Source organism: Silene latifolia, chromosome Y, assembly GCF_048544455.1.
Source record: "Silene latifolia isolate original U9 population chromosome Y, ASM4854445v1, whole genome shotgun sequence".
NCBI classification, from domain to species: domain Eukaryota; kingdom Viridiplantae; phylum Streptophyta; class Magnoliopsida; order Caryophyllales; family Caryophyllaceae; genus Silene; species Silene latifolia.
The window spans coordinates 263,818,889-263,890,977 of NC_133538.1; the positions used below are offsets into that span (position 1 = coordinate 263,818,889).

A 72,089-nucleotide genomic window follows, 5' to 3' on the forward strand; every position below is an offset into this window, starting at 1 on the left:
ACGAATGGACCGTCTGACACAGCATTCACTTGGTACATCCCACATTTGGAAGCTCCTCCTAGCTCATACTTGTAAAATCTTGCGGTAAGAGCCTCAAGCATAGCGACAGAGGAGGATTCAGCAGCTCTCCTCTGGTTCCCTCTCGAATTCCCATACTCGGCCTTGTGGGTAGCTAGATCGTCAATGATCTTCCACCCCTTGGTTGCTCCCAAATTTTCAAAGAAATCTCCCGTTGGCTGCAAAGATCCAAAATGGCCCCTCGATCGTCGTACAACCCATTGTAGAAATGATTGCACAAACTCCATTTTTCGAACCCATGGTGCGGTATGGTTCGCACCAACTTCTTAAATCGGGCCCATGCTTCGTGGAAATTCTCATCTGGCCCTTGTTTAAAGCCCGTGATTTGAGCTCTAATAGCGATCGTCCTTGAAGCGGAGAAGTACTTCTTGTAGAACGCCAATGCCAATGTATTCCAATCAGTGATCCCTTGAACGGCTCGGTCCAGATCTCTATACCACTCCCTTGCGCAAAGATCGCGAAGGGAGAAGATGAACATAGTCTCCTTGATCGGTCTTGGGTCACGCCGGTGGTGGGGGTATGGAGAGTGAGTCAATAAAGGTCTCCATATGCTTAGCTGCATCTTCATTTGCAGCTCCCCCAAACTGGTTTCTCTCAACCATAGTGATGTAGGCGAGCATTGGTTCGAACTTCCGGCATCACCCGGTAGCTCGAACCCTTTATATAAGTTATCTACTTATCGGCTCAGAATAACTAGCTATACTTGCTTCCTCGGCCATGACTGGAATTTCCGGAGAAGTAATGTCTCGGTGAAGAAGTGGAAACAGCGAAGATGGTGGATTATCTTGAACAGTTCGTTTCGTGATAGCTTGATGAGTACTCAGCTCTTCCTCTCGTCGGTAGTATCCTTTGTGTTCGTCTCAACTCGCGCAAGGATCTTTCAAGCTCAGGGTTCAACAGTACTAATTCTCCACCCTGTGACCTGCGCATAAGAAGAAACTACAAAAAGAATATAAGAAAAGTTTAAGGAACGGATGTCCCTTAAACTAAGAAAGACTAAAAATAAAAACAACTTAAATTAGGACTATTGCCTCCCCGGCAACGGCGCCAAAATTTGATACCCGTCGTTGTGAGTACCAAAGATAAAATTTATAATTCCTATTAGGACTAACCTAAGCTAGTGGTAACAGGGTCGAACCACAAGGAGGCAGTTGTAAATTTTAGTTGATTTATGTTCAGTCTAAGGTAACTATTGTGGGGGTTGAATTGAATTGGTCTACAGCTAAAAGTGAACAAAGATAATAAACTAAATAAACGAATTAAACAAATAAAAGAAGGGTACTAGGATGGTCGGTTCATTATAGCTTCGGCGGCAGCAAACTAAGTCGGTCTGAATCAAACACAGGTAAGGCGGGAGATAAAGAGGTCCTCTCGGTCTACTCTTAACAAATAGCATCTTTCGATCTCGCTATAGGTCCCTAATATCACTAATACTAACTTTCGTCCTGAAAAGTGACTAACGGTCTAAACTATACCTATCTTTCGATCTTAGCACAGTTTAGTCGATTTAATTGATGGTCAAATAACTTTCCCTATCTTTCGATCTAATGGGTCGGTCACAAAATAGGTATCTAACTGGTCGCATGCATTCGATTCGTTAAATACAAGATTAAATTCAATTAAAACGAAGGAAAACCCTACGGGATCAGTCGATCGACATACAATGTCAGTCGATCGACCAACACGCGAGACAGCCGTGTAAAATCTATTGTCGCCTATGCCATAAATCGCCTACATCCTAGCACTAAAGAATTAGCTACTCATGATGAAAGTGATAACAACAATAAAACTAATAACGATTACTGAATTCATGCTTAGAATAGATAACAAATAGCGATAATACGATAATTGGCTTTTGGGATACTAACTAGCAAATCTATACTAATGATGAAAGTAAAACAACAAACTGAAATTAGGACAGAAGGAATACCGAGATTTCAGAGGAAAGATTAAGAACAAGAACAGAATTCCAATGCTAAAACGATGTTCCAAACCCTAATTACTCGAATAAACCAAAACTGAAAGTTACTGTGTGAAATTGTGATAAAAACTTCGATGATAAACTGAATGTTTTATGTTACGTTATATAGCAAATAACGTAACATCTTATTTCCTAAACCTAGCATCATGGGCTTGCGCTTTCTCGGTCTTCTAATTCTCGTCTGGAATAGCAATCGGTCGATCGACCGATAAGGCTGGTCGATCGATCGCTCAAAGCAAAAAAGTAACCACGAAACCGAACATTGGTCGATCGACTGAGGGAGATGGTCGATCGACTAATGGAGCTGCTACTTGACTTCTTAAAACTCGTGGACTTGTCTTTTGGGCCTTGGATTGCGCACCAATCTCGTTCCTTAAGTGATTCCTTTACGTCATTTGCAATGCAGTTTACTCGGGGACGGATTTGGCTTGATTTCCCGTTGAATTCTTCACATTTCTGCAATAATGTACAAAATACGGAAGTAGACGGAAATAGGGAGAAATGTAGCATAAACTACAAGAATGAGCTCTGAAATGCGTGTAAAATGGGATGTAAAACATCATATAAATAACACGCATCAAACTCAAAGAATATGCAAAATGGGAAACTAAAGATAGTAAATGACCCAATTATATGCTATAAAGCATAGGAACGAGGTTAATTCGGGGAGTAAATGTGCTCAAATATGAGTCACATTAGTCAGCTGGGGTAGGGCGGAGTCCTAGGGAGCTGCTCAGTTGGCACTAGAATTTGAAGAGAGGTGATGTTATCACTTCTCGTAGCCTCCTTGATCCGAGACCTCTCATCAGCAATCTGAGAAATACCTGCCTTTAAATCAGCCAGGCGAAACCCAGAAATTCTAGCAGATGACCTGGTCATTACAGGATGAATCTCTACATCAGCAATACTCAAAAGGGCCCAAAGCAAAACAAAGTGGACGCAAAAGTTAGAAAAGAGTTACTGCCAGAAGTTGAAGCCCCTAAATCCTTTGAGGATTAAGAAGCCTTGAAGGTAGTTAACTTAGCCTTCATAAACTTTGGAAGTTGATCCCGGCCAAAACATGCAGGCCAGCTTCGTTCCTCATCATACAGGGCCATAAATAGAGCAATCCTGTCAGATGAACCCTCGGCAGCAGGATCACTCCGCCAATCAGCAATTGCAGATCAATACAAGTAAGCATACATCATCAGTTTTTCATACCTCTTTTTTTATCATTTACAAAAATATGCGCGCTGAAAAAGACTCACCAGACTCTAAAGCCGGGTATTTGAGATAATCTAGATCAGGATCAATAGAGGTGGTCCTGACAAACATAAAAGACTTGGCCCATCCTTTATCATCACCAGAGTTGAAATTGTTAATCAAAGTTGCCATCTTTGACTTGACCCTGAAACTAAACCTGCCAACTGAATTGCTCTTGAGATGGTAGACATTCTTGAGATCATCAAGAGTGAAACCAATTTGTACTTAGCACACAAACTCTCAAAAGCCCACTCAAAAATACTGAACCAACCAGGACTAGTCCAGTTAGCCCTGACAGGCCCATTCTCAGGGATCCAGACCTCAGCATCTTTGGGAAGCAGCCCCTTGGTCTTCAGAAAGTGTTCAAAAGCATGTTTGAGAAGGTTGGCCTTGGGAAACAAAGAGTTCAAAGGTTTGACAGCTGTAAAGACAAAATCTTTATACATGATCGACAAAATCTCAGGAGGAGGCTCAACCTCAACAACCCCGTCCTCTGGAATCACATCAGGAGCATCAACTACATTGACTGCATCGTTAATTTCAGAAGGTCTGGGAGTAGCAGCTCTTCTCCTTGGCGCCATTTTCTTTTGTTTCAAGTTTGGTTGAAAGGAGACGGTAAAATTTCTTTTTTGAATTTTTTGAATTTCTGCAAAGAGGAGAGATAGGGTTGGTAGCAAATGGAGACGGTGAACAGTAATCTATAGACTTTTGAAATAAAGTTTTAGGGTTAATGCAAGTGGATGGAGCTAATGATGACTCTCCTAGGAGTCCACGCAACAACCAACATTTACTTCCCTATCCGTTAGGTATTTAAAAGTTGATAGGACACATGACTTATCCGAAATTATGATCAAATTCACCCTAGTCGGATCTTGAAGAGGTGGATTCATTCAGGTTATCTCATTAACCCTGGCTAGATCCAGAAAGAATAAGGAGAGAAGTGGCAATTGTTGAGCCTAGATAAATCCTGCTTGATCAAGAAACAATCAGCCTAGCGGTGCCTGACTGGGGCATCACCAGCAACGTATTATACACCAAGCAGGCATCATCCAGGAGGGGGATATCTAGTTAGGGTAGCTAAGGTGTCCTGACCTGAGTACAATCTAGTATTAGATACTACAAATACCGGGTGTACAATGAGATAACAACAAAGAAAGCAGTTCCTACTTTCGTGGAAGACCAAGTCCATAAAACCTACAGTTTAGGAGGCACGATCAACAACCCTAGAAGATATTTATTAAATGATCAGCATGCATGGAACAAGTAAACAACAACCTTGCACACGTTTCCTATAAACTAGCAACGTTCACCATCCTTGTAGAGAGGAGCGTGGGATCATCAAAAGACGACTATAAATAGAGAATCAAAGATCAGAAGCAGGGACACACAACATACATTCATATTACACTTACTCTCGCAAACTTTACTTTATATTTTGTATTTACTCTCAGTGATAAACGATATCATAGTAAAATACCCTCCTATCTTGGTTTAATACTACGGTTTTATGAGCCTCTGGGTACTTTATCGAGTGGGCCTTACTCTATCGAGTAAGGGTGTTTTGGTTTTTAGAAAAGTATTCTTCCTGTAGGGTACTCGATCGAGCATCCTGGGCACTCGATCGAGTAAGTGGCACTCGATCGAGTACGTCAGCTACTCGATCGCGTAGCTCGATTTACGGGTGATATTTTGTCAGGTTTTGTTAATAACACGGATTAGTATTTAAATCGTTCCGTCATCTTCATAATACACTTTTACAAACCTAACTACATTGAAAAGAGATTTAAGTTACGTTCTTCACATTCATCCGTGTTATTGACAAATCCCGGAGCTTGAGAGGTCCGATTTCATCGTTCTTTACATCTTTGTGATCCTTGCGTCGAGGGTAAGATCTACGTACCGATTTTATATTATTTAATAAAGTTTATTGAAACCCTAATTTTGGGGATTGGGGATTTGGGTTAGTTTTTGTATGGTTAGTGATTATGTGATGATATGTTAGAAGGAGGATTCGTAGAGGAGGCTTTTTGATACAGTTGTTGAGATTGTCTGCGTGTGTTACATTCCAGGTAGGGTTTCCCTACTCGGTATTAGTCACATAATGTGTTGGTTGTTGGTTGTGATTGTTTTATAATATCGTATTCGTATTGTGACGGTTGTTGGAATTGGTTACTGTTGATAGTTGTAATTGTTTGTATCTGTCTGTGATATTCGGGGTGCGTCCCTGGCTGAATGGGGTCACTTGCGGGAGTGGCTTCACGCCCATTATTCGCCTTTTGTGGAACCCGCCACAAAAGGGATGTGCACATTAATGGATTTGGGTTATGCGCTCTATGGTATGAGCGGGGCTTAGGTGGAAACGGATGCGGTCCCCCACTGGCGGAGTGGAGTAACCTGTTGCGACGGGTACTCTGGCAGGACTACACACTTTAGTGTGTAGTCAGAAGTGAGGAGTGATTATGGAGTTTGGGTTATGTGACGGTTGAGATGTGTTGGTTTCTGTCTTATAGTGATTATATATATGATTGTGTGATTAGTACTGACCCCGTCTTTGTTTTGAAAAACTGTGGTGATCCATGCGGGGATGGTGAGCGTTGAGCACGTATGAGTCGAGACATATGGGCTAGCTGGGATGAGTCACCACGAGATGATAGAGTCTTCCGCTGTAGCTTGATAGTTTGTCAGACATTTTATTTAGTTGATCATCAGTTGGTTTAAGAACATGTAACCGTATGTTTATCAGTTGGTTTTGGATTGTATTCACTAAACTTTATACTATTTAAATGTTGTTTCTTTATTGTCTTTTGATTATCATTGCCTGGGAAACCGAGATGGTGAAATCTTTATACCTGAGTGGTCCTGGTAAGGCACTCGGAGTATGGGGGTGCCACACTTGGTGCCCGTGGTTTTTTCCAAATTCAAAGGGTTTTTCCACGTATAAATCTTTGTGTCAGTTTTATTTCAATTACATCATTTTTCATATAACTTGTTCAGGCTACGTTTAGAGCTAGATCACCCTTATAAATGGGCAAATGGCTTACTTATTAAAATATGTTGGTTATCATAAAATACATAATTATTATTATTATAAAATGTTTATCTCAACCATTACTTTTTTTTCTTTTTTTAACTTAAACTTGTTGTAGATTTGTAAATCACATAATAAGGTAATGTTATTTTGGACTGAATGATGGTGAACTGAATTTAAGTAAATGAAGTTATGTGAAATGAATAAAGGTGAAATAAGCTCAATTGAAACTGAATTAAGGTGAATAAAAACTGAAATTAAGCTGAAATGAACCGAACCTAAGACGCTTGATGCGTGTCCTAAATATGATGTTTTACACCCCATTTTACACGCATTTCAGAGCTCAATTGTGTAGTTTTATGCTACTATTTGCCCCATTTCGTCTACTTTCATATTTTGATGTAATATTGCAGATTTATGCGGAAATGAGTAGATATTAAGCGGGTTGTACCATGTACAACTCCTCCTCCAAATAACCGTTTAAGAAGGCGGTTTTCACATCCATTTGCCAAATTTCATAGTCATGAAAAGCGGCAATCGCTAAGATTATCCGAATGAAACGCAACATAACTATGGGTGCAAAAATTTCATCATAATGCAATCCGTGCACTTGAGTGAAACCTTTTGCCACTAGTCGTGCTTTATAGGTATCTGGTTGCCCGTCTACAGAATGCTTTATTTTGTAAAGCCATTTGCACTGAAGAGTTCTTACCTTGTTAGGTAAATCAACAAGATCCCATACGTCATTCTCATACATGGAGTCCATCTCGGATTGCATGACTTCAAGCCATATCTTAGAGTCGGAACAGGTCATGGCACCTTTATAGGTAGCGGGTTCATTACTCTCTAGGAGCAAAATGTCATTTTCCTCGACCATACCAATGTATCTGTCTGGAGGATTAGATACTCTACCCGACCTCCTAGGTTCCTGAGGAATATTAACCGTATCATCAGTTGAAGGAACATCTTCCTCCATCTGTTCCTCGGTTGTTGGTTCTTGAATCTCCGACAGCTCGAAGGTTCTATTACTTGACTTGTTCTCGAGAAATTCTTTCTCTAAGAACTTTCCACAAGCCGTAACAAAAACTCGATGTTCGTTAGGTGAATAGAAGTAATGACCAAACATTCCTTTTGGATAACCAATAAAGTATGTCTTAACCGATCGCGGGCCGAGCTTATCCTCGTGTCTCCACTTGACATAAGCCTCGCAGCCCCAAACCCGAATAAAGGACAAGTTAGGGACCGTTCCCTTCCACATTTCATATGGAGTCTTGTCGACAGCTTTAGACGGACTTCGGTTAAGTATAAGAGCAGCTGACAAAAGAGCAAAGCCCCATAATGAATCAGGTACTATCGTGTGACTCATCATGGATCGAACCATATCAAGTAGTGTTCGATTTCTCCATTTGGACACACCATTTAATTGAGGTGTTCCAGGTGGAGTTAACTGTAAAACTATTCCACAGTCTTTAAGGTGTTGATCAAACTCATTTGAAAGATATGCGCCACCCCGATCTGAACGGAGTGCTTTAACCTTTCTTCCCAGTTGGTTCTCAACCTTATTCTGGTATTCCTTGAATTTTTCAAAGGACTCACTTTTATGCTTTATTAAGTAGACATATCCGTATCTACTCAAATCATCCGTGAAAGTGATAAAATATCTATAGCCGTCTCTTGCGGTGATTGACATAGGTGCACATACATCAGTATGTATGAGTCCTAATAGGTCACTAGCGCGCATTGCAACACCTTTGAAGGAAATTCGAGTCATTTTGCCGATAAGACATGATTCACACGTGCCAAATGAAGAGAAATCAAATGTGGAAATAGTTCCACTCTCAATGAGTTTCTTTACACGTTTTTCATTTATGTGTCCCATTCAACAATGCCATAGATAAGTTTGATCTTTGTCATCAACCTTTAATTTATTATTATTCACATGTAATATATCTGTGGTTTGATCTAAGATATAAATTCCATTCATGGAAACTGCTTTGCCATAAACCATTTCATTAAAAGAGAAAATACAGCTATTGTCCTTTATTGAAAATGAAAAACCGTCTTTATCAAGTACGGAAACAGAAATAATATTCTTAGATAAACTGGGTACATAGTAACAGTTATATAAATATAACTCAAAACCACTAGGGAGCTGGATTACGTATGTTCCCACTGAGACTGCAGCAACTCATGCTCCATTCCCGACTCGCAGGTCCACATCACCCTTTGCGAGGGGTTTGATGTTTTTTAGGCCCTGCAAATGATTACACAGATGAGAACCACAACTAGTATCAAGCACCCAAGTTCCGAAACTTGCATGGTTAATCTCAATCATATGAATATAAGATGACATACCAACAGGAGTGACGCGGCCTGCTTTTATGTCCTCACGGTACACGGGACAGTTCCTCTTCCAATGTCCAGTCTTATAACAATGGTGGCATTCAACGTTACCGTCCTTGCTCTTTGCCTTGCCTTGTGAGCCACTAGTCTCACCAGGCCCACTCTTACCGTTTCCTGACTTTTTAAACTTCGGCTTTCCTACAGTTAGGTCGTCGTGAGCTTTACCCTTACCCTTATTCTTGTTGGAAATCATGAGAACATCTTGCTTCATGCTCCCACTCAATTTAATATCCTTCTCGGTCTGTACGAGAAGTGAGTGTAGCTCATGAGGACTTTTCTTCATGTCATTCATGTAGTAATTTGCCCTGAAAAGGGGAAAACCATCATGAAGTGAATAAAGCATACAGTTAATAACTATGCTCTCACTGATTTTGCAATCAAGTGCCTCCAGTTTCTCGACATTCTCAATCATGTTAAGAATGTGTGGGCTAACCGGTTGGCCCGTCTGGAGTTTCGCATCAAAGAAGCGACAGGTATGCTCATAAGTAACGATTCTCGGTGCTTTTTAGAACTCATTAGTGAGCGTGGTGAAAATCTTGTTTGCACCTTGGGCAATGAAGCGTCTTTGCAAATTGGTTTCCATTTCAAAAATGAGTACGTTCTTTATCGCACCAAAGCTCCTTGAGACAAGAAATAAACTAAATAAAAGCAACTAAAACTAGCGCTGCCTCCCCGGCAACGGCGCCAAAATTTGATGCCTGTCGTTGTGTGCATCAAAAATAATATTTATAAAACCAAACTACTACTAGCAAGCGGTAGTAAGGGTCGATCCGCAGGGAGGTAGGGAGATAATAGTTGTCTTATTTCAGTCTATGAATTTCTGGGGGGGTTTTGGAGTGGATTATATCTAAGTCTAAATGCATAAATAAAAGGTAAGTAATAAAAATAGGAGTAAACAAATAATGAAAAGGAGCTAAGATGGTCGGTTCACTATAGCTGCAATGGCACATAATCCTAGGTAAGTCCGAAATACAGTCGTGTAGGATGGGTAAAACATGTCCTCTCGGTCCAAGTTAACTAGTAGCTCCTTTCGGCCTATGCTACTAGTCCCTAGGTCTCACTAATACTAGCTCTCGCCCTGAAAAGTGATTCCTAAAGCCTAAATTACATTATCTCTCGATCTCAGCAATTTAGTCGTCTCAACTCGTTAACTAATGCCCTTCCCTATCTTTCGATCTATGGGTCGGTCAAATCTAAGCATCTAACAAGTCTCCTCTCGGTCTCATTGTTAAATATTGCACTTAACGAATTATACGGTGCTAATCAGACACGAAGTCAGTCGATCGACCAGCTACCCCAGTCGATCGACCAACCGGTTCAGTCAGTCGACTAGTTAAGCCAGTCGATCGACCAAGCCCTAATGCGGGGTCATACCTATTCTAATGCCATCTACGCCATAGATCCCCTACATCTTAGCAAGGGGTGTTTAGCTACTCATACTGATGATAACAACAATAATATTAATAACTAAAGCAATTGAATTCATAATTAAACTAACTAAATAATTAATAAACATAAAACAAGAATTCGGCTTTGGGAAATCTAAACTAGCAATTCTAAACTACGGAAGAATCAAAGCAATGAAATTGAACAAAGGAACAGAGAATACCGTAAAGAAGAACTGAAAAGAAAAGATCAAACCCGATACAAAAAAAAACTTTATTGACGGATAAATACTCTAAACTACTGAATGAATCCCCTCATGACTTGATGCCTATTCTGAAACATAGGGTTACGTTATATAGAAGTTCTTACGTAACTTTATTCCTAAAACCTAATCACAATGGGCTTCGAAATTCTAATTCTAAATTTAAGCGTCAGATTAAAATAGCGGTCGATAGACCACATAGGCCAGTCGATAGACCAACCTCCGCTGTACATTCTCTTCCGATAATTGCGCTATGGTCGATCGACCAAGGTCATCAGTCGATCGACCAAGGGTGCTGTACAGTAATGCATTCTGACAAATTCTGCAGCGCGCACCGATCTTAAAACAGCTGCCATTTCTTCGTTACTTGGTCAAATCAGGCGTTCTACAAGGCGTTGGAAAGCTAAGAGGATAAGATTTCACCTGCAATTGGAATTCCTTGATTATCAGCTCTATAACTCTAGATATTGCCATCTGAAGCAGGCTACAATATCGTGAAGTGCTTCTTTGCTTGTTAAACTCATACGCACCCATGCTTTTTCTATCTTTAGGCCTTGAAACACGCACCAAGCTCATTCCTCGAGTCAATACCTCATGTCAAATCCCATGCTAAACACTCGGGAATGGATTCGGCTCATTTTCCGCTGGATTCTTCACATTTCTGCAATAATGTACAAAAAACACGAAAGTAGACGGAAATAGGGAGAATAGTAGCATAAACTACATAAATGAGCTCTGAAATGCGTGTAAAATAGGGTGTAAAACATCATATAAATGACACGCATCAAACTTCCCCAAACCAAACCCTTGCTTGTCCCCAATCAAGAACTAGACTCGATCCTAAAACCTAATGGAACGAGTTTAATCTCAAAGCGAAATGCAAACCGAATAGCCTAAACCAATTTAATGCAACAACTAACAATCAATTAGCAATATGAATCATGCAAACGAGTTATGTAGTCGTTAAAAACTGCTGAACCGTCAACCTTGCAAGACCTTTAAAATTGGACTCTCACGGGTCGCTCATATCACTCAATGAATACGGGTGAGTATATGTAAAAGATAGAAAGAAGTAATATTGTAATGACTCTCACCTAACTACGACCTAGAAGAACATGCCTGCAATCTAATATGAAAATGATCTCTACAACCGTACATATGCATTCCAACCAAACAAATGACCATGACATATGCCGAGGTAAATATGGATATGTGAGGTAATGGGTAAGAAGGGGCTAAGATAAATTTGGATATGAGGAGTTAAAGCCAAGCTAGTAACTACAGATCCAAATTACAACAACATCCAACTTCTTGCTCAAGAACAATCGATACAAAACGGTGGCAATGATTAGCACTAATCTCACAACCTCCAATAATAACTGTGATTCCCCAAATGATAATGATAAAACATGGGAATAAAATCACCATCTAATAAAGACTTCAACCATGTGATTTTTTCGAATTTTCTTTCGCTACTGCAGCAAGCAGTCGATCGACCAAGTGGGACGGTCGATCGACTGATCTTTTTTTTTTCAAATTCTGTTTTCTGTTTTTTTTTCTTCTCTTTCTTTTCAAACCTTTTTCTTTCCTTCCCTTTCACCATTTCACCAACATCTCAATAAAGAGTAAAATAACAAAACCGCAATAAACACATTCTCAAAAACTAAGACTACTAGCTTGACAAAGGCAGGCTAAATATAGGATGTAGTTAAGGGACAAAAGGTTAAATTTGGCTATGAGGGGTTTATGGGTAAAATGAATAAAGGGAAACCTCTACCACATGTGTCAACAAACCACGAATCCGAATGCACACAGGTATTAAGCAGATCAAGTTCATATTCATGCATATTGATATAACACGTCTCATAAGGAGTAACTACTCACATTCCTAAATAAACCGGTCATGAATGTCATCAGTTATAGGCTCTAAATCTCAGAAAATGATGTAGTTTGCAAAAAATCTAAGTCAAGTTTCAAGTTCAGCAAGATATTAACGAAAACTCGTAGATATGCATATGTGATTCTACTAATAACATGTCAATTTTCAAGGCTTAGGCATAAACAGTTGAAAATGCAATGTCATCATTGAAATACTACCGTTCCGACTCGACCTATATGCTAAAATAAACGTGAAATTTTTTGAATTTTTGAAATTTTTCAATTTTTTGAATTTTTTTGTATATATAAGGGAAATGAAATAACAAATGCAAACTAAAATACAATAAACGTGAAACAGAAATGCAATCAAACATGTGAATGCAATGCAAAATCCTTCCCCAAACCAAATCACACAATGTCCCCATTGTGCAAAATCATGTAGTGAAATAAAAGGGAAACGGGAATTTGCGTCAAAAAACTAAATAAGACATGAAATTAAACTCAGAAACTCACAAGAGTTTAAGCGCAGCAAAAGGAAACCTCCCCAAACCAGCGTGAGCTAGGAGGTTTCAGTAGCCAGCAGTGCTACCATAAAGTACCTGAAAAGACAGAAAATACCACGCATTATCCGAGAAAACAAAAAATGAAGCGGTAAATTACGTGCAAAGAATTAAATTGAAGAAAGAAGTACAGCAGCTACAGTGGTCGATCGACCGATGGTCCTGGTCGATCGACCAGTTCACGATGATCGGAGGGTGATGCATCTTTGAAAGGCGATCGATCGACCAGCTAGGTCAGTCGATCGACTGACCTACCTGACGAAACAGCTTCATTCTTCGGATTAACTCAATGAATTGAGTTAACTTGGTCTAATAACCTCTAAATGCACATAAAAACGTGCCCAAAATTGCGCTAAACCCAATTGTAACAGTCTAAAGACGGGAATTAAACTAAGCACACACTAAGAGTTTTTATTTATTTTTTAAACAACTACAAATTTTATTTGCAAAACTAAACAAATCACATCCGGGTTGACTCCCGGCTAGCGTTGGTTTCAGACCGGTCCCGCTCGACCTCTTTTTCTTCAGCAACTTACTCCAATGGAGCCCAATCAAAACAACTCAAGGCTCTCCAGCAACCTATCATACATCTGCGCATGTGCTACACAAAACTGTAAGTAGCACCATAAGATAGAAATAACATAGCAAATCAAAATGTAAAAACATTTAAGCCTATCAAAATTTCCTATGGCAGCTCCTAAAATCATCCACAAAATACCCCGCCCTCCCCTAAGGGCGGAATATAAAAGCTCAAATTATCCGTAGGTGGAAAATTAGAGAGCTCAGGAGCAATTGACTCAAAAATAACGCGAGTAGAATTAAGATGCTCAGACGGGTATGAACTGTGAGGTGGAGAAGTCTGGTCATCTAAAGGAGAAGGTGGATAATCATCCCAAATGCAAGGGGCGGTAAAGTCAAATGGGTCAATCGGGTCCTCTATAATAGGTTCATCTATAATATCGTCATACAAATCCCAATTAACCTCAAGACTGTCAAAATTTTCCTCCTCACTCTCCTTATCGCTAGACTCGTCAAGTTGGAGGTTCTCAAAGAGATCCTCCAAATCGACCTCACTATCAGTGCAAGAATCATAAAGGGGTTCTAAACTATCCTCATAAAAAGGATTGTCAACCACGCTAATGGTCTCCTCCATGTCTCCGTCAGCATTTCTTAGATCGGTTTCTAAGGTCTCACCCACCCCCTCATCTGAGTCAACATGAAGAGAAAAAGTAGGTTTAAGAGATTCAGTAGCAAACCAATTAAAGAATTCTAATACCTCAATTACGGGGATTCCTTCGAAATCCCAATTACCTATAGACTCGAGGTATGCTCGCGTAAGGTCATTCATATGCCGGAAAATAGTGCAGCATATTTGGAGATCAGAAAAGGCATCTCGTCTGGGCTCAATAAACTCCCAAAGTCTAGCTAAATAAGCACCAAAGATTTCGTTCTCTTCCTGCGGAAAACTCAGAAGGAATGACATGAGAACGGTCTAAAGGAACCAAAGCTCCTTGAGACAAGAAATAAACTAAATAAAAGCAACTAAAACTAGCGCTGCCTCCCCGGCAACGGCGCCAAAATTTGATGCCTGTCGTTGTGTGCATCAAAAATAATATTTATAAAACCAAACTACTACTAGCAAGCGGTAGTAAGGGTCGATCCGCAGGGAGGTAGGGAGATAATAGTTGTCTTATTTCAGTCTATGAATTTCTGGGGGGTTTTGGAGTGGATTATATCTAAGTCTAAATGCATAAATAAAAGGCAAGTAATAAAAATAGGAGTAAACAAATAATGAAAAGGAGCTAAGATGATCGGTTCACTATAGCTGCGATGGCACAAAATCCTAGGTAAGTCCGAAATACAGTCGTGTAGGATGGGTAAAACATGTCCTCTCGGTCCAAGTTAACTAGTAGCTCCTTTCGGCCTATGCTACTAGTCCCTAGGTCTCACTAATACTAGCTCTCGCCCTGAAAAGTGATTCCTAAAGCCTAAATTACATTATCTCTCGATCTCAGCAATTTAGTCGTCTCAACTCGTTAATTAATGCCCTTCCCTATCTTTCGATCTATGGGTCGGTCAAATCTAAGCATCTAACAAGTCTCCTCTCGGTCTCATTGTTAAATATTGCACTTAACGAATTATACGGTGCTAATCAGACACGAAGTCAGTCGATCGACCAGCTACCCCAGTCGATCGACCAATCCCTTCGCTCGGTCTGGCCGACTAGTTTAGCCAGTCGATCGACCAAGCCCTAATGCGGGGTCATACCTATTCTAATGCCATCTACGCCATAGATCCCCTACATCTTAGCAAGGGGTGTTTAGCTACTCATACTGATGATAACAACAATAATATTAACAACTAAATCAATTGAATTCATAATTAAACTAACTAAATACGACCAAAACATAGATTCATACAACGCCGTCCAAATTCAACAACCAAGAAAGGTCGTTCGTCATAGTTTCTTACAACGACCTTACCAAAACATAGTTTATACAAATGCCGTCCAAATTCAACAACCTAATAAGGTCCAAAACATAGTTTGCAAAATCTAGCTAACACATTACTATGACTAGACATTAAGAAAATAGTTCGCCCATAAGTCCTGAACCTCATTGATTTCTTCTTCTGAATAAGCCATTTTGTCTTGAAAAAGTTGTAAATCAAGCACATAAAGGTTACACAAGACTACTAGAGTAAGTAAAATAAACTAATTACACAACCATAAACAGACGCTTATAAAAGGAACACCAACTACCACACTTGAAATTTTACTTAGGTATGTATGAAAGACTCGCAACATGTTCATTGTTTAAGGCTTCGTATGAACTCATGTGCAGATGATGGTAATGATGATCAACTACAAATTAGGAAGAGAATCCACTGATACATGAACCAAAAAAAATTACTAAGGCTAAACAAGTTCATGCCATACCAACTACGGTTAGTCATTATGCAAAAATGTAATAGACTAACATCTAGAGATATTATTAAACTTCAGTTAGGGAAATTTGCGTTAGGGATACCGTCGTTTAGTCAATAAATACCTAAGTACTACTAACAGAAGTCAGAGGTAAGTAGGGTCGATCTCTACAGGGAGGCGGTCACTATCTACTTGTTAATTCTAGTTGTCTACGGTCACAATTAGGGGTTTTTAAATGATTTCTAACTAAAAGTGATTAAGGTAAGAGAATTAAGGCAAAGAGCAATAAAAGCAAGAAAACCTAAGATGTGATCAGATAAAGAGAGGTTTGTCAGGATTTCGGTTCACCACGGCAGTTTACTAACTCAGTCATAAATAGCCTAGACAGTCTACTATGAGAAGGGCAAGGGAAAGGTCCTTTCGGTCCGCTATCCACCCTAAACTACAACTAACTTAACTTTCGCCCTCATTAGGTAGTCTACTGTTCATAGCAGGCCTGTTCATTCCAATCTTTCGATCCAGGAACAAAGTTACCCAAATTAAAGTTATTTAGAAGCGTGCACTCAACTAAACAGATTACAGTTATATTGCTATGGTGACAAATTCTCACAAATAAATCTTCTAGCCTATTTACAACATCGTTACTTTACTACCAAGGCTCCCCTAATCCTAACATAAGAGAATTTAGCTATGAATAAACATAACAAAAACAAAAGATGAAGAAATAAAGAACATTCCAAATTAAAGAGAGTACAGAGAGAATTACTTATTAAGATCCGGAAAACAGAGCAACAGTATCAGGTTACAAAAGGGAGAAAAAGATGAAAAGAGAGAAAAAGAGAGTTTTAAACCTAATTATGTCTTTTCTATTTATAGGAAAAATAATTATTAACGTAAACGATATTAAAACATTGCGGCAGCTAGAAAAGTACTCGATCGAGTACTTTAAAACTCCTCCATCGAGTAAATTATAGCAAAACCTCTCGATCGAGAAGAAAACCTACTCGATCGAACACTATCTAAAATAAGCTATTCGATCGAGGACTTAAACTACTCGATCGAACACTATTCTACTCGATCGAGTGGTTTCCAGCGCATAATTCCTGCTTCGCGCACTGAACTTCAAACGGCTGCCATTTCTTCATTACTTGGGCAAACAGAGCATTTCCGGTGGAGTTGGAAATCTAAGAGGACAAGCTTTCATATCCAATTAGAATCACATGAAAATCAATTGTAGAATTCGATATATGGCTTTTCAAAGTATGCACTAGTAATTTGAAGTTCTTCCTTTGCTCGCCTAGCTATCTTACTTCCTTACGCATCACAATTAGTAGTTTCCAAGCTCCGACTAAACTCATCTCCTAAATGCATGCATAGGGACATGTATTAAGCTTGATTATGCTCCTTTCCTGTTCATACCTGCAAATAATACAAGACAAACCAAAGTAGACTATTCGGGAGACATTTGTAGCTAAACACTACACAAAATGCATTGGAATGCGTGCAAATGATGTACAAAATACCTATATAAAATGCACACATCAAATCTCCCCAAACCAAACGTTTTCTTGTCCCCAAGCAAACTATATGCAAAACTAGTGGAACAGAAAAAAGAAAACTCAGAGCTAGCTACAAATTGTCCACTTAAACCGATTTATTGCAAGCACTAATACTTATAGCAAAAATATCAAATGCAAACGAGTTGCAGGATGTTTATAATAGAGCTGAACTGTCGACCTTGCAAGACCGTTAATGATGAACTCTCACGGGTCATTCTTCTCTCTTGAAGCAAAAGGTAAGCATATGAATGTAAGAGAGAAAGAAATATAGTCGCTCACCTAAACTACGACCCACATAAACATGCATGCAGCTAATATGATAGACAATTCTAACTACCGTACATACATTTCAACCAAACAAGGTCCGTCACAGCCGAGGGCTTACAAAAGTATGGTAAAGTGAGGCTATGGGTAAGAAAAGGCAAAATGAGTATGGAAAATGTAGAGGTAAAGCGTCAAGCTAGCACCTAAACAATACCATATAACAACATCCAATTCCTAACCAATTATAAAATCAAACTCAAGTACCCTTCATATGGCACAAAAACTCACTCAACCAACACAACTCCGCAAAAGATATACGTAAAGTATAGGAGTAAGACCGTCACAAACGAATTTTTCTTTTTACACGGTCTGTTTTTCTTTTTCTTTTCTTTCCCTTCACGTTTTTTTTCTTTTTCTTCTTTTTTTCTTTTTTTTCAATTTTTTTTTCATCCTCCTTTTCCATAAATTAACAGCTCCTGATAATACAATACAAACCAAATTTGACACAACAAACAATATACCACAAAACAATCTAAACTAGCTTGACAAGGCAGACTAAATTTGGATGTAGTTAAGGGTGAACAGGCAAATTGGCTAAATGTGGAGTTTAATGTTGGAAAATGTGTCCTCAACAATAGTGCGATCACATGATTTAATATCATAATTAAATCTCATAATAAGAATACGTAAGGGATGATTCATTTATATAGTCAACTGATCAACATTAATCGGTAACGATTGGCTTGCTAGAGTTTGACGTTACTGTCGTGGAACGGTGGTGGTCAGTTGATCCCTTAAGGTCACACCTAAAGGATGATTCCCTTATCAGTAAATTTGATTAATTGTATGATGATACAAGTTGATCAATTCCTTAAAATTAAACAATTTATTTGTGAGAGAGAATATTGATATCTTATTGTAATGGGATTAAATAAGATTTATTTTAGTAATTGAAATACTTTATTACTAAAATTGTTTATTGTTTGTGAAACAATTGAGATAAGAATGAATGGTTAATTATAATTACAAAATGTTGTGAATTATAATTATATGACCCATTTTATTCATGTGATCAAGTATCACTATTCAATTTGTTGTATGTAATTTAATTAATTTATAAAATAATATTTATGTGATAAATATGCATTAAATTAATTAATAACATGTAACATACTACATGTGACATATTGTGTGACAATTGACAAATTGACAAAATAAAATGGTAGTCCATTTTATGATAAATGGGCGGAATATTGGGTAGTGTAGGGTGTTAGGATGATGTTATTTTATTAGTAGAATTAGACATCATGATGGCTAGCAAAGACTATGTTACACACCTGTTGTGTTGTGAAGAGAAAAAGTGAAAAGCAAGATGCCAATTTTTGGCTCTTTTCCCTTGCCTCAACCGGTTTATCTACTCTTTCTTTAAGGGAGTTTTGTTCTCTTATTATACACACTACACTACCATCATTCATAATTGCATGCAAACTCTTTACTACTCTCACAACTCTCTAAAATGTCTTAGAATCTTCATAAATTGTTCATTTTAGATTACTAATAGTATTAGAGTAATATATGAGTATTAGTAAGCAATTTTAAGGTATACTACTAAACAAATATCTAGCAAATATTATTTAGTAGAGATAAGGGCTAATCTTGGGTGCAATCAAGAGGAGTGGCTTCTATACTTGGAGTCTTTGGAGGATCATCTTAATACTCATCATAGTTCAAGAACAAGTGAAGATAGGAGACCTTACTTGTGCCCACAAAACCGAAATTAACAATGTAAGGGACATTGTAAACTCTATTTTTTATATATATATATATACTTACCCTTCACCAAAAAAAAAACAAAAAAAAAAAAAAACAATGTAAGGGACATTGTTTTCTTATAAATCTCTTATTTTGTTATGCATGCACTAGATCTAAAGAACAAATAATTAAGAAGTTAATTAGTTCATTATTAGAGGAGTCTAATAATAGGTATATGAACTTAACAAGTGGTATCAGAGCATAAGGATGTTGCATGCATAATCGGTTATTGTTTTTCCGAGTTAAAATGTTAACATATAAAACTAAAAAATTGAGTTTTATGAAGATAAAGCCACGAAATTTTTTGCATGTTATATATTCTGGTCCTAAAATATTTTTAGGTCATTTTTATGATTTATGGAAATTTATAGCTCATTATAATGATTTTTAGTGATTTTATTACATTTTTATGATTAAAATGAACTTTTATTCACTAAAATAATTTAACCTTCACTAATGGCCATGGTATTTTAGTATGACCTCACATGAATATTTTATGTATTGCATGTAAGATATCATATTAATGTGATTAATATATGATTTATGAATTTTTAGTGTAAAAATGGCATAAATGGAGGTTAAATGACTAAAAATGGTTAAACTTACTCTATGAACTTAAAAATTTTATATGACCTCACATGCATATTTTACAAGTTGTGTGTAAAATTTAGTATTAATTTGATTAATATTGAATGATTTATGATTTTTATGAGATAAAAATGGATTAAAAGAGGTAAAATGGTTTAAAATAGTTAAATTTCGAATTAGGCCATGAAACTTTAATATGTTGTCACATGCATGATTTAAAGAGTGTATGTAAAGTTCTAAATTTAATGATATCATTTAGCATGTTTTATGAATTTGTAGTGTAAAAATGGCATAAATAGTGCATATTTTAGCATAAATTGCTAAAACGAATTGTATGGCATGAGAAAATTATTTTAGGTTGCATAAATATCTCACTAATCATATCTAAGGTTTTAAAATTAATTGGATTAATTTTGGATAATTTAGATGTTTTATGAGATAAAACCGATAAAATGCAACTATATTTTCTCAAAATTAATTCAAAAATTTTAACCATGATTTTTGACATTATGAGTATCATGGAAATATTACAGAATTTTCAAAAAATTAAAATTTAAAATTTAAAATTATTGTAATTTAATTTTGATTTATTTCATATATATTATGATTTTAAGGTCAAATATGAGCATAAAAAATTAAATCAAGTTGAATTATTGTCAAAAATTGAGTGATGACTAATTTTTGAGTCCTAAGAGTTTTAGGATAATTAACTTGAGCTTAGATGTGATTTAAGTGTTAATTTGTGATTTTATGAAGTTATTATCACGCATTTCCATAAAACCGGGTTATGTATACGATACAAGTTAAATAGGGCGATTTGGCACATAATTTGGCATGATAGATACATATTATAATGCTGCATATTTCAATTGTTGAATGTCTTTTATTTATATAATTTTAAATTATGTAATTTTATCTTAGTATGGCCTTAGTTTTAATCGATATTACCCGTAATGAAAGAAAATATTGATTCGGTTGTAATTTAATATGATCTCGTATCATTTTTTTTTTTTCATTAGTTTTTTCATTTTACAAATGTATAATAGGAATAGCTTTGTATTTTTATTATTATTTGTAATCATGGAGTATCTTCAAAGACGGTGCCATTCGGAAAGGTGATCCGACGAAGACAGTGTTCTTGGGAGGCGCACCACTTGAAGATTCAAGGGATCAAAGGAGTTGGTTTCCGAATGTGTAATATATTATTTGATTTTCTATTTTTAGGAAGGCCATACTAGGAATTTTTAATTATTGCTTTGCATTTCTTTTAATATGTTATATGCATTGCCAAATCGTCATAACAACACATGCATATCATATCGAGTCATCGACCGTGTCAATTACAATTATCGTAGTTCACTGCTTTAGTTCACTTAAAACGTGATAGATAATAAATTGACAAGACCTCTCACATATAATAATTGAGAATTAGCCTCACCAAATAGTAGAAACCATGAATCCCAATTTCATAAGGAAGTAGATTCGGCTCACCGGGGTACTAAACTTGTTACGTTGGGTAAGTGGGTAATAAAATGTTATTACATCGAAATTTGGATTGAGCTCAACGGAAGTATTCATGACCGTAGTCGCATGTGTTCCAAACTAAACATTAGAGTAATTTTTATCGACCGAGAGTTCTAGAAGTAGAATCGATTAAGAGGTTAATCCACCGAGTTATATTAATAAGGGATGACTCGGCTCACCGTACCCGTATTAATATGAATTTGGATCTCGGAATCATTTATAATAGTTGGGTAGAGGTCACTATATAAATGCAATACTTGTTTACAAGTAATTTTAAAACGATGGATGTTAATTATTTCCTTCATTTCCATTTTTGTAGTTAATTATATGCAATGAATTCATCTAATACTCCTACACCAATCACCATTGATTCATGGCTCCAATCATTCGATGAAAAATGCTCCGAGTATGACAATGATACGATTAGAGAATTACGCGTTGGTATTGGTCAGGATGAAAATTTTTGCTTCTTTACCACCTCCATACCACCCACTCCAATATTAATGCCCACCACTTTGGTAAGAAAATCTTGTGAAGAAAATCTCGCTAAACCAATGGCATTCTTGTTTGAAGAAACAAGGAGAAATATTAAATTCAGTGGGAGTTTTAGCAAGAGTGTCCTTGCAAATGAAAGGTGTATTGGTATTATTAAAGGGAAGGCAAAGATGGGTGAGAAACCCAAACCTGATAATGGATTGTAAATGGATAGTGGGACTACCAAAACCAAGACCAAGAAGGGTGCTCAATCATATGAGGAATGTCATTATTGTAATGTCATGTGCCATTGGAAGCGAAATTGCCCCAAGTATTTGGGAGATATCAAAGTTGGACTTATTACTCCAAGTGGGACTTGGAAATGTGGAAAAGCTACACAAGAGTGAGATAAATCTCCGACAAGGAAATGGAGCTAGGGTAGCCGCCACTTCAAGAGGGACTTGTGTACTTGTTTTAGCTAATAACTTTGAGTTGTAATCAACATAATGGTGATTATGTACCCATTTTGTCTAAAACATTATTTCCATTTCTATGTTAGACATAAAAGGATTTGTATTTTGTTGAAAACAGACATGGCTGTGAGCCATGTCACTTATTTTTATGATATACAAGTTTTAGACACTTCTAACTCAAGCAAAGATATCTTCATAATACAATCCAAAAGACTCATAACTAGTGATCTAAATGATTTGCACATTTGGTTTTTTCGATTAGGTCACATAAATGAGAAACGCATTGAAAGCTAGTGTCGACTAGATTTTATGAACCATTTGATTCTCAATCATATGGAATATGCGAATCTTGTCTCCTTTGCAAAATTATTTGTACTCTCTTTAGTGGTAAAGGGACTTGAGCAAGTGATTTGTTGGGACTAATACATGCCGATGTATATGTTCTAATGAGCATCACCGCAAAGGGAATTTATGACTAATTCGTCACTTTTACCGATGATTTAAGTAGATATGGGTATATTTACTTAATCAAATATAAAGTGAAGCATTTGAGAAATTTGAGAAATTTCTAAATCACGTAGAGAACCAATTGAACAAGATACTAAATCATTACGATTCGATCGTAGTGGCAAAGATCTAAGTAATAAATTTGATTTATTAAAGATGGATTATGACCTAGTGTCATTACCCATAAGATCAAACTAATATGAGTCGGTTTGAGTTATTGAACTCAATTTTGGGAATTTGCAATCCAAAACGTGCAAGTAATTCTAAACGGATGGTCAACCAGGAAATACCTGAAATAGAGACTCTATTTAACAAATTAAATGGATCAGATTCGCATATAACATGAATCAAGCTGTCATGATAGAGCCGGTCTTTTATGTGCTAACACGTCAGTCTAGACTACAAGATGTTGTGAATTACAATTATATGACCCATTTTATTTATGTGAACAAATATCACTAATCAATTTGTTGTATGTAATTTAATTAATTCATAAAATGATATTTATGTGATAAATATGCATTAAATTAATTAATAACATGTAATAAACTACATGTGACATATTGTGACAAATGACAAATTGACAAAATAAAATGGTAGTCCATTTAATGAAGTGGACCGAAATGGAGGGAGTTATGGTAGATTGTGGTTGATTATTTTATGGGATAAAATGCATGTAATCATGCCTACACTACATGTCTTACACACCTACTCTTATTTGTCTTTCACAACCTATTTCTTGTGAAGACCAAAAGCAAAAAGAAAGATGCCATTCCTTGGCCTATTTGCATGCTCCCACCGTGGCCTCCTCTTAATATAAGAGAATTTTTCTCTTATTTTCAACACATTATTCATTCAATGTTGTTCAGATGCAAACTCTCTCATACTTTGTTTTATCTTTCTCAAAAACTAGAGAAATGATAATCTAAATTGTTCAATCACATTACTAATATTATTAGTGTAATATATACGTATTAATAATCAATTTTAAGGTAGACTACTAAATAAATATCTAGTTAATACTATTTAGTAGTGATAAGGGCTAGTCTTGGGTGCAATCAAGAGGAGAATCTCTACTTTGGGATTTTTGGAGGATCATCCTAATAGTCATTATAGCTCAAGAACAAGTGAAGGTAGGAGACCTTACTTGTGCCCATAAATCCAAAATTTACAATGTAAGGGACATTGTTTTTCTCATAAATCTTTTATTTTGTTATGCGTGCACTAGATCTAAAGAACATAAATTAAGAAGTTAATTAGTTCACTATTAGAAGAGTCTAATAATAGGTATATGAATATGAATTACTTCACCACATATGTTTGTAACTCACAAAGCTATCTCTTAAGAAGATAGATGTATTTCTAAGAGATAGAGTGGGAGCAGATTAGATCGTTACAAACATGTCTTATAGTTAATGTGTTACTTTGTGAAAGTAATGGAACTATAATATATAGTTAATGTGTTACTTGTGAAAGTAATGGCACTATAATCTATAAAGATAGAGTGGGAGTATAGTTCAGTGGGAGTTTAGCACACATGTCTTGTTGTTAAAATATTGCTTTGTGAAAGTGATAGTATTATGACTTTGTTACATACGAGCCGTAGCATTACAATCCGAAAATTGTTACTCAAGAGTAGATTTACTTTAAAGCGAGGGTCTCTTTAAAGGTAGATAGAGCTTTAGAGTACTCAAATGCATAAGATTAACATAAAGATGTTGATCAAGATAAATTATGTTAGGAATTGCCGCATTTCATTTTAATGAAGAATGGCAAATGATATTAAAATTCGCTTTTCTAAAATGGGAATTTATAGAAGGATGTGTTTAGAACACAAAACCTTAGATAAAGATCTAAGAATCCTAACATATTATGCGTAGCTTTCTTAAGTGATCCTAGAATGGTCTTAAGCAAGCATTAAAGGATTATACTTTTCGTTCATGTGATAATAGTGAATGGTTTCATTCACATGATTGAAGAATCATGATTACACATGAAGTTAAGTGGGATCTAGAATTGTTTCTCCATGTCTTATATGTTGATAACATATTACTTATTGAGAATAATGTACCAATGCTCTCTTCTGTGAAAGAGTGATTGGAGACTTGGAAAAGGGTGCAAAGTATTTTAGATTTTTGAATCTATGAGAGAGAATATTGACATAAAGTTGAGAATCTTATGAGGATAAGATCTTTCATATCTGTTGTACATCAACAAGGTTCAATAGGCTGTTCATGTTGATGAAAGTGGAATTACTATGATGGAGTCATAGTCATTCACTGAACCTATTAAGTTGTTGATTACATGAAATCAATTACTAATGTTTCCGCCATTAGAATGATCATGTATGCCAACAGACGCACATGCCATGATATGATATATGCCTAGGGCAAGATAAGTCAATAATAAGATAATTCCCGTGATATGGCTTGTGAAATCCTTAAAGAACATCCTGGAGATTTTTGAGAAGAATTAAGGATTCGTTCATATGTTTGGATGATAAACTAAGTTAGGTGTTGAAGGGTTGCACAAACTTTAGTTTCCAAACTCAAAAGGGATTTATTGAAATCCTAGGATATCTTATTGACTTAGGAGTAAGAGACTAAGAAAAGAGTTTTAGTTTCGCGCATTACAAATTCTACAAAAGGAATCTAAGTAAATTTTGATAAAATGGTCAACGTAGGGATTACGGGTGAATCCCTCTACAAATGACTTTATCACAAGTTATGCGATAACAGTGGGAGTATCTTTCAAGTTAAAGAGTCCCAGTCTAGTAAGAAGACTAGACAAATACTTAGAGATAAATTCAAGTTATTATAAATAACATTGAACAGAAGGAAATAGCAATTCATAAAGTTGGAACATATGGATATAGGGTATATCCACTTGCTAAGCTTTTATTACATTTTAATTAGTGTTAATAATACACTAAAGATTATAAGATATGAAGTAGTAATAGTGTATTGACTATTCATATGTGATAATCGCATTTATCGTTTGAGTTTTATTAAAATTCACCTGTTACCTTGTTGTATCCGAATGGGTTGTAGAGACAAGTTGAACCCCATTAAAGTGAACTGGATTGACATGGTATTCGCCCCTAGTTACTTATATGAGGTGACGTCTCGAAGTAACTAGAGTGTGATGCGATTGATGGCAAGTTCAAGTGTCATAGAGTCATATGGGATGACTAGTCGATCACATAGGCAGACTGTATGGGACATTCTGTCGGGCAGTGACCGCTTATAGAGTTCTGGTAATTCAATAAAGCCTGGTCGTGGCAAGAGCAACTATAGTATTCTTGTGAGTCAATTCTTTGACTAGAGACTATTCGCCCAAGTTGGCACAAATTTCTGATTAGTTTTGATTTATACTCTATGGCTGTCATAAATGAAGTCATATTGGGTATATTTTGGGTTATGATGAACTGTGGCTCAACAAAGGGAATAGTGCGATAGGAATTTTCCACCCTTTGTCAGGGTTGTTTGAAATCTCAAGGCCACTCGAGGAGTAGTGAACTGGAAATGCGTGGCCACGCTCGGAAGGTATCTATGGTAGATAATTCCGGTCAGACAATTACTCTTCAGATCGAGGAAACCACTCAAGATATGATCAAGTACAAATACGACCTGCAAGACACATTGCATTGAGTGGGAGATTGTAATAGGACAAGAGAATTGGTGACGCACACTTGTCTCGGACAAGTGGGAGATTGTTGAAAAATGTGTCCTCAACAATAGTGTGATCACATGATTTAATATCATAATTAAATCTCATAATAAGAATACGTAAGGGATGATTCATTTATATAGTCAACTGATCAACATTAATCGGTAACGATTGGCTTGCTAGAGTTTGACGTTATCACGCGTGGGGACGGTGGTGGTCAGTTGATCCCTTAAGGTCACACCTAAAGGATGATGCCCTTATCAATAAATTTGATTAATTGTATGATGATACAAGTTGATCAATTCCTTAAAATTGAACAATTTATTTGTGAGAGAGAATATTGATATCTTATTGTAATGGGATTAAATAAGATTTATTTTAATAATTGAAATACTTTATTACTAAAATTGTTTATTGTTTGTGAAACAATTGAGATAAGAATGAATGGTTAATTATAATTATAAAATGTTGTGAATTATAATTATATGACCCATTTTATTTATGTGATCAAGTTTCACAGGTCAATTTGTTGTATGTAATTTAATTAATTTATAAAATGATATTTATGTGATAAATATGCATTAAATTCATTAAAAACATATAACATACTACATGTGACATATTGTGTGACAATTGACAAATTGACAAAATAAAATGGTAGTCCATTTTATGATAAATGGACCGAAATATCGGGTAGTATAGGGTGTTAGGATGATATTATTTTATTAGTAGAATTAGACATCATGATGGCTAGCAAAGACTAGCTTACACACCTATTGTGTTGTGAAGAGAAAAAGTGAAAAGCAAGATGCCAATTTTTGGCTCTTTTCCCTTGCCTCAACCGGTTTATCTACTCTTTCTTTAAGGGAATTTTGTTCTCTTATTATACACACTACACTACCATCATTCATACTTGCATGCAAACTCTTTACTACTCTCACAACTCTCTAAAATGTCTTAGAATCTTCATAAATTGTTCATTTTAGATTACTAATATTATTAGAGTAATATATGAGTATTAGTAATCAATTTTAAGGTATACTACTAAACAAATATCTAGCAAATATTATTTAGTAGAGATAAGGGCTAATCTTGGGTGCAATCAATAGGAGTAGCTTCTATACTTGGAGTTTTTGGAGTAGCTCAAGAACAAGTGAAGGTAGGAGACCTTACTTGTGCCCACAAAACCGAAATTAACAATGTAAGAGACATTGTTTTCTTATAAATCTCTTATTTTGTTATGCATGCATTAGATCTAAAGAATAAATAATTAATAAGTTAATTAGTTCATTATTAGAGGAGTCTAATATTAGGTATATGAACCTAACATTTAATGGGCAAAAATGAAAGGAAAGGGGAATTGTAAGCACCTCCCTGCATTTGACACCAACCACTAACCCGAATGTATGTAGGCAAAAAGCAATTGAATTTCATAAACGTGCAAAATAATGAACATGTTATGCAAGGAGTATACTATTCACAATCCTACATGAAATTGGTCATAAATGACAACAGTTTATAAGGCTCTAATCCTTAGAAATTATAAGTGATTTGCCAAAATTTCAGGTAAAGTCTTTTCGTTCAGCTAAATTTAAACATTAACTCGTAGATATGCAGAAGACAAAGTTGATGTTATTAATTTATGCAAGGCTTAAGCAAAAGAACAAATTATAGTGCAATTTCATCATTGAAATCCACCGTTCTGACTCAACCAATATGCTAAAGTAAACGTGAATTTTTTTTGAATTTTTGATTTTTTTTAAATTTTTTTGAGATTTTGATTTTTATAAAAATAAACAAGCAATGCATACAGAAATTAAACGTGATAATAGAAATGCAATAAAAACAACATGCATACACAAATATGGCATACCGTACAATGCCCTCATTGTACTCAAAAATAGGGAAAGGAAATACAAACTAAAAGGAGAGAGTTGAGATGCGAAAAACTTACAAGAGTACGCAAAGAAGGGACCTCCCCAAACCAGCCAGCAACATGAGAGGTCGCTAAATAGCCCCAGAACAGCGTCACAAGAAGCGAATCCAAACAGGCCTACTCGATCGAAAGAATAAAGTACTCGATCGTGGAACAGAGGTGCTCGATCGAAGGGCTCAAGCACTCGATCGAGTAAAAAGAATGCTCGATCGAGTGGTACCTGCAGACAAATGACGACAAAAAACCAATTCTAAATCGTTCACGGCCTATGGCTTAAAAACCATTTATTACACACACAACAAAAACTGAAAAGCAAATCAACTAAAAATTTAAACTCCGGGTTGCCTCCTGGGTAGCGTTAGTTTCAGACAGGTCCCAACTCGACCATCTTTTCTTCAGCCAGCCTTTCCAATTGAGCCCAGTCAAAACAGCTTAAAGCACGCAGCAGGCGATCAAATAACTGCGCATGTGCTACACAAAACTGTAAGTAGCACCATAATAGAATAATAATATAGGAAATTGAAATGTGCATCCGTTTAAGCCTAACGAATTTCCTATGACAGCTCTCAAATTTATCCACAAAATAATTCCGCCCTCCAGCTACAGGCGGAATATAAAAGCTCAAATTAACCGTCGGTGGAAAATAAGAGAGCTTAGGAGCATTTAAAAGAAATCTAAGGTACCGTCTTAGCTTAACGAATTTAGGATGACAAGTATGGTGAAAAATTGTTAACTTATTCGTCCAAACAGGAGGGGGTAGAGCATTGAAATATAAAGCATAAGTCATATGAGGTAGTATACGATTTATACCAATAATAATAAAATTATCATTAATTACCTCAGGTTGGTCGCTCCTAACGTCGGAATCATTGACAAAAGAATACATTACCTCTTCCGCGCTAGGAATAGCCACTGACTCAGCTACCTTCTCATTCCTTTCCTTGGTAGGTTCTGTCCCATATATCGCAGCTTCAAGAGCATCCAGCTCCGCTTTACAAATGGGAGATTCACCATAACCATTACCTTCATCAAAATCGTCATCCAAAACGAACCAAGATGACATATCAATGCTCTCCGTGGCCAATATGTTCGATCGAGCAAAGGGTGTACTCGATCGAAGACTCTCCTCCTGAATATTACTCGATCGAACATCATGATCTGCTCGATCGAGGTCTTCCTCATAAAGACAGTTCGATCGAGTGGTAGTTTCTACTCGATCGAACACTTCTCAAATAATGCACTCGATCGAACACTGTGACTAGTTCGATCGAGTGTATGTCGTTGTACAGTGCAGAAATCTTCAAGAAATGCTTCGTTTTCAGATAGATCTTCGTATTCCAAGTCATACATATTATTGTCGTCAATAGGCAATCCAGGTCCTTCATAAGAAAGACTGCTATCGGTGTAGGTAGCTTGTACCTTCTCTGAGTGCCTGATGTTTGACTCAGGTGCTAACCGAGCTATTTGAGACTTCAGCTCATTGAATTGAGCTTCCTTATATCTATCATCTTCTTGCAGTTTAAGTGCAAGTGTCTTAATCAAAGATTTCACTTCAGCAATCGCTTCTTTCTGTTTATCAGAAGGAGGAGCTTGTTGCGGTTTCCAAACAAATGGAGGCTTTTGATAGCCTCGTTGTTGAAACGGATGTGGCGGCACATATGCAATGGAATGACTAGCTTGTCTACGATGTCTAAACGCATAGATTTCGTCGTTCCCTGTCAAACAAATAATGACATTGTGCCCAGCAGCACTACATCTCTCACAATAAACCACCTGTTGCGTCATAGGATGGAACATAGGTGGAAGATCAAAGGTACTCAAGCCTTCCCTTTGATGATCTTTTACCTAGAACTGTCTAGGTAGGACCTGTAGGGCCTATCAAAACAACACTAGAGAAAAAGATAAGAACTGCCACAAGGAATAAATCCCTTGAGGCTAAAGACAGACAAAAAGAAACAAGTAAATAAAATAGTTGCCTCCCCGGCAACGGCGCCAAAATTTGATACCGTCGTTTGTACCAAAAATAAATACCTAAGTACTACTAACAGAAGTCAGCGGTAAGTAGGGTCGATCTCCACAAGGAGACGGTCACTATATACTTGTTAATTCTAGTCTGTCTACGATCTCAATTGGGGGTTTTTAAATGATTTCTAACTAAAAGTGATTAAGGCAAGAGAAGTAAGGCAAAGAGTAATAAAAGCAAGAAAAGCTAAGATGTGATCAGATAAAGAGAGGTTTGTCAGGATTTCGGTTTACCACGGCAGTTTACTAACTCAATCATACATAGCCTAGATAGTCTACTGTGAGAAGGGTAAGGGAAATGTCCTTTTAGTCCGCTATCCACCCTAAACTACTACTAACTTAACTTTCGCCCTCATTAGGTAGTCTACTGTTCATAGCAAGTCTGTTCGTTCCAATCTTTCGATCCAGGAGCAAAGTTACTCAAATTAAAGTTATTTAGAAGCGTGCACTCAACTAAACAGATTACAGTTATATTGCTATGGTGACAGATTCTCACAAATAAATCGTCTAGCCTATTTACAACATCGTTACTTTACTACTACCATAGCATCCCTAATCCTAACATAAGAGAATTTAGCTATGAATAAACATAACAAAAACAAAAGTTGAAGAAATAAAGAACATTCCAAATTAAAGAGAGTAAAGAGAGAATTACTTATAAAGATCCGGAAAAGAGAGCAACAGTATCAGGTTATAAAAGGGAGAAAAAGAGAAAAAGAGGTGAAGAGAGAAAAAGAAAGTTTTAAACCTAATTATGTCTTTCCTATTTATAGAAAAAATAATTATTAACCTAAACGATATTAAAACATTGCGGCAGATAGAAAAGTACTCGATCGAGTACTTTAAAACTCCTCTATCGAGTAAATTATAGCAAAACCTCTCGATCGAGTAGAAAACCTACTCGATCGAACACTATCTAAAATAAGATATTCGATCGAGGACTTAAACTACTCGATCGAACACCATTCTACTCGATCGAGTGGTTTCCAGCGCATAACTCCTGCTTCGCGCACTGAACTTCAAACGGCTGTCATTTCTTCGTTACTTGGGCAAACAGAGCGTTTCCGATGGCATTGGAAAGCTAAGATGACAAGATTTCATCTCCAATTGGAATCACCTGAAAATCAGTTGTAGAACTCAAGATATGGCTCTTCAAACTAGGCACTAGTAATTTGAAGTTCTTCTTTTGCTCGCCTAGCTATCTTATTTCCTTGCGCATCACAATTAGTAGTTTCCAAGCTCCGACTCAACTCATCTCCTAAATGCATGCATAGGGATATGTATTAAGATGATTATGCTCCTTTCCGATTCATACCTACAAATAATACAAGACAAACCAAAGTAGACTATTCGGGAGACATTTGAAGCTAAACACTACACAAAATGCATTGGAATGCGTGCAAATGATGTACAAAATACCTATATAAAATGCACGCATCAGTTAGTATCCTAGGTAAAACGTTTGGCTAATTGTCGAAAAATAATATCCGAGTCTCTTAATTGTCGAAAAATAATACAAGTAAAAAGAGTTGACAAATCACCCATTTTTCACTCACTGCTAAAGTAAAAAGTCTCATCAAACAACATCGCATTAGCTAGATTAATAACACCAAAAACAGGTAACTTTGTGTGACATTACTACCAAGTTCAAAACAAACATAAAAACACAGATTAATTAAATTCCACACAAAAAGCAAAGAATTTATATACAGAACTCAACACTGCATATGAAACACTCTTTTAGGCCTTAGCCCCTGCAGAGTTGACTTAGAGAAGAAATGGCAGCATCACTCTCATGCTCATGGTTGGGCTCTATTCTTTTAAACTAACAATAGCTACCACATTTTAAAACCCACTTGAAAGAATGATATATGTTTGAAAGTTTCGTGTCTGAACACTCTCAACCACAGGTCCATGTTTCAAGGCTTCATATGCAATCATGTGCGGATGATGATAATGATGACCAACTACAGATTCAGAAGAGCGTCCACTGATAACATGTTACAAAAAAGTACTAAGGCTAACCAAGTTGGGGCCATACATACTATGGTAAGTCAAATTTGCCAATGTAAAAGGCTGACGTCTAGAGATACTATTAAACTAAACAGCAGTAGGATGAAGGCGTAAGAGAATCTCACCAACTTTAGGCTTCAGGTCTGAGATAAGCTTGGTGATGGATTCCTTTGCTCCATTCTACATAAAAAAAAGGATTGTCAAGTTACATAAGTGGATTAAAGGGAGATTTAACAGTTTACAGACAGTTCGATGATGAATGGTCTTTTATCATTTCTTCATATATCTCTGAAATCTGAATATACATCTAATTAAGAAAACTAGTACTTCGAGTTTCATAGAGCTTTCGCACAGGTCAAGAACCTATTGAAAAGAGTATAAACTGTTTCCAGAGTATAAGTAAGATCAAGGCTCTCAATCATTAATACACTAAATGGTTATGATCATCAACATACAAACTCATCATTCACTAGTACAAAAAACACAAAGCATGAGAGTCTTTCGACCATGGCGATCAGCCACTATGCCCCACAAAAGAGCAATCATAAATCTTCCGATGTTATTGGGCTCAAATGCCTGATACATTACCTACCATAAGCAAATTCATAATAGAAAAGCACAAAGCATGAGGAAACAAGATAAGGAGTAATAAGCAGGGTAGATACAATATTCAACATTTATTTGTGCTTCATAGTGTCCAAAAATTGACGAGGGTGAGGATGAAAATAAAATTGATGGAAGGATTGAACTGACTGGAGCGGCGAGGCAAAATAAGATCTCCATCTTCATCAAAATCAAAATCAACAAGGTGTTCAGGAGAAGTTGGTCCATTTATTTCTCATCAACTCATTATCTGAACCATAAACAAATACTCAATTAGTATAAAAAAAATGGAGACAGTAGAGAGTAATTTGTACTACTACCGTACTACGTACCAAGAGAAAAAAAATGTGCTACAAGCATGAAACGAAAAAAAATGTGATACAAGCATTGTCACATATCTAAACTACTCCATCCATCTCATTAACATGGTCCAATTTTGACTTATTATCATCCATTATCTTCAATGAGGACACAAAGAATGGACTTACATTGCAAATTCCTAAGAAATGATGTCTCCCGACCGCAATCTGTCCTATTAACTATCACCATTTATCATCAAGCTTCTTTTCATCTTTCATAGTTTCCCTTTACAACAAAAATAAAATATCTAGTAATTAAACCATCCTTTTTAGGGACTGTCAGGCTCAAAATCTAGAAGACATGGTTTAGTTAAATATTATCGTCCCTTACGACTCCCTTTACTCAAAGAAGAAAATAAAATATGTACTTATACTCCGTATTATTACCTTATCCACAACAAAAGATGGTTGGTGAATGGTGTTAGCCATAAGGGCAGTGAGAAAAACAACAACAGAAATCTTAAGTGAGAAATATTCCATGGTTAGAGCAATGTTGATTCCACCAAAGCTATGTCCAATAACAATGACTTTCTAAAATCAGGCAGAGATGACATGAAATCAAGCAAAGAATTGGAATATTCTTCAAATGTGTTAATTTCATCTATTTTCCTAAGGTTGACACCTGAGGCAGCCATGTCTAAGGCACTCACCTTGTGACATCCTTATTCAACTAATCTCGGTAGATAAAAAACAAATTATCTCCCAATTGACTGAAATTTAATTGAAAACCCTAACCCTAAAACTTAATAATTGTACCTAACATGATAATAATAACTGAATCCCTAAATCCAAACTGATAGAAAATCGAAATTCAGTGACAAACGAAACCAAATATTTGAAAACAAAATAAATTTCGACGATTTTTTTAAAAAAAGAAAAAAAAATTGAAAGAAAAAATGATACCTGATTGTGAACTGGAAGTTGACAAACTGCGGCGAAATTGTTGTGGGTCACAAGCTGGTTGTCGGCGATAACAATGTGTTATCGGTGACGATATGGGCAACGTGGATTTGAGGCGGCCGACGGTTGTGAGTGTCGTTGAAGAGAACGAAGGTTTTGTTGATAAGACTGTGTTTTGTTTTTTGATGTTTGATCGCCTGATGATGAAATAAGAGTGAGGGAGGGTTATTAGCTAGGGTTATAAAATATAACTAGGTTTAAACCGGTGAAAATTCACGGATTAGCTATAAAAACTCTCAATTAGCAATCAATCAATATCAATATCAATCAATCAATATCAATCAATATATATACTTAAAAGAGTAACTTTTGGAGCGATTTCATTGGTTATTGTTTTGGAGCGATTTCATTGGCTATTGCTTTTGTTGAATAAATATCAATATTAACTTTTGCACTAATTGTATATTAATTTTATTTTGTTAGTTATCTTATATTCTTAAAATTGAAATTAATATTAAAAGACTATAAAGACAAAGAATTCTTATCTTACTCGGATACATACAATTAGACGTTCACTAAGACTCTTGCTTAAATAGCTTTATAAATATGCAAATACCTACATTAAAACACAAATTCTTATTGAAGACGGACATTATTCGTCACAAGCTGAAGACGGATAATGTCACTCTCACAAAATGCAAATGAATAGTGCAAGTGGGAGGAAATGGATACTCCCACTTGCCACCCACTTGCATTTTGTGAGAGGGCCACTATCCGTCTTCAGCTTGTGACGAATAGTGATCGTCTTCAATGAGACAGACTGACATTAAAATGTCACGCTTGATCACCTTACATGTTTTGTTATTGTTTCAAACAACCTGCGCCCTACTAATATATCGTCTTACATGATTATCCATTATGTATATATTTCGTTATTTTGAAGTTTGCTTCTATAATTGTGATCTGATTATTTATTTTAACTTTGCAGATGGGAAGCGGATTTAACTATATACATCAACATGTGAATAAAATTGACTATACTATAGAATTATGGTTAGTTCTACTCCCTCCATTTTTTATTATATGACGTTTTGTTTTTTCGAGGCGAGCTTTTGACTTTAATATTTACAAAAATATATTTGGTAAAAAATTATAAAAATTATACCATTAAATTTCTTATTAAAAATTCTTTCAAATGAGTATACATATCATTATATTTAATCATATAATTTGAGAGATATTGAAGAGAGAAATATGTGTCTCGAAATGTGAGAAAGTCATATATAGAAAAATAGAGAAATACTAAAATCCTTTTATTTGTACCGATTGAGGGAGAGCGAGTTATATTATACCCCTATATATATAAATATATTTAATAACAATAAACATTAAAAAGTAATTATAAATCTTAATGCTACAAAGTTCACAACGGAGAAGAAACATATAAGAAAAACCTCATGACGATTTTGCAACCAAGAAGAAACATATGGTACATCATATTATGTTAGCTATGATTAGATTTTGATGGAGTTTTCTTAATCAAGGACTCCTTTTTTTCTATCATTTCTATCAAATAATGCTTCATGGCTTCATTCTACTCCATGGACCATGTCTCCGCAATTTATGCTTCAGATTAGCTATCTATAAGAACGATGAATAATAAAAGGAGAGGTCTGAAATATTTTAGTATGTTGTTCGAACTGTACTAAAATTGAACGATGATAAGAATTAGTTGATCAAGAGATAATATAACCCTTTACTCCGTATTATTTTAGTGTGACAATGTATACGATTATTCTTATTATGCATCTGATCAAACATCTTACTGAAATTAAGTCGATTAGTTTACATGATCGAAGACAAAAGTAGAACGCATAGGTAAAAGTAAACAATTTGTTTTATACTTCTATGTGATATGGTATCATCTATCGACCCATCTTAATATTAAGACGGACACCACCGTCCCCATCTTAGATTTTAATTAAGAAGATTGTTAAAAAAAAAAAAAAAAAAAAAAAGCAATACGCTATAATTAGCCGTAAACTGTATTGTTAAGATTTAAGAAGTGTTGAGTATATGACTAACAGACTAAGGGTCCGTTTGGATTGAAGGAATTGGAGAGAAGGGGAGGGGAGGGAAAGGGAGAGATTTAATTTCAAAGAGAAATGAGAGGACTTATTTTCCCTCCTATAGAACAAACTATAATCTTTCCAATGGTGGCAAGATTTAGAAAGAAAACTTTATTTGGACTCTAATTATACCACCAACATCCTTCAATCCTCCATCCATTCTTCATCTCCCTCCTTCCTCCCCTTCCATTTTCCTTCATAATTTTTGTTATCCAAACACCCACATCCCATTTGCCCCTCTCTCCCCTCCCTTTACCTCCCCTCACTCCCCTCCCCTCCCCTTCCCTCCTAAAATTGTATCCAAACGGACCCTTAGGGTGTGTTTGGATAAGCAAAAAGTGGAGGGAAGGGGAAGGAAAGGAATGGAAAGGGAGAGAAGGGAAGGAGAGGGGAATGGGGTGTGGGTGTTTGGATATAATTTCCATCCAAATCTTGCTTATTATTGTGGAAAGATTTTTTGACAGCTTGGAGGAGGAAATTGGATCCCTCCAAATCTCTCCCCTTCCATTTCCCTTCACCCTCATTTCCTATCCAAACAAGTGATTTTAAATCCCCTATTCCCCCTCCCTTTCTTTTCCCTCCAAATTATTCAATCCAAACACACCCTAAGAGTTGGTTAAAGAACAGTGTGCTATATATAGACACATCCATGATGCATATCTTCAATCTATCCTAATGGATTTACCTACACGGCTAAGTACACAAGGCTATTAATTTTTCGAGAAACAAATGAATGCAGTTTTATTTTTGATTTTTGTTTCAATCTACCACATTATATATGCTATACTACGTAAGTACGTAATGAGCAATTGAGTATCCTGTATTTGTGACCAACGCATCAAATTTGTGGTTCGTGAATTAATAATCGTGATTTTATTAAGGAATCCTACTTATAAAAACTAACTAATTGAAAAAAAAAAAAACTAACTAATTTTTATTGAAAAGAAAAGTTTTACAATAATTATGTAATCTAGGACATAGGATGATAGGAATAATGAGACCAATTACCTGAAAAGAATCTAAAGAGCTTCCTCGGTTTTGCTATATATGACCTTTTGCATTTTTGAGATAAGAATTTGACTTTAATATTTACAAAAATGTACAACACATAAATTAAAATGGTGTCGTTAAATTTCTTACGAAAAGTTCTTTCATATTAAGTATACATATCATAATATTTAGTCTTACCATTAAAAACAGAGGAAGTAGTGTCGAAGAGCTTATTATAGTGTCGAGCCAAGTCAACTAATTTCAGGCTTTAGGATTACTTGAAAATAATCATACTCGAGTAATTCTCTATATATATACCTATTACGCAAAGTTTTTTTTTATGGTTAACGACATAATAATTATTTTGAAACCCCATTAAGATATTACCCGGGCAACGCCCGGGCATGAAATCTAGTTATATGTAATTATGTAAAACATACGAATAACTAAAAAACATAATTCATTGCTTTGTGATGAAGATAAGTCAGGTTTAAATATGTTTTTAACTGATATAAAATTTGATATTTTGTAAATGTATCGTTATTTTAACTTATTTGATTAATTTTTAGTAATTATATTCTATTTGAAGTTAGGAGTAATCATTGCATATAATAGCACCAATTTTATTTTTGATCAAATACTTTATAATAAATATTTTATAACAAAAATTAAGTCTCTGTATATTATTATATATTCAAGATTGATAAAATTAGTTATATATATGTATTGAGCCATACTGCTATTAAAACCTTTAAAACATTTATATGTTCATTCAAAATGAATGATTTCCATTTTCCACTAATTACTCGAGTTGATAAGTTCAGCCAACTTTATCCTGTATATGCTTTCAGAAATGATTACACCCGTATAATTTGGAAAAAAAGTATTTGAAAAATAATTTTCAAAAAAGCTCATATAAAATTTATATTTGGATTACTATTATAGTTGTTCATAAGTTAACTATAAAATCAACTAAAATATTTTAAGGAAGATAGGGAATACATAATATTTTATTTTAAATTCATTTTTATTATAGGAAGCTTTAAATTTGCTACCATATTCGTGTTTTGAACTTAGTTGTTTCATTAATTGACATGTCATCTTGAGATCAAATTTTGTGATGCCATGTTAGCGGCTTTGGCTTTTGCATTAGATAAATATATGATATGATGATAAGTGATGGTTATGTACATCGGTTATATTATAATTGATCTTTTTTTTTTGGTATTTGAAATTATAAGTGATCTGGCGGTGAGGCAAATATTTTTCGCGCCTATAATTTTTACTGTAGATGTACATCGGTTAAATGTTATATATGATGTACTTGACTTTTATATAGACATGGGTTTTATTAATGTCCCATGTCCATTAAAATCAGAAATAATGGACATATGTTTTCTAACGCAACTGATGTACATATAATTATAAATACATCAGTTTTTTGCAAACAATTGATGTGTATAATTTGTACATCAGTTTTCTAAATAATCAGATCTCCATCAACTGATGTCCATAACGAGTTTTGTAGTAGTGATCTTAAAGCTCTTGAAGAGGAGGTGGTTTCTAGTTCATCATCTCCACCACCACCACCATCTCCAACTAAAAAGATGGTGAAACTTGCCGATCATTCCAAGCCCACCGCGGCTATGCTTCCCGCCGGTGTTACAACTACTCAAATTACCGCCCCGGAATTCGAGATCAAACCGACTTTCGTTAGCCTCGTGGAGAGAAAGCAATTTGAGGGAAGACCTTTGGAAGATCCCAATTTGCATGTGCAAAATTTTTGCGACTATTGCTCCATGATTCGTCAAACGGGTGTCACTCAAGCCCAAATTAGGGAAATATTTTTTCCTTTCTCTTTGAAGGACAAGGCAAAGCTATGGATCAATAGCCTTGATTGCACCGCCATGGGAATCACAAATTGGGAGACATTAGCTCTTGCTTTCTATCAAAAGTTTTTTCCACCGGAGAAAACATAAACTTTGAGGAGCCAAATCACCGGATTCCGTCAACAAGCTCTTGAGAGCTTATATGAAGCTTGGGAGAGGTACAAGGAGTTGCAAAGGCAATGCCCACATCATGGGTTGGATGCTTGGTTCCTAGCTATACCATTCTACAATGGATGTTGTGCCGAGTCCCGAAGGATTCTAGGTTTCGCTAACAATGGGCGGTTTGATCAAATTGACACCGATATTGCTCATGTCACAATTGAATCCATGGCGATCCATGATGCACAATATGTCAATTCCCGAAGTGTGCCACTCGAGGGTAAGGAGGAATCTTTCGATAATCCCGTCTTGTTGGCTCAAATTGACTTACTGCAACAATAATTGGCGGAACGAGATGCTAGGGATTCTCTTCAACAACTTAATGTCGTGTACTCTACTAGCCAAATCATTGTTTGTGAAGGTTGCGGAGGTGCGGGTCATTATGCCGCTCTATGCCAAGCTACTATGGAGGAGCTATGTGCTTATCAAGCCTTTAGACAAAGTTCTTATCCACCGGGTACGTTTTCAAATGTTTATAAACCGAACTCAAAATTTCACCCGAACTTGTCTTACAAAAGGAACAATGTGCTTAACCCTCAACCCAACAAAATTTTGTGCCCCAACCACAAAATAACTTTGGCCCTGGCCCTCAACAATAAAAGTATAATTCCCCACCAGGTTATCAAAATCAAAACCAACAACAAAGGCCACCTCAACAAAATTACCAACAAAATCAAGGTCCACCACCTCAAAATGGCCAACAAAACAACTGGGGGATGGGGGTAAACTTGAGGCCTTGGTAATGTAAATGGCTAAGACCCAATCGGAAATGTTGGCTCGACTACAAAAGAGTAATCAATCTCACAATGCCGCAATCAAGATGTTAGAGCAACAAATGGCTCAACTAGCCTTATCAAGCTCTCAAAGGAAAACGGGTCAATTACCACCTCAAGGTGAGCAACCATATGCTACCCTCAATGCCATCACCTTGAGAAGTGGTACGAAATATGATGAGCCGCCCATGCCTAAGGAAGATGAGGATGTACTTGTTGAGTTGGAGATTTCTCCTAATGGTAAGAAAGGTGAGGATATTCCAAAGAAGGTGGATGATCTGATTGTGGTTGAAGAAGTCAAAGATGTGGAGGATGCTCCTCCAAAGAAGGATGTTGAAACAAAGTTGCCGGAAAAAGTGAAAGTGCCTTTCCCTCATAGATTGGCAAAGCATCAAAAGAATTCTCAATTTGGTAAGTTCATGGAAGTTGTGAAGAATCTCCAGGTAACCGTTCCATTTACCGAATTATTTACTCAAATTCCGTCTTATACTAAGTTCATGAAAGACATTTTAACTAAGACGAAGTTAAAACAATAGCCTTCGCTGCCGAGTGTAGTGCTCTTTTGCAAAACAAGTCCGCTCCTAAGTTAAAAGATCCCGGTAGCTTTTCCATTCCATGCACAATTGGCACCTATCAAAATGATAAAGCTATATGTGATTTAGGTGCTAGTGTGAGTGTAATTTCTTACTCTATTTGTGCTAAGCTTAATATGGAAGTCTTAAAATGTACTAGTGTCACATTGCAAATGGCGGATCGTTCCATAAAACGCCCTTTGGGAGTTTTGGAGGATGTTCCCGTGAAGGTTGGTAAGTTTTTCAGTTCGATTGATTTTATTGTTCTTGACATGGCCGAAGATGCCCACATCCCAATCATTTTGGGAAGACCCTTTTTACATACCGCGGGTGCGGTAATTGATGTCAAGAATGGTAAAATCACATTGGAAGTGAGTGACGATAAGGTCACATACAATTTGAATAGTGCCATGAAGAGTTAAATGATAGAAGAGTCTTGTTATTCTATTGATGTTTTGGATGTTGTTGACATTGTCACAGAAGACTCTATACCTCGATCTTTGTCTAAAGATCCTTTGGAGGCACTCTTGCTATTGGAATCATTTGCAGGTGATGATGAGATTGGAAATGAGGAGATAGATGCTTTGGAGCATGAATTGGATGGAGAAGAGCTATCATTGGAGGAAAGCTCGCACTTTATATGTTTGGTTTCTACACCTTAAGACCTTGAGGTACAAAAACCCGAACTTAAACCCCTCCCCTCCAATTTGAAGTATGCTTTTCTAGATGATGAGGAGATGTGTCCGGTAATTGTTAGTGCTAAATTCAGTGAGAGTCTATTGTCTTCTTTGCTTCATATTTTAAAGTCTCTCAAGAAAGCAATTGGATACAAACTTGATGATTTAAAAGGCATAAGCCTCGAATTTTGCATGCATAGAATCCATCTTGAGGAAGATCATAAACCATGTGTCTAAGGTCAAAGACGACTAAATCCTAATATGCAAGAAGTGGTCAAAAAGGAAGTGATTAAATTGTTGGATGCAGGAATTATTTATGCAATTTTCGATTCTAAATGGGTAAGTCCGGTCCAGGTGGTTCCTAAGAAAGGAGGAACCACCGTAGTCAAAAATGATAAAAATGAAGTCATTCCAACTAGAACTGTGACGGGTTGGAGAATGTGTATTGACTATAGGAGGCTAAATTTAACCACCAAGAAAGACCACTACCCATTGCCTTTTATTGACTAAATGTTGGAGCGGTTGGCATGTCACAAGTAGTTTTGCTATCTAGATGGTTATTTCTGGTTCTTTCAAATACTCATTCACCCAGATGACCAAGAGAAGACCACATTTACATGTCCCTATGGTACTTTTGCTTACCGTAGAATGCCTTTTGGTCTTTGTAATCCCCCGCCACTTTCAAACGTTGCATGATAAGCATCTTTTCCGACTTTATTGAGTCTATCATGGAGGTGTTTATGGATGGTTATAGTGTCTATGGTTCTTCTTTTGATGCATGTTTGGCTAACTTGTCTAAAGTATTGAAGTGTTGTGAAGAGGTTGACTTGATGCTGAATTGGGAAAAGTGCCACTTCATGGTGAATGAAGGAGTGGTACTTGGTCATATTATCTCAGAAAGAGGGATTGAAGTGGACCATGCTAAGGTCCAAGTTATTGAGCAAATACCCCCACCGATAAATGTGAAGAGTGTAAGGAGTTTCATAGGCCATGTGGGATTCTACCGCCATTTTATTAAAGACTTTTCTAAGATTGCAAAACCCCTTACAGAGCTTCTTTTAAAAGATGCTCCCTTTGTGTTTACTAATGATTTCTTGAGTCTTTTCATAGGATCAATAAGGCTTTGGTTTCCGCACCCATCGTCCAATCACCGGATTGGATCTTGCCATTCAAGCTCATGTGTGATGCAAGTGACTATGCGGTAGGTGCCGTGCTAGGACAACGAAAGGATAAGGTTCTCCATGCTATATACTATGCTAGCAAAACCTTGGATGCGGCTCAAATTAACTATGCCACCACGGAGAAATAGCTACTTGCCATTGTCTATGCCTTAGATAAATTCCGCTCTTACTTGATCGGTTCCAAAGTAATTGTTCATGCCAATCATGCCGCATGATACCGTCGTCAGGTACCAAAAATAAATACCTAGATACTACTAACAGAAGTCAGCGGTAAGTAGGGTCGATCTCCACAGGGAGGCTGATACCCGTCGTTGTGAGTACCAAAAATAAGATTTATAATTTCCTATTAAGACTAACCTAGGCTAGTGGTAACAGGGTCGAACCACAAGGAGGCAGACGTAATTTCTAGCTGTCTAATTCTAGTCTAAGGTAACGAGTGTAGGGGTTGAGTTGAATTGGTCTATAGCTAAGAGTAAATAAAGACGATAAACTAAAAAGACGGATTAAACATATAAAGAGGGGGGGTACTAGGATGGTCGGTTCATTATAGCTTCGGCGACAGCATACTAAGTCGGTCAGAATCAAACACATGTGAGGCAGAAAAACAAGAGGTCCTCTCGGTCCACTCTTAACAGATAGCATCTTTCGATCTCGCTATAAGTCCCTAATATCATTAATACTGACTCTCATCCTGAAAAGTGACTAACGGTCTAAACTATACCTATCTTTCGATCTCAAAGACACGAGTTTAGTCATTTTAATTGGTGGTCTAACAACTGTCCCTATCTTTCGATCTAATGGGTCAGTTATAAAACAAGCATCTAACTGGTCGCATGCATTCGATTCGTTAAATACAACATTAAAATAAATTAAAACGAAAGGTAACCTCACGTGGTCAGTCGATCGACCAGGTATGGCGGTCGATCGACTGACACGCGAATTCAGTCCAAAACAATACTACGCCGCCTACGCTATAATTCGCTTACATCCTAGCACAATTAATCTAGCTACTCATGGTACTGATAAAAACAACAATAACAATATGAACTATTGAATTCATGCTTGAAGTATTCAAATAACAAATAGCGATAAACGATAATTGGCTTTGGATACTAACTAGCAATTCTATACTAACAATGAAATAAGGATAAATCGAAATAAGGCAGAAAAATACCGAGATTGCAGAGGAACGATTGAGAATAAGAACGAAAATTCCAATGCTAATCAATATTCCAAACCCTAATTATAAAACTAAATATTACTGTGTAAAAACTTAGGGAAGATCCGGAATCAAAACTGAATACTTATTCTGATGTTCTAGGTTACGTTATATAGCCAACATACGTAACAACTTATTATCAAAACCTAAACATAATAGGCTTGCGCTTTCTCGGTCTTTTAATTCTAAATGCAGGATAGCAGATTGGTCGATCGACCGATGGTAGTGGTCGATCGATCGATCTTCGATGTCTGATAGCTTCTCGGAACCGCATGTTGGTCGATCGACCGATGGTAGCGGTCGATCGATCGCTTGAGCCGCTACTTGACTTTTATAATCTCGTGGATTTGTCTTTTGGGCCTTGAAATGCGCGCCAAGCTCGTTCCTTAAGTGGATACTTCACGTCAAAATGCAATGCAGCATACTCGGGGATGGATTTAGCTTGATTTCATTTGGATTCTTCACATTTCGCAATAAAGTACAAAAACACGAAAGTAGACGGAAATAGGGAGAAATGTAGCATAAACTACATGAATGAGCTCTGAAATGCGTGTAAAATGGGATGTAAAACATCATATAAAAGACACGCATCAGAGGCGGTCACTATCTACTCGTCTATTCGGTCTGTCTATGGTCACAGGATGGGGGTTTTAATTGATTTAACTAAACTAATGAGATTAAGGCAAGAGAAAAGGTTAAGAGGAATTAATAAGAGAGTAAGCAAAACTAGGTTTGTCGGTTCATCAATGAATGTCAATTAATTGCAGCTAAGGTCACATATCAGTCGATGTGTCGGTCTAAGGGGCAACGAAAATCTCCTTCCGGTCTCAATTCGCCCTAAAATACTATTAGCTTAGCTTCTGCCCTCACTAAAGCATCCTATTGTTCACTGCAGGTGTCACCCCTTCCAACCTTCCGGTCTAGGTCAAGGCTTACCAAGGTTAATTAAGCTAAGTGCATCGATTCAAATAACTAGTTATAATTAATGGCAGTGATTAACAACAAAGACATGATAACAACAAAAGATCTGTAAACCTAATTAGCAACTAACAATAATTCATCGAATCCCCTAAATCCTAGCAATTAAATTAGCTAGTCATAACAGTGATAGAACAAGAGCGAAAGAATAAAGGAATAATAAGCATTACAAAATAAGGAGAGAGTAAAAGAGAGAAAAAGAATAAAAGGAAGAATTACAGATTAAGAGATCCGGGAAGTAGAGAGAAAAGCAACGTTGAACAGAGAAAAAGGGAAAAGATTAATGTATGAAGTGATCCTAAAACCTCATGTCGTATTTCCTATTTATAGGAAAGACAATTATTAACCTAATACGATATTAAAACCTTGCGGCAGATAGAAAAGTACTCGATCGAGTGGTTTAAACTCCTCTATTGAGTAAATTATAGCAAATCCTCTCGATTGAGTAGAAAACTACTCGATCGAACACTATTCTACTCGATCGAGTGGTTTCCAGCGCATAATTCATGCTTAGCGCACTGAACTTCAAACGGCTGCCATTTCTTCGTTACTTGGGAAAACAGTGCGTTTCTGGTGGCGTTGGTAAGTTAAGAGGACAAGCTTTCATCTCCAATTAGAATCACCTGAAAATCAGTTGTAGAACTAGAGATATGGCTCTTAAAATTAGGCAATAGTAATTTGAAGTTCTTCCTTTGCTCGCCTAGCTATCTTACTTCTTTGGGCATCTCAAAATAGTAGTCTTAAAGCTCCGACTCAACTCCTTTCCTAAGTGCATGCATAGGGACATGTATTAAGCTTGATTTAATTTCTCTTTGATTCATTCCTGCAAATAAGACAAGAGAAACCAAAGTAGACAATTCAGGGGACATTTGTAGCTAAACACTACTAAATATGCATCAGAATGCGTGCAAATGAAGTATAAAATACCTATATGAAATGCACGAATCAAATCTCCCAAAACCAAACCTTTACTTGTCCCCAAGCAAACTATATGCAAAACTAATAGAACGGAAAAGAAAACTCAGAGCTAGCTATCACTTATCCACTTAAACCATGTAATGCACTAAAAAATTAACAGTTATAGCTACAACAGTCAATATGCAAACGAGTTATATGATGTCTATAAATAAGCTGACCTGTCGACCTTGCAAGATCGTTAAAATCGGACTCTCACGGGTCACTATTCTCTCATGAAGCAAAGGGTGAAAGTATATGTATGAGAGAGAAAGAGAAAACAGTCACTCACTTAGACTGCGACCTACATAACATGCATGCAACACAAATGATAGACGATTCAAGTACCATACATACATTCCAACCAATCAAGGTCCGTCACAGCCGAGGTCTTACAAATGATATGGGAAAATGAGGTTACAAGTGAGAAAAGGCAAAACAAGTTATGGAAATGTGAAGGTAAAACGTCAAGCTAGCTCCTAAACAGGACCATATAAGACCATCCGAATCTCAGCTGTCTAGAAAATAAAGCACAAGTGCCCTTCTTTGGCACAAAACTCACTACCCAAAACACTATCTCCTCAAAAAGATATGAATAAAACAGAGGAGTGAGACCGTCACAAGGTAGAAATAAACACAGTCGGTCTCTTTATTTTTCAAACAACTCAACTTTATCTTTTTGCTTCTTTCTTCCTTCTTCTGTTTCATCATTTTTTTCTCTTTTTTTTTTCTTATTCTTCCTCATTTCCACCAACTCCAAACAGATAAAAACAGGCCAAACTCGCAACAAGGATGAATATACCATAAAAGTCACACTAAACTAGCTTGTCAGGCAGGCTAAATTTTGGGTGTAGCTAGTGGGTCAAAAAGGCTATATTTGGCTAAAGTAAAGCTAAATGGGTGAAAATGAAAGAAAGGGGAAAATTTGCAAGCACCTCCCTGCATGTGACACCAACCACTAACCCAAATGTATGCAATTGACAAGAAATCGAATTTCACAAACGTGCAAAAGTGATAAACATGTTATGCAAGGAGTACTACTTTCAATTTCTACATGAACAGGTCATGAATGTCACCAGTTATATGGCTCTAAAACTCAGAAATTGTAAAGTAGGTTGCCAATTTATCAAGTCAAGTCTACACAGTCAGTTATATTTTTGACATTAACTCGTAGATATGCGCAAGACTAAACTAATAACTGTTAATTAGATGCAAGGCTCAAGTGACAAGACAAGTTAAAGTGTAGTGTCATCACGGAAATATACCATTGCAACTCAACCTATATGCAAAAATAAACGTGAAATTTTTTGAATTTTCTATTTTTTTATGAGATTTTTGATTTTTATGAAAATAAACAACAATGCATACGGAAATTAAACGTGATAACAGAAGTGCAATAAAAATAATATGTAGACACAGATATGGATGCATAACCTCCCCAAACCAAACCGTACAATGCCCTCGTTGTACCCAAAAATAGGGAAAGGAAATGTAAACTTAAAAAAGAGAGAGTGTAGATGCGGAAAACTCACAAGATAACGCGAAGTAGGGACCTCCACAAACCAGCCAGCAACATGGGAGGTCGCTAACGGCTGCAGAACAGCGTCACAAGAAGCTAATTAGAACAAATCTACTCGATCGAGAGGGAAAAGGACTCGATCGAGTGGAATGGGCTACAAAAGGTCTCGATTGAATGGTCATTATTTGTGGATGCTCAATCGAGAAGAAGAATCATTCGATCGAGGGAGTTGAGTACTCGATCGAGTAGAATTGTTCTCGGACAAGAGCTCCCTAATGCTCGAACTCCTAGGCCTCAGTGAAATACCTGCAAAAGACGCGAATAGCAACTACAAATACGACAAAAGACCAAGCCTAAATTGTTCCGCAGAGTCTATGGTTTAAAAACCAATTATTACACATACAAAAACTGAAATGTAAATCAACTAAAAATTAAACTCCGGGTTGCCTCCCGGACAGCGCTAGTTTCAGACAGGTCCCAGCTCGACCATCTTTTCTTTCAGTCAGCAAATCCAATTGACCCTAGTCAAAACAGCTCAAGGCACGCAGCAATCGATCAAATAACTGCGCATGTGCTACACAAAAATGTAAGTAGCCCCATAATATAAAAATAAAATAGGAAATTAAAACATGCAACCATTTGAGCCTAACTAATTTGCTATGACAGCTCCCAAATTTATCCATAAAGTAATTCTGCCCTCCAGCTATGGGCGGAATATAAAAGCTCAAATTATCCGTCAGTGGAAAATAAGAGAGCTTGGGAGCATTTAAAGGTAATCTATGGTACCGTCTCAGTTTAACAAATTTCTGGTGACAAGTATGGTGAAAAATCGTTAACTTATTCTGTTAGGGTGCAAACCCTTGTCCCACATCGGTAGAATAAAGATGGAAGATCATCTTTATAAGTGTCCAGAAAATATAATAGTACGAGGCCTTTTGGGAAGGAGCCCAAGAGTAAATCCGTGAGGGCTTGGCCCAAAGCGGACAATATCGTACTATTATCGGTTGTGGACACAGATGCAGCAGAGGCCCAATACGGGATATTCACGCTTCCGCACAACAAGCGGTATCAGAGCCCAAGGTTCGACTTGGGCTAGACACGAGGATGCATCAACAAGCCCAAGAGTAAATCCGTGAGGGCTTGGCCCAAAGCGGACAATATCGTACTATTATAGACAGTGGACACCGATCCAGCAGAGGCCTAACACGAGGTATTCACGCTTCCGCACAACAAGTGCTCTGATACCTATTGTTAGGGTGTAAACCCTTGTCCCACATCGGTAGAATAAAGATGGAAGATCATCTTTATAAGTGTCCAGAAAATATAATAGTACAAGGCCTTTTGGGAAGGAGCCCAAGAATAAATCCGTGAGGGCTTGGCCCAAAGCGGACAATATCGTACTATTATAGGTTGTGGACACAGATGCAGCAGAGGCCCAACACGGGATATTCACGCTTCCGCACAACAAGTGGTATTAGAGCCCAAGGTTCGACTTGGGCTAGACACGAGGATGCATCAACAAGCCCAAGATTAAATCCGTGAGAGCTTGGCCCAAAGCGGACAATATCGTACTATTATGGACAGTGGACACCGATGCAGCAGAGGCCCAACACGAGGTATTCACGCTTCCGCACAACAAGTGGTATCAGAGCCCAAGGTTCGACTTGGGCTAGACACGAGGATTCATTAGCAGGCCCAAGACTTGAAGTTATACACTGTAAGTCATGGAACTCCTAACTCGGGGTGAGTCCTTGAGCAAGCCCAATCCAGGGTTAAATGGATGAAAGGCGTCATAGGTCTTGTGGGACAAAAGACCATTTGTGTACTAGAACTGTTGATCAGGTGAACCCTTATCAGGTTGGGTGTCACAGTCCGTGGGTCCTTTCCGGGTTGGATGCCGAGACCGTTTGTGTTCTAGGACTTCTGAAGTTACGGACCCGGTCCAGGGTATATTGGATGCAGAGGATGTTCGATATGCATGTGTAGCAAATCTCCAAGAAGGGCACATGGACGGCTCGTGGTAGCATGGTGTGTCGGCTAAGGGGAGGTTATCAAGACTTGTGATGTTTCGGGTGTCTAAAAGTTGGGGCTGTAGAGTGGGAGAGTCCTCCATGGAGGTCAAGGTCCGACTCAAGATGATGGTCCTTGGTTTTAGGGGAGGATTGTTAGGGTGCAAACCCTTGTCCCACATCGGTAGAATAAAGATAGAAGATCATCTTTATAAGTGTCCAGAAAATATAATAGTACGAGGCCTTTTGGGAAGGAGTCCAAGAGTAAATCCGTGAGGGCTTGGCTCAAAGCGGACAATATCGTACTATTATGGGTTGTGGACACAGATGCAGCAGAGGCCCAACACGGGATATTCACGCTTCCGCACAACATATTCGTCTCACCGGGAGGGGGTAGAGCATCAAAACAAAAAACATAAGTCAAATGAGGTATTTTATTATCAAACATAATAAAATTATCATTAACTACCTCAGGTCGGTCACCCCTAACGTCAGAATCATTGACAAAAGATTATTTTACCTCCTCCATGCTAGGAACAATCGCTGACTCAGCTACCTTCTCGTTACAATCTTTGGTGGGTTCTGTCCCATAAATCGCAGCCTCTAGCGTGTCCAGCTCGGATTTGAAAAATGGAGATTCACCATAACCATTGTCTTTAGCAAATTCATCATCCAAAACGGACCCAAGTGACAGATCATTGCTCTCCATGGCCAAAGTAGTCGATCGAGTAAAGACAGAACCCGATCGAGAGCTTTCCTCTTGATTTTTACTCGATCGAACACAAGAACATGCTCGATCGAGATCTTCCTTATAGTTGCTGTTCGATAGAGTAAAATTTTTTGTTCGATCGAACACTTCCTCAGATATTTCACTCGATCGAACACTATTACTAGCTCGGTCGAGTGATTGTTCTAGTGCAGCGCAAAAATCTTCGTAGCTTGCTTCATTTTTCAGATAGATAATCGCATTCCGAGTCATACAAATCATCAGCGTCGATAGGCAATTCGGGTCCTTCATGGGTAAGACCACTCTCTGCGTGCCTAAAGGTCGTCTCAGCGGCTAACTGAGCTATTTGAGACTCAAGGCCGTCGATTTCAGCGGACGTATATCTATCATACTCTTGCATTTTAAATGTAAGTGTCTTGATCAAAGATTGAAGTTCCGCAATCTCTTCTTTCTGTCTATCAGGAGGAGGAACTTGTTGTTGCGGTGGCCAAATGAATGGGGGCTTTTTATAGCCCCGTTGATAAAGCGGATGTGGCGGCACAATTGCAAAAGGTTGGCTGGCTTGTCTACGCTGCTTAAACGAGCAAACATAATAGTTCCCTACCAAACAAACAGTGGCATTGTGCTCAGCAACACCACATCTCTTATGGTAAACCACCTGCTGCGCCATAGGATGGAACATACGTGGAGGTCAAAGGTACTCGAGCCTTCCCTTTGACGATCTTTTACCTAGAACTGTCTAGGTAGGACTTGTAAGGCCTATCAAAACAACACTTGATAAAAAGATGTGAACTGCCTCAAGGAATAAATTCCTTGAGGCTAAAGACAGACAAAAAGAAATAAGTAAATAAAATAGTTGCCTCCCCGACAACGACACCAAAATTTAATACCGTCGTCAGGTACCAAAAATAAATACCCATATACTACTAACAGAAGTCAGCGGTAAGTAGGGTCGATCTCCACAGGGAGGCGGTCACTATCTACTTGTCTATTCGGTCTATCTATGGTCACATGATGGGGATTTTAATTGATTTAACTAAACTAATGAGATTAAGGCAAGAGAAAAGGTTAAGAGGAATTAATAAGAGAGGAAGGAAAACTAGGATTGTCGATTCATCAATGAATGTCAGTTAATTGCAGCTAAGGTCACAGATTAGTTGATGTGTCGGTCGAAGGGGCAACGAAAATCTCCTTCCGATCTCAATTCTCTCTAAAATACTATTAGCTTAGCTTCTGCCCTCACTAAAGCATCCTATTGTTCACGGCAGGTTTCACCCCTTCTAACCTTCCGGTCTAGGTCAAGGCTTACCAAAGTTAATTAAGCTAAGTGCATCGATTCAAATAGCTAGTTATAATTAATGGCAGTGGTTAACAACAAAGACATGATAACAACGAAAGATCTGTAAACCTAATTAGCAACTAACAATAATTCATCGAATCCCCTAAATCCTAGCAATTAAATTATCTAGTCATAACAGTGATAGAACAAGAGCGAAAGAGTAAAGGAATAATAAGCATTACAAAATAAGGAGAGAGTAAAAGAGAGAAAAAGAATAAAACGATGAATTACAGATTAAGAGATCCGGGAAGTAGAGAGAAAAGCAACGTTGAACAGAGAAAAAGGGAAAAGATTAATGTATGAAGTGATCCTAAAACCTCATGTCGTCTTTCCTATTTATAGGAAAGACAATTATTAACCTAATACGATATTAAAACCTTGCGGCAGATAGAAAAGTACTCAATCGAGTGGTTTAAAACTCCTCTATCGAGTAAATTATAGCAAAACCTCTCGATCGAGTAGAAAAACTACTCGATCGAACACTATATAAAATAAGCAATTCGATTGAGGACTTAAACTACTCGATCGAACACTATTCTACTCGATCGAGTGGTTTCCAGCGCATAATTCCTACTTCGCGCACTGAACTTCAAATGGCTGCCATTTCTTCGTTACATGGGAAAACAGGGTGTTTCCGGTGGCGTTGGAAAGCTAAGAGGACATGCTTTCATCTCGAATTGGAATAACCTGAAAATAAGTTTCATAACTCGAGATATGGCTCTTCAAAATAGGCAATAGTAATTTGAAGTTCTTCCTTTGCTCACCTAGCTATCTTACTTCTTTGCGCATCTCAAAATAGTAGTCTTAAAGCTCTGACTCAACTCCTCTCTTAAATGAATGCATAGGGACATGTATTAAGCTTGATTTAGCTTCTCTTTGGTTCATTCCCTCAAATAAGACAAGAGAAACCAAAGTAGACAATTCGGAGGACATTTGTAGCTAAACACTACTAAATATGCATCGGAATTCGTGCAAATGAAGTATAAAATACCTATATAAAATGCACGCATCACCGCACTAAAGCACCTCCTAGCCAAACAAGAAGCTAAGCTAAGATTGATACGATGGATCTTGCTCTTGCAAGAATTTGATCTTGAGATTAAAGATAAGAAGGGGGCCGAAAATGTTGTTGCCGATCACCTATCCCGTTTGAAGTTTAATGATGAAGGTATTGTATTACATATTGATGATTCCTTCGCGGATGATACCTTGATGATGTTGGAAGCTAATACTCCTTGGTATGCCGACATAGCCAACTATCTAGTTAGAAGGGAGTTGCCACCTAACCTTTTATATCAACAAAGGAAGAAGTTCTTACATGATGCCAAGTTCTTCCTATGGGACGATCCATATCTATTAAAATATTGCTCCGACGGGCTATTCCAGAGATGTATCCCAAATTGGGATATGAAAGGGGTGTTAGAAGGATGCCATTCTTCTCCTTATGGTGGTCATCATGGACCATCCAAGACCGTTGCAAAGGTGTTGCAATCCGGCTTCTATTGGCCAACCATGTTCCAAGATGCTTAAGATTTCGTGATGGCTTGTGATGCTTGCCAAAGGATAGGTTCTATATCAAGGAGGCACGAGATGCCTTTAAATGGTATCTTGGAAGTGGAGGTATTTGATGTTTGGGGAATTGATTATAAAGGAACATTTCCTTCATCAAAAGGGAATCACTATATTTTGGTTGCCGTTGATTATGTCTCTAAATGGATAGAGGTAATTGATACTCCAACAAACGATGGCCGTGCCGTGATCAACTTATTCAAGAAGATCATATTTCCAAGGTTTGGTGTTCCAAGAGCGGTCATTAGTCTGGGGAATTGATTATAAAGGAACATTTCCTTCATCAAAAGGGAATCACTATATTTTGGTTGCCGTTGATTATGTCTCTAAATGGATAGAGGTAATTGATACTCCAACAAACGATGGCCGTGCCGTGATCAACTTATTCAAGAAGATCATATTTCCAAGAAGAAGCATGAAATGAAAAAAAAAAAGAGAAGCATGGTTTATGATTTTGAAAGAGAAGAAGAAGTTGGTGAGCATTATCTTTCAAAATACTTCTTAGCTCCCAAAATAATCTCATGTCTTATTCATATATTTTGGAGAGCATTCTTATGATTTGTATCAAAAATTTTGGGAATAGTTTTGGGAATTGAGCATCCTTGCATATGGTTGTTACTAGCTTCACTTAGCTCCACATACCATAAATCATTTGTTCTTCTTTCTTAACCATTACTTTTTGTTGGAGTAAACTATGCAGTAACAATGAAAAGCAAGAAAAAACAGAAGAGATATAACCCGATTTGTAGTGCCGTGGTAAGGGAGCCACTGCCTTGAAAACTATATTCCGGTACGACCGTGGTGGCGATCATATAGTGCCGGTAGTTCCCCAAGGATAACACTACAGTCTCCACTCAGTTTCGCCCACTCGAAACAATGAGACTTGGAACGAAAATAATTATCATTACCCAGAAATATAAGAAGAGAAGAGGAGAAAGAAGAGAGTAGAGTGATTGTTTTTGTGTTCTGTAGTGTGTTCCTGTTGCTCTATTTATAGGAAATAAGAGCAGGTAGAGGAACAAAAACGTGTTCCTAAACCGCAGGCAACAAACCACGAAAAGGGGAGTAAGACTCTCTCCCACTAACAGTCATGTTGACTGACTGTTAACACAAAAACAAGCCCATAAACACACAAGAGCAAAAAGATAAAAAGGGGCCTTTGGCCCGCACCGCAGGTGCTCTACCCAAACCCAAACCTAAGCCCGAGATCGAGCCAGGCCGGGCCAGTGCGCGCGCGTGTGTGTTTGGACCCAAACCCACTGGCCCAATAATCCCAACAAAAGCCTCCTTGGTCCACCCAATTAACTAGTGGAGTACACTAGTTAATATAAACTAACCAAACTATTCTTCACCCACCGATGTGGGACAAAGAAATGGAAACTTGGAAAAACCAAGTGGCTTTACCAGCCATCAATTCCAAATATGCCCCACAGATGGCGAAGAAAAGCAAAGAAAAGAAATTTGTGGGTAAATGAAGAATTGGATACTTAGGTATCAATTTCTTTCGATTTGAATTGACACTTTAGTGAAATGAGGAAATAACTTACTTACAACGAGAGAATATCTTGCGATTTGAATTCCTAGCTGAGCTTCGGTCGATACCCCCCACAACACATATCATACCTTCAGACTAAGATCGTTCCGCGAAATGCAACGCGCTCTTTTAGAGCTATGCGTTTACCTCGGTACTAATAGATGTGTTCAGAAAACTTCTCATAGTCTAATGATCGTTACACCTACGTAGGTGACTCAAGTGCTTCTCAGTAGCACTTCTCACATGAGTCATTAAGGACCTAAGTCCAACCTGGTGTATGATCCATCAAGTGCGTCTCAAAAGCACCACCATAAAGGCTATGAATCATATAACGCCATAGGAATAGAAGCTTTAGACCTAGTCAAGTATCACTCTTGACCTAAGGACATAAGCCTCATTCCCCTCGACGTATCAATGACTAGTCTCCTAGCCAGCCCTTTAGTAAAGGGATCATCAAGATTGTTTTCGGACTTCACATAGTCCAAAGCAATCACTCCATTGTCTTGGAGTTGTCTAACTGCAGCGTGCCTTATTTGAATATGTCTCTTTTTCGAATTGTAGACACTATTTTTTGCAACACCAATAGCAGCCTGCGAGTGACAGTGCAGGGAGACCGGTGTTAGCCGTCCGCCCCACACTGGTATATCAGCTAAAAGGTTTTTCAACCATTCAGCCTATTGTCCTGCCAACTCAAGAGCCATGAACTCAGATTCCATGGTGGAGCGTGCGATACAAGTCTGTTTAGAGGACTTCCACGATATAGCACCTCCACCCATGGTAAAGACATAACCACTAGTAGAACAAATCTCATCGTTACACCGCTTGATTCGCATCACAATATCCTTCTAACACAGCAGAAAATTTACCATAATGCAAACATAAGTCAACTGTTCCTTTTAGGTATTTTAGTAAACGACGAAGAGCATTTCAGTGTTCAGTACTAGGGTTATGTGTATAATGACTCAGTCTACTAACCGCATAAGCAATATCTGGTCGAGTACAGTTCATTAAAAACATGACACTTCCTAGGATTTTAGCATACTCTTCTTGGGAAACACTCTTGCCCAAGTTTTTACACAATGGTACACTAGGATCATAGGGTGTTCTAGCAGGCACATCATCAAAGCAGTTAAACTTTCTCAACACTTTTTCAACATAATGAGATTGACTTAGACATATTCCATTGGGGTTTCGGATGACCTTAACTCCCAGGATAACATCAGCTCCTCCTAAGTCCTTCATCTCAAATTGTGATGACAAAAATTCTTTGGTTCTAATTATCACCTCCAAATTATTACCAAGTATTAACATGTCATCAACATATAGGCATATAGTTACACAATCAGATCCCATCATTTTTGAATAAACACATTAATCAGAATTGTTAACTACATAGCCATTACTCATTAAAGTGTTGTTAAATTTCTCATACCACTGTTTAGGTGCTTGTTTCAGTCCATAATGTGACTTGTTCAGTTTACACACTTTACTCTCTTGACCCTCAATCACAAAACCTTTAGGTTGAGACATATAGATCTCTTCCCTTAGTTCACCATTCAAAAAAGCAGTTTTAACATCCATCTGATGTATAACAAGGTTATGAATAGCAGCTAAGGCGACAAGAGTCCTAATAGTCGAAATTTTGGTCACAGGAGAGTAAGTATCAAAATAATCAATACCCTTCTTTTGTGAAAAGCCTTTAACTACAAGTATAGCTTTGAACCTCTCTATTGTACCATCAGATCTCATTTTCTTTTTTCAGATCCATTTACTTGTAATGGGTTTACTACCTTTAGGTAAATCAGTCAACTCCCAAGTCTGATTTGACACAATAGAGTCAAGTTCACTTTTAATAGCATCTTTCCAAAAATTAGCATCAATGGATTTCATTGCCTCACTATACGTTTTTGGGTCATCTTCTATTAAAAAAGCTGAAACAAATTCATCACTAGCACAAACAGTGTATCCATGTTCAGACAGCAAAGTTGAAACAAAATCAGCTCCAAAGTTCTTTGGACATCTAGGTATCTTAGTCCTTTTGGGTTCAACAACATGATCAATAGAAGTGCTACTACTAGCATGTGAAGAGATATCAATAGATGTAACAGGTAAACTAGGAGGTGAATCAACATTCTTCTGTAATGGAAAAACATGCTAAAAAAACACAGCATCTCTAGCTTCAGATATAGAATGGTCACTCAAAGACATAAATCTATAAGCAGAGCTATTTTGAGCATAACCTATAAATACAGAATCATAGGTTTTAGGTCTAACGGCAGGTCTCCAAAAATCAGGTAAACCCACTTTAGCCAAACACCCCCATACCCTAAGGAAGCTCAGGTTAGGAGGATAGCCCTTCCAAATCTCGTAGGGTGTCTTGTCAATTTTCTTATGAGGTACACGGTTAAGAATGTGACAAGCTGAAAGAATTGCTTCCCCCCACATATCGTCAGATAGGCCAGAACTTAAAAGCATAGCATTCATCATTTCTTTTAAGGTTCTATTTTTACGTTCAGCTACACCATTAGACTGGGGTAAGTAAGGTGGACTGGTCTCATGTATTAAACCGTTTGCAGCACAGAAATTGGCTAGATAACTAGACTTATACTCACCACCTCTATCAGACCTTACCCTTTTAATTTTTCTGTCGAGTTGATTTTCGACCTCATTTTTAAAGTTTATAAACGATTGTTCTGCTTCATCTTTAATCTTAAGCAAATATACTCGGGTGTACCTTGAACAGTCGTCTATAAAGGTGACATAATAATTCTTTCCACCTCTACTTGCCACATTTTTGAAGTCAGCTAGGTCGGTGTGAATTAACTCAAGAAGACTCGTATTCCTAGTTGTGACAGGTTTACTAGGTTTCTTTGTGAATTTAGCCTCAACACAGCTAGCACATTTAGAGAATTCTTGACTCGTCAAACTTGGAATTAAACTCATAGTTCTAAGTTTTTTAATATAGTCAACATTCACATGACCTAATCTACCATGCCAAACATCAATCGACTCAGTAATATAAGCAGAAGTAGATGCAATATTATTAAAAACTAAATCAGTGTTCAATACAAAAAGACCCCCAGAAAGATAACCCTTGCCCACAAATTCCCCATTACGCGACATTACAACCCTGTCAGCCTCAAAAACAAGTTTCAAACCAGCTTTGTTCAATAAGGCACCAGACACGAGGTTTCAACGCAATGAGGGTACAAATAAAACATTGGTGAGAGCAAGTGTTTTCCCCGAGGTGAGTTTGAGAAAGATCTTGCCTTTGCCTGTGATCATTGTAGATGAAGAATTACCCATGTAGACGCATTTCCCATCAGCTACCTCCTCGAACTCAGCAAATAATCCCTTATCAGCACAAAGATGCCTGGAAGCGCCAGTATCCAAGACCCATTCAGCAACATTACCCACCAGATTAGCTTCAACAACTACCGCAGCAATGACATCATCAGTCACAGCAACATTGGCTTCAGCAGTTTTCTTTTCAGTGCACTGGTAGGCTTTGTGACCAGTTTTCCCACAGACATAGCAAACAATGGGACCCTTTGGTTTCTGAATCTTAGCAACAGGTTTGGTATGCTTCCCTGGACCATTCTTCTTAGCTGGACCCTGGTTCTTACCTTGACCAACCTTGGCCTTACCCTTACCCTTGTACTTCTCAGCATTGGATGGACCACCAGACTCAACCAGATTAACTTTAACAGCAGCAACAGAAGCATTCACAGAAAGACTAACATGTTGGTCTTTAAGGCAATTTGCCTCTTCGGTCCTCATGTGTCCTACTAGTTCTTGGAGAGACAAGTCTTTTTTCTTATACTTAAGGTGGTTCCTATAGTCAGACCAGGAGGGAGGAAATTTCTCTAGCAATACATTAGCCACAAAGGTGTCATCTAGTTTCATACCCTCATTCACGACATCAGCACAAAGGTTCTCGTAGACATGAACTTGTTCCATGATGGGTTTTCCGTCAGCCATCTGAAATTCCAGCCACTTACCCACAACATATTTCTTTTTCCCCGCATCATCAGCCCCATACTTGGCCTCTAAGGACTCCCATATCAGTTTGGAAGACTTATGAACCATAAATAGGTAAAAAAGGGTGTCAGTCATGTTGTTTAGAAGCTGGCATCTAACAAATTTATTGTCCTTATCAAATTTCTTAATATCCTCTTCGTTTGACTTAACAGTAGATTTAGCAGGGGGGTGTTCTCTACAGTCTCGATAGAATAATGACCTCTTTAACAGAGCAAAGCGGGTCACTAAACAAAGACATAATCAATTTCCAGTTGTTCGAAAAACATCAGCAGTTTCTGTGACCAGCGCTTATAGTTATTATCGTCTAGTTTTTCAAGTTTAGTCAAATCAGGAAGAGTTTTTGCTAAAACAGACGACATGTTACAGCAGTAGACAACAACAAATATATAGTTTTCAAATTGTTGGAATAAACTATGCAGTAACAATGAAAAGCAAGGAAAAACAGAAGAGATATAACTCGATTTGTAGTGCCGTGGTCAGGGAGCCACTGGCTTGAAAACTATATTCCGGTACGACTGTGGTGGCGATCAGCTAGTGCCGGTAGTTGCCCAAGGATAACACTACAGTCTCCACTCAGTTTCGCGCACTCGGAACTGTGAGACTTGGAACGAAAATAATTATTACCCAGAAATATAAGAAGAGAAGAGGAGAAAAAATAGAGTAGAGTGATTGTTTTTGTGTTCTATAGTGTGTTCATGTTGCTCTATTTATAGGAAATAAGAGCAGGTAGAGGAACAAAAACGTGTTCCTAAACCGCAGGCAACAAACCACGAAAAGGGGATTAAGACTCTCTCCCACTAACAGTCATGTTGACTGACTGTTAACACAAAAACAAGCCCATAAACACACAAGAGCAAAAAGGTAAAAAGGGGCCTTTGGCCCGCACCGCAGGTGCTCTACCCAAACCCAAACCCGAGCCCGAGCTCGAGCTGGGCCGGCGCGCGCGCGCGTGTGTGTGTTTGGACCCAAACCCATTGGCCCAATACTCCCAACAAAAGCCTCCTTGGTCCACACAATTAACTAGTGGAGTACACTAGTTAATATAAACTGACCAAACTATTCTTCACCCACCGATGTGGGACAAAGAAATGGAAAGTTGGAAAAACCAAGTGGCTTTACCAGCCATTAATTCCAACACTTTTTTGCCTTCTTCTTACCCATATGGCTTCTTTTTCATACTTCCATTTGAATGTTTTGCCTTGTGGTTTTGAAATGATTACCATATTAGATTGCGGTCACATTCTCATGAGTCGAGGATAGTTGATTATTTTCTCACAAAAAAAAAGTCCTTTCACATACAAATGAGTTTGAGTGAATCGTGAGAGTTCATTAGTCAAAAGATCACGCAAGAGCTTAAAGGTTCATTCAAAGTCTTTCATGCTACGTGATACCGTCGTTTAGTACCAAATATAAATACCTAATCACTACCAACGGAAGTCAGCGGTAAGTAGGGTCGATCTCCAGAGGGAGGCGGTCACTATCTACTTGTCAATTCAGTCTGTCTAAGATCACCAGATGGGGTTGTTTAAACTAAACTAAATGAGATTAAAGCAAGAGAAAAGAAAAAGAGGGATTAATAAAAAAGAGAGAGAACTAGGATTATCGGGTCATCAATGAACGTCAGATAATTGCAACCTAAGGTCATAGATCGGTCGCTTGTATCGGTCTAAGGGGCAACGAATATCTCCTTCTGGTCTTAATTCACCCTAAAACACTATTAGCGTAGCTTCCGCCCTCACTAAAGCATCCTAATGTTCACTGCAAGTCTCACCCCTTCCAACCTTCCGGTCTAGGTCAAGGCTTACCAAATCAATTAGCTAAATGCGTCGACTCAAGCAGCTAATTACAATTAATTGCAGTGATTAACAACAAAGACATAATTTTAGCAACAGATCTGCAAACCTAATTAGCAACTAACGTCAAGTCATTGAATCCCCTAAATCCTAGCAGGAGAATTAGCTAAACATAATAATGAATAAAGCAAAAGAGAAGGATGAAGCAAGAACAAATATAATGAAAGATATAAACTAAATAGAGGAAAGATTAAATAGAGAGAGAGAGAGAGAGTAAAGAAATTACAGAAGTTTAGAATCCGGCAAAAGAACAAAGTAGGAGCAGAGATTAAGAGAGAAAACAGTGATTAAGAGTAAAACAGTATGATAAGGTGTTTTTAACCTAATCCCGACTTCCTTTATATAGGGAAGTGATTATTAACACAAAATAAACCTAACACGGAATAAAAATCCCGAGTATATAAGCTAGTCACTCGATCGAGCAACTTTATATCACTCGATTGAACAAATCCAAGCTAAAACCTCTAGATCGATGATTTTAGGTACTCGATCGAACACTATCAAAAAGGCACCATTCGATCGAGTAGAAAAAGGACTCGATCAAACAAGATAGTACTCGATCGAACACTTTCCAGCGCACAATTTCTACTTCACGCACTGAACTTCAAACGGCCTCCATTTCTTCGTTACTTGGGCAAACAAAGCGTTTCTGGTGGCGTTGGAAAGCTAAGAGGACAAGCTTTCATTTACAATTGGAATAACCTAAAAATCTATTGTAGAACTCGATATATGGCTCTTCAAAATAGGCACTAGTAATCTGAAATTCTTTCTTTGATCGCCTAGCTATCCTACTTCTTTGCGCATCTCAAAATAGTAGTCTCCAAGCTTCGACTCAACTCATCTCCTAAATAGATGCATATGGACATGTTTTAGGCTTGATTACGCTCCTATCCGGTTCATACTTGCAAATAATACAAGACAAACCGAAGTAGTCTATTCGGGGGACATTTGTAGCTAAACACTACTAAATATGCATAGAATTGCGTGCAAATGAAGTACAAAATACCTATATAAAATACACGCATCACCACGCCGTCATGTAAATCTCATCCATGTTTTCTTTATTCCTTATGCCCATATTGTTTCCGGTTTTGAATCATTATTCTTAGCTTCGTTTTAGGATATTGCAATTGATGGGATATGGTTTCTTGCTTGGGGACAAGCAAGAGTTTAGCTTGCGGGAGTTTGATGTGTCCATTTTATATAGGATTTTACCCCTCATTTTAGCTTGGTTTTGATTGAATATCATACTTTAATTAGTATATTTGTGAGCTAATCTTGTGTTCTTGGTGTGTTGTTTGTATTTTATCGCATTTTGTAGGAATGAAGCACTTGGATGCTTTTTCCCGTCAGTTTAACAGGCACCGAGTTTACTAAGCTAAGTGGAAGAAAGATTGACCATGGTAGGATATTATGGAAATGACAAGGTCCTAGCATGAAGAATTGTGAAGTGGGTTGATGCACAAATAAAATCACAAATGAAGCCCAAATTAAGAAGTCCACGCAAACGCATGGGATGCTCAATTTTGGATGATCATGGGGATGCCAAATTGTGTGATTAACCGGGTGATTAAGGAGGAGTTAAGACATTGCATAGGATTCTTAGAAGCATTTAATCAAGAGTTGAAGAAATATACCCGGAATCCCACGGCCCCGGTCGGGGCTGGCAACCCCGATCGGGGTTGACATCCTCTTGGACTTTTACGTTATGCCCCTATTTTACTATAAATAGGGGCCTTAATCCGTCATTGTAGGACATCCTTTCATATATATTTTTACACAATTTTACTCTCTTATAGCCTTAAGCAAACAATTCTCTCATAGTTCTCATTTTAGTTTTAATATTGTTAAGCACTTGGTTATTATTAAACATTTGGTTCTTATATTCAAGCTTTTGGTTCTCATTTGTTCTTCCTTGCAAGTTCTTAGTTCAAGTTCTAATTCCTTATTTCGGTAATTCTAATTGTATTATATTTAGTTTACATTTCTATTCTAGTTATTACATAGTTTTATCATTAGTATTTCAATTATATCACATAGTTTATTATTACATTTCATGATTCACCATTTAGTTTACATCATTTATATAATTATGTTTAGCATTTCATACATCATAGTTTGTAGTTTACATTTCAATATGAGTAGCTAAATTTCCTTAGTCTAGGGACTAGGGAAGCCATGCAATAACTAATATATGTAAAATGATAAATTAGGTTGATATAATATTGTCTAATTGTTTCTATCATATGTTTGTTTTATCACAATTAATGTTTGTTTAGTGGTCATAATCATCGATTAAGTTTGTTAATTCGTTCTATAAGTCGAGAGGCATGAAATAGGATTAGACTAAGCATGTGTAGTAGGACGACCTACTCATAAACGAGAGTTTCTCTAGGACCCGACCTATGGTTGACACTAATATCGAGAGGTGGGTGTCTTTAAGCCTAAACAATTGACAATGTTATTAATTCCAAGTTTAACATGAACAAATATATTTACAATTGCATGTGTGACCCGACTCCCCTAGACTCCTTTAATCATATAGTTTACATCGTTTTATTTGCTACTTAACAAACCAACCAACAAACCAAACCAATCGTAATCGACCTTGATAGAAGTCTACTCATAGCATTTCATAGCGCAATTCCCGTCTGCTTGTGTTCGACCCCTATTACTACATTAATTTGTTTATAGGGAATTTATCTTTGATTAGGTATGCGACATAGCCTATCAGTTAATATTGTTATTGTTGTTCTTGTTCTTGTTATTGTTATTGTTATTGTTGTTATTGTTATTGTTATTGTTATTGTTGTTGTTGTTGGTGGTGTTATTATTATTATTATTATTATTTTTTATTTATTTATTTATTTTTTTTTTTATTTATTTTTTTATTATGAGCGCAGCTTTCATTAAAAGAATCATAAAAGTTTACATGAAATTGGTGGGGAGCCGAGAGACAATTTGGGCTCCCACACCCTTAGCAACAGCAAAGCTAAGTCTAGTAAAAATGTAAGCGACCACCCGAGCCCCCGCATCCTGAGATACCGAGAATTTCTGGATCCGCTTGAGCAAGGCAACAGCATCCGAACCCAGCTCCCCAAGTGAAGAGAAAGAGAAAGGAAGGAAACCATAACCGCTGCCGCGCACAAATCCCCGTACTTAGCACACTTTCGCCGAGCGGCATCGCCGACAACCCGACCAGGCACAAAATCCGTCATCCCGGTTTGAGTCAAAGGAGAAGAACCGTCAAGTCAACGCACACATCACGCCCCCGTCCCAAGAATAAAGCAATAAATCCGCAGGACGAAGAGAGCCACCATGTCCATCAACCAAACCGATATCAACCTCCTTTCCCGCAGAATACGGATCTATAGCGAGATGTCGAAAAGAGTGTCCCGGACAAGGTTATGCCGATGTTTAACGCCCACGAAGCAAAAGACAAGAAACAGCGTGGTCCCCATAAACATCCTCAAAAAAAACCCGAGAGCAAGCCGGACATGGCCTAGATACCGTGAATAACGGAACACCGCACGATACCCCAAAGACACTACGGTAAGTCCTCCCATTCATAGTCCGACCCAAACCCGAGATAGGAACCGCACGTAACCAATCGAGGAGTGAGAACCTGCCGAGATCGCCATAAAGCAAGGTGGCGTGGTGTCAAAGAGAAAAGACTACGAGGTAGCAAAGAATCGTCGCGAAATAAATATCCGCCAATTTCTTCATAAGTTTGGGGCAGCAATTTCACTAGGGTTACCTAAAATACCGATCCCGTAGTCACGAAAAAACACTGCGGCATCATCAAAAGCGGGGGGCGGCTACAATACCGAAGGGCCGAGGAGCTTAGCCTGCAAACCAGCAGACTGCAAACGGGACGCAATAAAAGCATAAAATAAAACATCTCCCACCGCATAGACACCAAGACCACCAAGCTGAAAAGGGAATGTAGCAAGGCGCCACTGCCAATCCCCAAAACCCGGCCCTGACGCGGTGACAATACGTTCAAGTGGAACGAAGAGCGGCATCAAAAGGAAGATGGACAGACCCAAAAACACTAGGAGAGCAAGTACGAAGTGAGAAGTAGAGCTTGGAAATACCAGTACAAGCTCGAAGAAGAAGCAACTCACATTGCGGGTCCTCAATCCTCGCAACCAAATCCATTAGCTCAATGGTCTTGGTTACTCTCTTCGCCACAATCTCACTGCTAAAATCAGAACAAGCACTGATAGGTCCACCCAAAACAGTAACACCACGCAATGGCCGAGAAATAGAAGGGGGGAAAACCCCCGGAAGCCGACTCCGAGGATCCTCAACAGGCCAAAAGACCTCCGTCTTGGAGACATTAAGATGCAATCCAAACCGAGGGCCATCCACCATAATCAAATCCAAGACCTTCCCCACCTCCAAAGTATCACCCACGATGGTGCCATCATCTAAGTACCACGCCTGCAAAGTGAGGTCAAAAGTGTCCCGGATCTTGCAAACTAAAGGATGCAAAACCAAAGCGAAAAGCAAAGGGCCCAACGGATCACCTAGCTGAACACCCTGACAAGACCACAAGCAGTGCTCTCCATAAAAAAGGCGGGCCGGGCTGGAATAACAAAACTCCACCCAACGTGAGAGAGCCGGGCAACGACGGCGGACCTCCTGAAGCATGGTCGAACGATCAACAAGGTTGAACGCATTCTGGAAATCAACCAGTAACATAGAAACCCCCACCTCAGCACCTCGAGCCTCAATGAGCCGGTTCAAGGCATGTAAGATAGCCTCTCCTCCACCGGACACACCCACCCCAAACTGAAGTCCATCAAAATAAGAAGATAAAGAAGGACCAACCATAAAAGCACCAACCTTAGAGACAAGCCGTCTCCAGACCGTGCCAACAGCAATAGGACGAACCCCACCACCCGGTTTAACAAGTGGCGTGAGAGGGGCGCTGGCAATGTACTCACCCAGAGGAAGAGGACACCGGCCCTCAAGAAAAAGATTAACCACCCTAGTAATAGAAGTGATCAAATCATCAGAGATAGCCACAGCAGCGCCACTCAAACAGTCCATAAGGTGCTGGGCACGAAAACCATCCCGCCCACAAGAAGTACCGCGTGGGAAGCTCCGAATCATATCCAAAACCACAGTCGAAGAGGCAACTAGCGGATGATGATCCCCAGACAAAGGAGGCAAAGAAGGAGGCGGGGCGACAGGATGCTTCCCACGCAAGGCCACTAGAGTGGCATCGGAGTAAGGGGCAATACCTGATGAAGAAAGCACTCGCACAGCAGCAGTATAATGACCATCACAAATCTTCCTCCGACATTGCCGAAGGTTAAGCTCACTCAAATCAAGATCCTCCTCCACAAGAAAGGAAGGGGGAAAATGTAAGATATATAATATTAAATAAAAATTGTTCAATACAAGGATAGAACTCATGACGTCTAACTAAGAAATAGTCTTAATAACCACTAGACCTACATAACTAAGAAATAGTCATAATAAAATGTAAGATATTATTATTATTATTATTATTATTATTATTATTATTATTATTATTATTGTTATTATTATTACTATTATTATTACTGTTATTACTATTACTGTTATTATTATTACTATTATTATTATTATTATTATTATTATTATTACTATTATTATTATTATTATTATTATTATTATTATTATTATTGTTATTATTGCGACCGTGCGGTGAGCTTGTAATGAGGAGTACTCGGGTCACCCACCTAGCGGGGGAGGATTCTGGGCTTGCCTGCGGTTAGCTCCAAGGCACAACGAGGACGTTGTGTTCTTTGAGAGTGGAGTTTGTAATACCCTAAGAGTTTGAGAGGAGATTTGTCCCACATCGGGAAAGTAAGGAGCTTATGATATGTTTATAAAGGATTCCACTCACCACTTTGTAACAAGGCCTTGTGTTTTTTGGCTTAAGTGAGGACAAATAATAGGCCCAAAGTTACACATCTCATCTTTCTGAGGTTGTGTTACGACAGTTGTAACACCCGCAATTTTCTAATCTCACTTATTTACTTTTTGTTTATAAGATTTATATTTTAATACTTATATTTATAGGTTTTGCACAAATCATTAATTAATGTCGTTTTAATTCTTATTTCAGCCCGATTTCTTCTCTGACCGACTTTTTATTTACGTGTCATTTTTGTAAACAAAAATGGGAAATCGATTTTGGCGCCATTGATATATGGACTGTTTTTTTGTTTAATAGACAAGTTAATTATTTAACTAGTTTTATCCTTTTTATTCTTTTAATTGAAATCATTAGTATTACGTAATTTATTTTCGCAGTACGTATTTTACTCAACTCAGTACATTTTGTCATTTTTTTCTATTTCATACCCCTAGGTAAAAAAACCCTTTGAAACACAATTCTCTCAACTACAATTCCCGCAACAATTTTTTGATTCGTCCGTTTTCAATTAGACCTAGTTTAACTATAAAACAGTGATTTAGTTTGTAAATTCTATAATTATGAACTAAATTAAGGCCTTTCTTTCATGGTTTTTAGATGATCTTATCTAATTTAGGGTTTTAGTTATCTATAAACTATTGTTCTATGACATTGGTTGTTGGGTGGTGGCGGGATGGCAGCGTGGGTGGAGAACGACAAGGGTAGGGTGGCGCAGGCGGAGGGCGGTGAGAAAGGGGCGGAGCATGGTGTTCCGGCGAAAAGTGGTATGTCATGGGTTAGAGGCAAGGGTGGAGAAGGTTTGATGGGTAGGGGGAATGAGTTGCTGCCGGGATGGCGAATGGAATAGTTACTGGCAGAGGAAGGTGGTCCGCGGTGGCAGAAGGGTGGAGGAAGAATGGTGGCCGACAGTGGGACGGTGATTCACGGTGGTAGTAGTGGTGGGAAGAGGTGGGGTAGTTTATGCAGTACACTATATTTGTTGTTTTTATGATGCAATTCAAAGTTTAATTTTGTTTTTTTTATCAATGTAGTACAATTACTAAGGAAATTAGAGAGATGTGAAATTGAGAGGAGAAATTATAAGAGGGGTAGTATAGTCAAATGTGTACTATGATGAGTAAAATGTGTACTGCGTAAATCAACACCCTAGTATTATTATTATTATTTTTCTACCTTTGTTTATTTTTACAACAAAATGGAAAAGATATTTTGGCGTTAACCCTTACCTTAACCGATTTTGCATAAGATAAATAAGGAGATTTTATTCTTATCTTTTTCTCATTTCACTCATTCATAAACTCTCCTAATTAGATTATCTCATTAGATTATCTCATATCATTTCCATTAACAAAAAATAAGGAGAAAATATACTCTAATTTTCTCACAAAAGTGCCGTGAGATTCATCAGTCGTGGGTAATTATTTCCAAATTCTACGTATGTGCTTGCCTTCTTGCTTCTTTATTAAGATTGATCTTCTTTCATCATCCGTTCATCCATATTCTAAGGGTAATTATCGTCCTTAATTGTTGTCGTATTTTTAGTTTTGGTTTTTATTTAATTAGTATATGAGTTAATCATATATGAATATTTGTTTTTGGAGGCTATTGTCAAGATCTGTATGAGGAGGAGTATTTCATCGATTTGGAACGCGAATAAGAGGTAACTCTTAAAGGCATGACTCGACATTTCATTAAAGTTATTGTTGAGTAGTTGCTTGTTTTTGGTTATTATAGTTGTTTTAAGGATAAATGACAAATTACTACCTAATATCTTCAAAGTTTTGTGTTTTACTACCTAATATACCTATTTATATATTTTACTACCTAAAACGGCACAAAATCATGCAAATCGCAACTAAATGGCCGGAAAAGTTACTTAAGGGTGGTTTAAGTGACCTGGGATTATAAGAGTAATGTTTTTTGACGATTTTGCCCTTCTTCCCATTTAATCACTCCCCTTCCTCCATTAGCTCATTTCTATTACTCACCTCACTCCCCAACTCCCTCATTTAATCCAACGCCATTATCATCCATCCATTATCATAATCACCCCAAACCCTAAATCATAAAATCGTCATTGCCCTCGCCATTGCTGAACCCAAATCAAATAATCGCAATCATCATTGCTTAAATTGAAGGACATCGCCATTATCATCCATTTCTGATTGAATTAAGTTTTTTTTTTATTGTTTTCTTACATTATTCCCCTTCTCCTTTTGCTTTTTTACTGTAATTAATTGATTTCTACAGTAGTTAATTTTAGTTTTCTTCTTGGTAAAATTTGGGGCTTTTTCTGGGTAATAATTGGCCTGTACCACTTGAAAATGGAGGAATAAGAATCGAAATAGAGACAATGGAAGAAGATTGAAATAGAGAAAATGGAGGAGATGAAACGCAAATAAAGAAAAGACATGAAAAAAAAATAACCTAATTGACTGCAAATCTGGAATGAAATGAAGGAGAAGGAGAAGAAAGTAGAGGAGATGATAATGGAAGAAATGGTTTAATTAGGTTGAAGGAGAGGGAAATTAAGGTGTTTAATGTATGGGGAAAAGAGGGGTAAGATTGGAATTATTTGGGTTTTGAATTTAGAAATGGAGGGAAGGGGAGAACATCAGACAACTTAAGAGGGGTTTAAGGCAGTTTCCGGCGAGTTGGTAGTAGCCATGGAGTATGATGCACTTTCTGGGTTGATTGCATAAATGAACATATTAGGTAGTAAAATGAAAAATTTTGAACATAATAGGTAGTAATATGCTAATTGGCCTTGTTTGAATCAAATTATGATATTTAATTTATATATTTCGAAATTTTATTATAATGGCACGAAAGTTTCTGATAGTTCTTTATACATCAAAATATATTTTATTTATGAATTTATCATATATAGTATTGCTTTTATTAGATTTAATGTTGTTGTTGTTATAATTGCAATATATCGACTTTTAGGTTTTAAATTGCTAATCATGGTATCATTTCGTCTTTATGATTTTATTCTGGTCTTATGACAAATTTTAAGACTTAGGATCATAAAAGTTTTGATCTTTTAATCTTACTAGTAATTATTATGATTTATACAATGTTTCAGCGGTTTTTATGTTTATTAGGTATTAATTCGTTTTTATTTTAATAATTTACAAAACCTATTTTATTAGCTCTGATAATGCATTATGGAATTATATAAATTTTGTTAAAAAATATTTTGGGTCTAATTATATTTTTAATAAATAAAATACAGTTGTGGCAGTTTTAGGAATTCAATTTTAATAAATAGTATTTACGATTTTTAGTTACTGGGAAAATTATTTTTGGTGTTTTTACTTAATTCCAGAATGTTACAAATTTTATTGGGAACCGTTATGGTCATAAACTATTTTTAATAATTGAAATGGTGTTTTGCGGTTCTTACGATAATCTGATTTTTAATTCGTTTCATATATCAAATGAGCAGATCTTTTTACGAAATTTTACATGCTGGCCATAGATGTTATAAACAGTACTCAAGTAAAATTTCATGAGTATCGAAGTTACCCTTGATTTTATAAAAATAAAACACTATTTTAGTTAAACCGAGTAAATAATGGTTTTGAAGTTAATTTATGGAGAATGGTATTATGGTCATTTTTCATATGATTTCAGAATGTGTTAAGAGCCTATTTTATAAGAAGTATTTTAAAAAAAATTATTTTATTATTTTAAATAATGGATTGGTATTTAAATTGGTTTACCCAATTTGGTAATAAGATAATAACTTGTGTTTTATTAACTTCTTAAATGACATTATTTATAACACCAAACATTACTATTTTCATAAGATTTTAATTTTGAGAGGGTATTTACTCTAAGTAAGATTTTATTTATATCACCTCTATAACCACCTAAAAAAGTAAATAAAACGGCATGCTGCAACAATACTTCAAGAGAGAGAATGAAGAGAGAGAAAAGCTCTAAAAAAGTTTCACCTAGGTTTCAGCATGGCCGCCATGAAGTTTACACCAAATCGTTATTCACCATTAACGTCAGCTGCAAAAAACACACAAAATAATCCTAAAACTATATTACTTAATCCTAATCATGCATCTAGCTCTAACAACAGTAGTAAAGATGGCACCTTTCGAGGTCCAGTTACAGAGGATGCTCATAAAACAAAGTCTCTTAGGGAGATGAATGGTATTCCTGTACTGGATTTGAATGCTGAGGTTGAGGAGCAAGATGATGAAGGATGGATTCTGAGAAAAGGAGGAAAGAGCATTCCAGTTTTGTCTACAATAGAGGAAAAGGAGGATATTACTGGTCTGCTTCAGTTCACACCTGAGGATATCAAAACTGAGGTAGAATTCTGGAATAATGTTGTTGTTTGTTATATTATGGGGGCTAACCCTCTGTGGGAGATTGTTGAAGGGTACATTTATCGTGTATGGGAGGAGTTTGGCATTGATAGAGTGTCATTTCTGGATAATGGCTTGTTTATTGTGAGATTTCAGAAGTCTGCAGGTAGGGATGCATTATTGAAGGCTGGTTATTATCTATTTGATAATAAGCCAGTCATTATAAAACCCTGGTCTGTGGATATTGAGTTAGTTAAGGAAAAGATAGATATTGTACCTGTATGGGTCAAGTTGTCTGGCATTCCCTTGAAATTTTGGGGGAAATGCTTGCCACCTATTGCAGGTCTGGTTGGAAAGTTTGTCCAAACTGCTAGGGATACATTTGATACAGTTAGACTCTCCTATGCTCGTGTCCTGGTTGAATTGAAAATGGACCAATCCTTGCCTGACAAAATGAAATTTGTGGATGAGAATGGGTCTGTGGTGAGTGTTTCAGTGGAATATGAGTGGAGACCTATCTCTTGTGCTAGTTGCAGAGGGATGGGTTATGATGCTGAACACTGCTGAAAACCAGGGAGAACTGAGGGGAGGAAGAAGACACAGGCTCCTAAACAACTGCAGAAGAAAGTCTAGAGGCCTAAACAAATTCCTCCACCTGTTAGCAAGGAGCCTTTACCTTCACCAGTAATACTTACTCCAGCTGTCTTTCCTCCTCTTTCACAGGTTAGGGCTGATACCCGTCGTTGTGAGTACCAAAAATAAAATTTATATTTCCTATTAAAACTAACCTAGGCTAGTGGTAACAGGGTCAAACCACAAGGAAGCGAATGTAATTAATAATTGTCTAATTCTAGTCTAAGGTAACGAATGTGGGGGTTGAATTGATTTGGTCTATAGCTAAAGGAAATAAACTAAATAGACGGATAAAACAGATAAAAGAAGGGATACTAGGATGGTTGGTTCACTATAGTTTCGGCGGCAGCATACTAAGTAGGTCTAAATCAAACACACGAGGCGGAAAAACAAGAGGTCCTCTCGGTCCACTCTTAACAAGTAGCATCTTTCGATCTCCATACAAGTCCCTAATATCCTTAATACTGACTTTCGTCCTGAAAAGTGACTAAAAACCTAAACTTTACCTATCTTTCGATCTCAGCATAGTTTAGTCATTTTAATTGATGGTCAATCAACCTTCCCTATCTTTCGATCTAATGGGTCAGTCATATCCTAAACATTCAACTAGTCGCGTGCACTCGATTCGTCAAAT

At 37.3% G+C, this 72,089-nt stretch overlaps 1 protein-coding gene, 1 long non-coding RNA gene and 1 other non-coding gene across 5 annotated transcripts; 1 reads left to right on the forward strand and 2 right to left on the reverse strand.

Annotated features, from left to right (window-relative positions):
- Window positions 1-31,236: 31,236 nt before the first annotated feature.
- On the reverse strand, window positions 31,237-34,686 carry LOC141627011 (uncharacterized). 3 transcript variants are annotated; one of them, XR_012536575.1, is made up of 4 exons: window positions 34,451-34,686; window positions 33,677-33,773; window positions 33,339-33,438; window positions 31,237-32,765 (listed from the first exon to the last, which is right to left on the reverse strand). It is a non-coding gene; the product is annotated as an uncharacterized LOC141627011 (long non-coding RNA). The 3 variants fall into 3 exon arrangements; XR_012536573.1 differs by lacking the exon at window positions 33,677-33,773; XR_012536574.1 differs by lacking the exon at window positions 33,677-33,773 and having other exon boundaries at window positions 32,949-33,438.
- Window positions 34,687-39,545: 4,859 nt separating this feature from the next.
- On the reverse strand, window positions 39,546-39,652 carry LOC141634572 (small nucleolar RNA R71). Its single transcript, XR_012539299.1, has one exon. It is a non-coding gene; the product is annotated as a small nucleolar RNA R71 (small nucleolar RNA).
- Window positions 39,653-70,468: 30,816 nt separating this feature from the next.
- LOC141630582 (uncharacterized) lies at window positions 70,469-71,389 on the forward strand. Its single transcript, XM_074443372.1, has one exon. It carries the CDS (start codon window positions 70,469-70,471, stop codon window positions 71,387-71,389), a length of 921 nt encoding a protein of 306 aa, XP_074299473.1.
- The last annotated feature ends 700 nt before the right edge of the window (window positions 71,390-72,089 follow it).

What these genes read in the sequence shown, in the direction of transcription:
- LOC141630582 (XM_074443372.1), top strand. Translation starts at nt 70,469, where the DNA reads ATGGCCGCCATGAAGTTTACACCAAATCGTTATTCACCATTAACGTCA.